Source organism: Oreochromis aureus, linkage group 23 (genome assembly GCF_013358895.1).
Source record: "Oreochromis aureus strain Israel breed Guangdong linkage group 23, ZZ_aureus, whole genome shotgun sequence".
NCBI classification, from domain to species: Eukaryota; Metazoa; Chordata; class Actinopteri; order Cichliformes; family Cichlidae; genus Oreochromis; species Oreochromis aureus.
Window position 1 is genome coordinate 36,241,482 of NC_052963.1, and position 51,803 is coordinate 36,293,284.

General features: G+C 45.8%; 5 protein-coding genes across 13 annotated transcripts; 4 read left to right on the forward strand and 1 right to left on the reverse strand.

Moving 5' to 3' along the window:
- Positions 1–329: 329 nt before the first annotated feature.
- On the forward strand, positions 330–7,247 carry dbt (dihydrolipoamide branched chain transacylase E2). The gene is made up of 11 exons (XM_031743521.2): positions 330–425; positions 1,429–1,558; positions 1,775–1,850; positions 2,495–2,676; positions 2,753–2,880; positions 2,965–3,217; positions 3,313–3,479; positions 3,564–3,641; positions 3,727–3,918; positions 4,010–4,081; positions 4,698–7,247. The coding sequence occupies exons 1-11, from the start codon at positions 378–380 to the stop codon at positions 4,863–4,865; spliced, it is 1,494 nt and encodes a 497-aa protein (XP_031599381.1). The 5' UTR covers positions 330–377; the 3' UTR covers positions 4,866–7,247.
- A 210-nt stretch (positions 7,248–7,457) lies between these two features.
- lrrc39 (leucine rich repeat containing 39) lies at positions 7,458–12,004 on the forward strand. 3 transcript variants are annotated; one of them, XM_031743534.2, is made up of 9 exons: positions 7,458–7,606; positions 7,822–8,052; positions 8,681–8,789; positions 8,863–9,019; positions 9,102–9,238; positions 9,466–9,611; positions 9,684–9,836; positions 9,922–10,100; positions 11,901–12,004. In XM_031743534.2, the coding sequence occupies exons 2-9, from the start codon at positions 7,916–7,918 to the stop codon at positions 11,936–11,938; spliced, it is 1,056 nt and encodes a 351-aa protein (XP_031599394.1). In that variant the 5' UTR covers positions 7,458–7,606; positions 7,822–7,915; the 3' UTR covers positions 11,939–12,004. The 3 variants fall into 3 exon arrangements, with proteins under 3 accessions (XP_031599394.1, XP_031599395.1, XP_039462473.1); XM_031743535.2 differs by having other exon boundaries at positions 9,922–10,068; XM_039606539.1 differs by lacking the exon at positions 7,458–7,606 and having other exon boundaries at positions 7,748–8,052.
- trmt13 (tRNA methyltransferase 13 homolog) lies at positions 11,619–20,204 on the reverse strand. Its single transcript, XM_031743532.2, has 11 exons — positions 20,072–20,204; positions 18,390–18,442; positions 18,225–18,291; positions 18,054–18,113; positions 17,593–17,662; positions 14,669–14,775; positions 14,374–14,559; positions 13,990–14,062; positions 13,840–13,914; positions 13,184–13,544; positions 11,619–12,483 (listed from the first exon to the last, which is right to left on the reverse strand). The coding sequence occupies exons 1-11, from the start codon at positions 20,180–20,182 to the stop codon at positions 12,300–12,302; spliced, it is 1,347 nt and encodes a 448-aa protein (XP_031599392.1). The 5' UTR covers positions 20,183–20,204; the 3' UTR covers positions 11,619–12,299.
- Positions 20,178–30,886, forward strand: map1sa (microtubule-associated protein 1Sa). 2 transcript variants are annotated; one of them, XM_039606538.1, is made up of 8 exons: positions 20,178–20,298; positions 20,695–20,906; positions 21,969–22,070; positions 24,175–24,257; positions 24,430–24,570; positions 24,659–27,824; positions 28,020–28,243; positions 28,320–30,886. In XM_039606538.1, exons 2-8 carry the CDS (start codon positions 20,753–20,755, stop codon positions 28,473–28,475), a joined length of 4,026 nt encoding a protein of 1,341 aa, XP_039462472.1. In that variant the 5' UTR covers positions 20,178–20,298; positions 20,695–20,752; the 3' UTR covers positions 28,476–30,886. The 2 variants fall into 2 exon arrangements, with proteins under 2 accessions (XP_039462472.1, XP_031599407.2); XM_031743547.2 differs by lacking the exon at positions 20,178–20,298 and having other exon boundaries at positions 20,604–20,906.
- Positions 30,887–35,139: 4,253 nt separating this feature from the next.
- Positions 35,140–45,803, forward strand: palm1a (paralemmin 1a). Of its 6 annotated transcripts, none has more exons than XM_031743536.2 (10): positions 35,140–35,211; positions 37,529–37,574; positions 37,870–37,950; positions 40,579–40,703; positions 40,812–40,875; positions 41,197–41,218; positions 41,287–41,355; positions 41,491–41,565; positions 43,696–43,827; positions 44,537–45,803. In XM_031743536.2, the coding sequence occupies exons 1-10, from the start codon at positions 35,156–35,158 to the stop codon at positions 45,073–45,075; spliced, it is 1,209 nt and encodes a 402-aa protein (XP_031599396.1). In that variant the 5' UTR covers positions 35,140–35,155; the 3' UTR covers positions 45,076–45,803. The 6 variants fall into 6 exon arrangements, with proteins under 6 accessions (XP_031599396.1, XP_031599397.1, XP_039462255.1 ...); XM_031743537.2 differs by having other exon boundaries at positions 41,500–41,565; XM_039606321.1 differs by lacking the exon at positions 41,491–41,565.
- The last annotated feature ends 6,000 nt before the right edge of the window (positions 45,804–51,803 follow it).

Here is a 51,803-nt window from a genome sequence, read left to right on the forward strand (position 1 = left end):
TGTATTCTTCTACTATCTGTACCTGAGCTGTGGTAACGCACAAATTTCCCCGCTGTGGGATCAATAAAGTCTTATCTTATCTTACCTTATCTGGACAGGTGCACAAACGGCAGCTTGCTGATGTCATGATGCTGACCTGTCTTTAAATAAACAACAAATCATTTTTATTATTAATAATGGATAAAAACCGTGGAACGTCTATGGCTGTGAAAACCAGAAAAAGTTTAATGAATCAGTTTGTTGTTCATTAGCTCTCCTGATCGTGGCGCCATCACACCTGTGTGACGTCTGCGAGCCCTGCGGGAAGCAGCAGAAGAAGAGAGGCCGGCGCTGCGCGCTGATTGGCTGCAGAGAGGGGCGTGCAGCGGAGCGCAGAGATGGCGGCGGTGACCAGAGGCTCTCTCGGCGCGTTCAGGCGGCTGCTGGTGAGCAAATACAGGCTTCGTGTTCTCCTCACAGGCTCTGAAAGCGCTTAATGCTAACCTGCGGCTAATGCTAACGGAGAGTCTCCGCAACGTCACCAAGCTCAGTACGTTAGCATCAGTTAGCCAATGGGCTAGCTGATGCTAACCCTAATGGAATGAAACAGCCTCTGAGTTAGCATGCTTTGGCTAACAGCTAACAGCTGCGAGTGCTTCCTGATGGTCAGCAGCTGTTTCCGGGTCAGGGTCTGAGTCAGAACCAGAACCGGCAGTGTGCGGGTTCTGGTTCTGACCCAGATCTGAGCTCAGTAATATTCAGAGCTTGTCCTGCAGGTGAAACTTGCTTCACCTGCTGCCGCCAGGACAGGTGTTTGTTCCAGACCTCAGGAGCAGATGTGGTTTCAAACGACGGAAAGGACGTGATTGACAGGTGGTCCTCCAATGATGTGTATAAATTTTAAAGCGAACTTTCTTTTTTATTTAGTGAGAAGTGACATGGGAGTGAGACAGCTTCGAGATATTCAGAGGAAACCTGCAATAAGAAAAACACCTGAGCAGGGTTTCTGTCAGCGAGTGACAACCTGAAGGCCATTTCCCATCATCCCCCACTTCCTGAAAGTGTCAAAGTCAGGCTTAGCGTAATCTTCAGTGACTTGGCATAAATCAGTGTAAATGCACTCTGTTTCCTCGTTTACATGCAGATGAGGAAACATAGATCTGGTGCCACAGTGTCAGAGGCGTGTGTGATGTTTTTTTTGGCTGGCATTTCTTCTCTGTTAGGGTTACATCACCACCTTGTTTAAAGAATGTCCGTATGCATCTTTATTAGAAGCTGAAGGAGTTGTGAGCTAGTCTTCATGTTTGAGTTTCAGAGTGCTGGTCCTGGTCTGACATTCAGGACCTGAAGGAAGAACCATCAGGCCCTGAATATCAGGGGGCGTGGCTTAGAAGCACCTGTGTGTTGGCTGGTCCAGGTGACCTCTGTTATCTGCTCTTTTCCCGTCAGCTGAGTCAGCAGAGCCGCAGATGTTTCCGGCTGCAGAGCTTCAGATGTGACAGGACTCTGCAGCCAATGACCTTCAGGTGTGACAGGAAGCTCCAGGTGTTCAGCTGCAGAGGGCTGCATGTCGCTGTGGGTAAGTCCAGACCGGCAGCACCTGAGTCCTGGCCTCCTCTGATCTCTCTGCTATTGCCATGGAGATCTGTATCATGGTGAACTGTTCTGGGTTTTCAGCTGTTTGATGGACTCTGGGAGAATTGAGGCAGATCACTCATGGTGGTGTACGCTGACCTCCATCAGCAGATTGTTCTGTTCCTCTGTGATCGTGTCACTGTTTTGTTTTGTCCGGCAGTGAATCAAGGACCTATCGTGCAGTTCAAACTGTCTGACATCGGTGAGGGAATCATGGAGGTGACCGTCAAGGAGTGGTACGTGACCAAGAAGAAAAAAAAAAAAAAAAGAGTCCAACATCTCCGTTTTTTATTGTCATGACAAAATTTTGGTATTATTTTGTTTTTAAAATGAAGTAAACCTGAAACCCCAGAGTTTGTAAAAGGACAAACAGGTGAACATATGAAACGATTAGGATGTAACACCTGTAACCTGTAATGAAGGATAGCCTGTTAACTCGTTACACTCCAGTTTGTTCATGTAAATGGAGAGTCCTCTTCACACACTAAAGTTAAATATGGAGTTCAACAGGGTTCAGTGCTAGGACCAGTTCTGTTTACATTATACATGCTTCCCTTAGGTAGTATCATCAGAAGGCATAGCATCCATTTTCACTGCTATGCAGAGGACACCCAAGTTTATCTATCCATCAGGCCAGATAACACACACCAATTAGTTAAACTGCAGGAATGTCAGGAAGTCCTAAAGCCCTGGATGACCTCTAATTTTCTAAATTCAGATAAAACTGAGGTTATTGTACTTGGGACAGAAAATCTTAGAAATATGGCCTCCAATAACACTTTGAGGAACCTTGGAGTCATTTTTGACTAGGATATGTCCTTGTGCGTATTCTGTTCTTGTGATTTGCCACTGCATAAATAAATCTGGATTCCTCTGGCAGGTACGTGAAGGAAGGAGACAAAGTTTCTCAGTTTGACAGCATCTGTGAGGTTCAGAGCGACAAGGCATCGGTCACCATTACCAGCCGCTACGATGGGGTCATCAAAAAGCTCTACTACGATGCAGATGCCACGGCCTTTGTGGGAAAACCGCTGGTGGATATCGAGACGGAGTCTGGCTCAGGTGAGGCATCAGCAGGTCTTCACTCGTCCACCCGTCCAAGTTCACGGCTGAAAGTCTCACTGCTGTTATCCTTCAGAGGTGATCCAGGAGGAGGACGTGGTGGAGACGCCCGCCATGGCTCGAGAAGAACACACCCACCAGGAGATCAAAGGTCACAAGACGCAGGCCACGCCTGCAGTCAGACGCCTCGCCATGGAGAACAATGTAAGTGTGATTCCTATTTGTCCGCACCGGGTTGTCCCAGTCTGTCCCACTGTGTTCCCAGTTGAGGTGTCGCTTTGTCCTCAGATAAAGCTCAGTGAGGTGGTGGGGACTGGCAGAGATGGGCGGATCCTGAAGGAGGACATCCTGAACTTCCTGGCAAAGCAAACAGGAGCCATCTTGCCTCCGACACCTTTCCAGGAGATCCAGACTCCGCCCCCGGCCCCTGCTGCTGCTCCTGCTGCTGCCAAGCCTGTGAGCACTAAGGCGGCTGTGAAACCTCCACCCGCTACTCCTAAACCTGTCTTCACTGGCAAAGACGTGACGGAGCCCCTCAAAGGTCAGAGATTGCTGTCAAGCCTAAGTGTTGCGCTGTTCACTGCGAGACTTGCATGTCATCTCCTTTCTCTCTAAACATTCTGATTGGCTCTTCAGGTTTCCAGAAAGCGATGGTGAAGACGATGACTGTGGCGCTGAAGATTCCTCACTTCGGTTACTGTGACGAGGTTGACCTGAGTCGCCTGGTGGCTCTGAGGTCAGAGCTGAAACCTCTCACCGAGAGTCGTGGCGTCAGACTGAGCTACATGCCCTTCTTCATCAAGGTTGGGGGTTAAGGCGCCATGCACGAGCTGCTGATCGATTGCATGTTTGATATTGAAGTTAATGCTTTTCTCTCATTGGCTCAGGCTGCCTCCCTCAGTCTCCACCACTTCCCGATCCTCAACGCCTCGGTGGATGAGGGCTGCCAGAACATCACCTACAAGGTAAGAGCATGCTCCGAGCCGGCTTCGCTTCCCTGGTTGCTCGGTGACGTCATTAGTGCTGACGGTGGTGTTTCCTGTGATTCAGGCGTCCCACAACATCGGCCTGGCAATGGACACAAGTCAGGGTCTGCTGGTTCCCAATGTGAAGAACGTCCAGCTGCTCAGCGTGTTCGAGATCGCCCTTGAGTTGAACCGCCTCCAGGTGCTCGGAGCATCGGGTCAGCTGGGGACTGCCGACCTGATGGGGGGCACTTTCACACTGTCCAACATCGGATCTGTGAGTCTGACAACAACAGCGACACGAAAATATCACAACAGTGCTGAGAGAAGCCATATTGACCTCACTCTGCTTGCTATGTTCGAACCAGATCGGAGGCACTTACGCCAAGCCCGTGATCCTCCCACCCGAGGTTGCCATCGGAGCGCTAGGAAAGATCCAGGTGAGCCCTGGTCAGACCGAACACACAGCACAGACAGAGTCAGGTTTGTTTTAGTTTAGCATGAGAGGAAAAAGGGTGAATAGCACAAGATATCAAGGATCGCAATAAAGAACAAGAAGATGGTGTAAAGTGTACCTCACCCTGACTCTGATTACCTGTTCTGTTTCAATATCTTTAAGAATATAAAGCATTTGACCTGGTTTGGAAAATATTAAATATGAATTTATTGGAAATCAGTGTCTTCAGAAGAATGATGTTCTCTGACCTTTCGGAGGAGGGCTTTGTTCCTCACACTGAAAAATAAACTGCTATTTTGTTCAGAGGAAGGAAAACTTACTAAGGTGTGTCTGTGGTTTCTTCGTGAATTACAACAGGAAGTTAAACCGGACCGTCTGACTATCAGGTGACTGTTCGATCATCAGGCAGGTTCTGAGCATGCTCAGATACCTGCCTGATGTTCCTGTTTCTTCTGTGAAACGGCAGGAAGTGACGAATGGACCATAATTCAGGAGTTTATCCATTCAGCTACACTGCTGCCTGCTGCTAAGGATGTGGCATTACAGAGCAGCTGTTTGTTTTTTAACACGGCTTGCTGACTTCCTGTCTGTCTGTCCAGGTGCTACCGAGGTTTGACGCTGCTGGTCAGGTGGTCCGAGCTCACATCATGAAGGTCAGTTGGTCGGCGGATCACCGCATCATCGACGGCGCCACCATGTGTCGTTTCTCCAACCTGTGGAGGGAGTACCTGGAGAACCCGGCCAGCATGGTGCTGGACCTCAAATAAACAGTTTCCCATCAGCCCCGGGGAGGGCGGGACACCACACTAACAAACCTCGCTGCTCCGCCTCCTTCTCCTCTCCCCGCCTTCACTTCCTGTTTCTGTTTGAGGCCTTAATGCCAACTGTCATTTCCTTGTTGCCTTTAAGCAAGGCACTGTGAGGAGAGGAGAAGGGGTCAGCCTGTCAGAGTGACTCACAGTGTGAACTGGGGTCGTGATTGTGGGTTCTGCAGGTCCAGTCTGGTGGAAATGACCTGAAACAGGAAGTGAGTTCCTGCCGAGTTCCTGTTCCTGCTCTGGAGCTTCAGGAAAACCATCAGGAAATAAATCAAGACAATTAGCCTTTTTTTTTTTTTTTTTTTTTTTTTTTTTAAATGCAGGCAGCAGTGTTTTAATGCATTAAAATCACAGACTGTATATAAAAGATGGCTACCATGCTGTCACCCAGCGGTTAGTGACACCTTGAATTGAGAGTTTTTAACGATCACCATCATCGACGTGATGAGGGATGCTGAATGTTCATACTGTAATGACTTGTCAGTCACATGAAGCCCCGCCCTAAATCCTCACCTGCTTCTTGCTCCTTTGCTACTCTAATTAGACCATCTCCTCCAAAGTTAACTTCCTGTTTTCTTCACCAAAACACACCAAGACCATGAACTCACCGGGGACCTTAGGCAAGTCACCCCCTGCTGGATGTTAGAGAGAATGCAGGTTTAAATTTTCTGTCCATCTTTTATATACAGTCAGACACTGCAGAGCAGTTGTTGTCAGGTGTCCAGGTGAGATGCTCGAGTCTGAGATGAGCTGGAAGATGAGGCATGCTCTTGTAACTGCACAGTGAGCGTGTCAGATGGCTCCAATCAGAGTCAGGAGCAGATTTAAATAAACGCATGTGATCGTGATGTCATCCACAGACTTTCACCTGCAGACACCTGATGTCCTGTCACTATAAAATAATAATATTCATTTTCACTCTGTCTGAATTTCCTCCGTCGAGGCCCAGTTTTAACATGGGCTGTTCCATCTCGCCCACACGAAGCCCGACCTGCCGGGTTCAGGTTAAACCTGCAGACTGCGTCCGCACGTACGTTTACCCTCGGAGGAGGTGACTCGATGGTTTGTAGCTGCCCTGAAACTCTAAAATCCTGAGCATTAAACTCCACATATTCATGTACTGTGAAGTCATGTGACCAAACGTGATCAAAGCAAATGTTGCTGGATCGGATCGTGCTCGTGTCAGTCGGATCAAACAGATGAACTCCTTGCTGATCTCAATCTGTGGATCCAGGTAGTCGTTATTTTTCACGTGAACGCAGTTTGAAACAAATACAGGCCCTGTTGGTCGGATGGTGATGGCGGTCTTCTCTGCTGCTGAGCGATCCGTGGTGTGCTCACATTATCGTGGCGGTTTATGAGCAGTGCCATGGTGTCTTTGTTTCTTTTTGTCAATCTGTTTCTGTTTGATTTTAAAATCCTCCTCATAGTCCCGCTCATGAGCATTGACCACGTTTGAATCGTGACCAATGCAGGAAACAGAATTACTAACATTATCAAGCTGCAGCACTGTTGGTATCATGTGAGTGCACCAATGGGAATGACAGTTTTTGTCAGTGAGGAGGGGGGGGTTCGTGTCCTTGGGCTGACACCGTTAACCCTCTAAGGCTGCTGTGAAGCTCTTCCTGCTGACCTGACTCCGTTATTTTTGCTCGTCGTATTTATTAGTGACTGTTACTGCAGACCGCACTGAGAGTCTGCCAGGTGTTAAACTCCATATTCTCAGCATCTGGAGCTCGGACACAGATGATAATCTGAGATTAGATCTGAAATTCAGGATTAAGGTTAGTTTTAAATGTAAATTGTGGGATGTGGGATTTTCTCTGCCCTCCCCCTGCACAGCTTCACACTGCACTGGATCTTTTATTGTGAAAGTTCTTTGAAAGTACTCTGTGCTTTGAGAAATAGTACGAATTTTTGTTATATCAGATTTAAAAGGTTGAATTAGGTTAAATTCTCTTGGTAACGCCAGTCCGGATCTTCAGTATGTGTCTTGGGCAGAAGCGCGCCGACTCTGGACGTCAGAGCAGGAAGCTAGTCTCAGTTAAACCTCGGTTATAACCCGATAACTAGAGCTGAGGCGATGGAGTCATGATGTAGCGCTGCAGAGCTGTTGGTCGGTCCTCCTGGACTCCCTCGCTGTCCCGGTGGCTGCTGGGTAAAGAGCACGGTGTCGGGTTATATGTTGGTGTCACGTCGTCTTCTTCTTTTTGTTTGCGTCGTCGGTTTTAGCGACAGATGAAATGTAAACGTGTAAAAAGTGTTTTGTATGTTTGGGAGTCGGTCGGGTTTAAAATGTGTGAAACTGAATAAAACCTGAATAAAGCTGAACACGACTCGCTCTCTGTGTGTGTGTGTGTGTGTGTGTGAGAGAGAGAGAGAGAGAGAGACAAAGAGAGAGAAAAAGAGTGAGTGAGTGTGTAAGAGTGAGTGTGAGCCTGTGTAGGGGTGGGGGTAACCCTCAGTAACCTGTACCTCTGGTCCCGATCAGCTGATGGTATTTTTAGTGTGGGTCTGACAGTAACAGCGGGTCATATGACTGCGTGTCTGTGATGTGTCATGTGATGTGTCACCTGAAGGCTATAATTATCAAGGAGAGCCGAGGTCAGATTTCAGCAGACAGGACGCAGCATGGAGGAGAGCTGCAGCTTGGTCACACGGTGACGAGTAATATCCGTGTACTTCAACAGGTAATACTTCCCATATTGCTACAGTACTAATACTACTGTTGTACTGGTACTGCTCCTACTGCAGGACTGAAACAGAGAAGTTTCAGTAGCTGGAAACTGTCTCTGGTTGGGTTTTTTTTTTTTTTTTTCTTCATGTTTGTGCTTCAAAGTGAATCTGATGGGTTTTTAAATTGAATTGATCTGAAACATGAAATGTAATTTCATGTCACTGTCAGTGTTGGGTTGGGGCTACAGCTCAGATTGGACATACAGGTTATCCTGTATGTCCACCTGCGTGCTGTGACATCACAAGGCTGACAGGAAGTGGTGATGATGGTGGGCGTGATGGTAGCATGCAGCTCGGTGAGCTCCATCAAAGCACTGTGGGAGACCAGGATCAGGAGGAAGAGGGAGGAGCAGGAGGAGGAGCACAAGAGGAGGACCACGAGGGGCGGGGCCACAGGCAGGTCAGACCACACCCAATCACTTGAGCACACTTTGTTGGTATACAGCGCTGGTTCAGTGAGAGCACCAGTGATGGTCAAAGTGGGGACCTCCAAAGAACGCTCTATGAACCTTATAAAAATTACCCATAAAAACTTTGAACTGGTTCATATTCAGTGTTGGGACCTCTAGTCCCACCAACTTCCTGTTTCTCTTGCAGTGTTTCTACCATAGAGTAAATGAAAATGCGGTGAACCTGAAAAAAGATGAGTCAGTTTCAGAGGGGGGATGAACCCAGTGATTATGTCCATCTTTTACATACAGTCTATGGTCTGGCTGAAAGCAGACCATAGACTGTATGTTGAATCTCTGCATCAGATTCAACATACAGTCTCTGCATCAGTCAAACTGTATCAGGACAGAATGTTTCAGCCAGCCAAGGAGAAGATGGAGGGAAACAAATTATTTAAAACAAAAAAGTGTAAAAATAAAGCCATAAAGATGAAACACATTAAATAGAAAAACATAGTGAATGAGAATCATGTCACAAGAAATAAAACTAAAGAATAAAGTTGGGGGGAAAAAAAGGCAACTGAAGTGATGTCCCAAGTCAGACCGAAGAGGTTTCATCACTTGGTGATTTTGGTCCAGACTTGGAGTCGGGCTTTGGGAAGACCGGGCGGCGCTGGCCCGGCTAAAGCAGAAGCTGGAGACTGAGGACGGCCGGCTGGTCCTCCGGATCGAGCAGGAGGAGTGGAAGGTAACGCCCCCTTGCAGGAAGCACACTCAACTGTCACTTCGGCGCATTGTGAGCTCCCTGCTCTGGTTTCCAGGTTCTGCCGGGCTGCCTGATCCAGCTCAGTCAGGTCCAGGAGTGGCAGATCCACCGGACCGGACTACTGAAGATCCCTCACTTCATCTCCAGCTTCCAGAACCTTCTGGTGCTCGATCTGTCCCGGAATGGAGTCGCTGAGATCCCCAAACAGATCGGTGAGCTCACCTCGATTTAATCCGCCTGTGAGCCGCATTTTCTGGTTCTGTGTGCTGTGACCTCACCTGGTTTTGGTCTCAGGGAAGCTGACCCGGCTCAGAGAGCTACTGCTGAGCTACAACAGAATCCCGTTTGTCCCGGCAGAGCTGAGCGGGTGTGAGAGCCTGGAGAGGCTGGAGCTGGCCATGAACCGGGACTTGAATGAGCTACCGGACCAGGTGAGTGCCTGAACCGTCTGCACACCTGGACCCGGCTGTACCAGGGGTGTTCATGAGCTGACTTCCTGTCTTCAGCTGTTAGAGGAAGCAGGAAGTGATTTACGAAAGCAAAGAACCCAGCAGACAGCTTCTGCTAAACCACCACTGCCTCTTTACCGTACACCTGAAATGTAGGGCTGGTTCTGGTCCAGTCTGAGCTCAGGTGTGCTCCTCTCTCTGACCTTCAGCTTGGGATGCTGTCGCGGCTGCAGCATGTTGATCTTTCCATGAACGACTTCAGCTGCCTGCCTGCCTGCCTGCTCGCCCTGCCGGCGCTCGAGTGGCTCGACATAGGAGGAAACCGCCTGCATCACTTACCTGAAGACATACACAGGTAGGAGCTGGGACATGGCCTAAGCTCCACCCCCTTTCTGTCAACAGCAAGTGATCATGTGTTTGTCCTCAGGATGGAGGCGCTACACACTCTGTGGCTGCAGAGGAACGAGCTGGAGAAGCTTCCGGAGAACATCGCCAGGATGAGGAGCCTGGACACGCTGGTGCTCAGCAGCAACAGGCTGAGAGACATCCCACCGCTCATGGAGGGCATGTCCAACCTCAGGTGAGTCCGGCCGTCCTCACACACATGCCCTCCATCTGTCTGTCTGTCTGTCCTCACTCACTTCTTCTTCGCTTCCTCGGAGCAGGTTTGTGAACTTCCGGGATAACCCCCTGACTCTGGACGTGACGCTACCAAGCAATAAGGCAGTGGCTGAGGAGGAGGAGGAAGATGACCGGGAGATGTTCGGGAAAGAGTTCATGCTCATGTACATCCAGGAGGCCCGAAAGAGAGCGTATGCCGTGCTCAATGTGCACTGCGTCAACCGTTAGTACTGAGCATGCTCACTGACCTGCGTGCGCTAACACGCTAACCTGTGTGTGTGCCAAGCATCTCATGGGGGCAGCGACCCTCAGCGGCGTCACCCAACAGGAAGCTAAACCCCGACTGACCCCTCTGACCTCAGGTTATTAAAGAGTGATGTCAAGAATAACCACTGTGTTGTTCCTGCCATTCGGCGCCATTTCAGGGTGATAACGTGGAAAAAAGTGACATTTCAGCATTTCACGTGACCGACGGCTCCTTAAACTACTAGAATAATACACTGGGCCGGCTCAGGATATGCATTTCCTGTTCCAGGAGTGGCGTTAATAAGCGTCATGAATGTGCGGTCACTTTCATATTTACATTTTCTAAGAGCTGAAATGTTCCTGCTTACTCTGTAAATCTATTTGAAGATGTGTTGGAATAATCACATCACACCACTTCACGTTTTTATGATTAAAAAGGAAGTTGAATAAATTTGACCTGTTTTTTGATTAAATTTACTCACTTCAGTTAACCATAAACATACAAAGAAAACATTTAATCTTGTTCACTATGAAAAAACCAGAGAACCCCGCCCTGTACCCAACAAAGTTTCATTAGATCGATCAGATGAAATGTCCCAATCATCCTTAATTCACCATTAAGAAAAATACATCTATTAAATACAAAAAAGAGCTTTAGAAGCTGGATGTATAATCCTGAAGATTTGATGGATTTCATGAAGTGATGTTTCTCACAGCTGTCTGCAGTTTAAATTGAAGGTGCTCACCTGTATCAGCTTTTGGGTTTGATACCAACAGCACAAATATAACTTTAAATTTACATAAATATTTGGGGCAGCATGAGGGCTCGGTGATTAGCACTGTTACTTGCGTGGGTTCACTGCGGGAACATCGGCCTCCTCCCACAGTACAGACATGCAGTTAGTGGGTTTAGGTTAATTGGAAACTCTAATTTGCTCATAGGTGTGAATGTGAACAGTTGTTCGTCTCTATGCGTTAGCTCTGCGACAGACTGGCCACCTGTCCAGGGCATACCCTGCCTCTCGCCTTATGTTAGCTGGGATAGGCTCCAGCCCTCTCACAACCCTGAAAAGGATAAGGATGGATGGATGGATAAATATTTGACGATAACTTCATATGTTCCTAGTTTTAAATTAGTTGTATCACTGCACAGCTGCACAACCCAACCAGCCACTAAGCTTATTATTTCTACCCTTTACGTTTTTATATACATTTTATATAAAGCAGAACATAAAAATAAAGAAAATGTCAGTTCATTCTGAATTTAACATAATTAACAAAACAGTTTTTTATAGTTTCGTTGCTGCCTGACATGACATAACTTGCCTTTTACTGTGAGAAACGATAACAAGCAGGACGTTTCATGCTTAAATCAGCCGTTATTACTCACACGTGAAGACCACACCGAGGTTTTTCAACATGTTTACACTGTAATTGAGGGAAACTGTCCCAGAGGACCAATCAGGGGACCCTTTCAGAGGGATCTTCATAACAATTCAGGGACACGACACAAAGACTTTAATTATTTCAAGTGTTTTCATACAAAAATGTGGTGTAGAATATTCTAAGTTGGGCTTGTCTGGATTTCTAGAACTCAGATCACTGACTCACTTTAGGCTAAAATAATGGAGGCATACAGAATATATGGCCTGTGTTTATATCAAACCCTCATTTCTATCTTTGGGGCTGAAATGGCACCGTATACGAGGAACAACCCGACATCATTTGAATGTTTTGTTGGTTTCAGCTGACACGATTTTCTCTTTGAATGTTTCAGAGTCCGATGGCGAGTCCAATGACGAGTCCTCAGCGTGAAATATGGCACCACGTCTTTTTTCTTCTTCTGAGCTTCTCCCTCATAAAGACACTTCCACAAAGCCACACTTGTGCTTTTATTTTGAAAGACTTTGCGTGGATGAGCGGGACGAGTCAAACTCCAGAAGTTTGTCCAGCTGTGAAATAATCCACAATTGTGCCATGTGACAGGCAGATTTTAGTGAGCATGCTCAGAGCGCCGCTTGTTGAAAGACCGCAAACGTTTTATGTACATGAGGAAAAAAAAAAATCGCTTTAATACAAACAGGAAACACCTGAGCATGTTCAGTCAGACTTCCTGTAACTTAAAACTCAAAATTGCAGCTTACAATCAAACAGCAATGAGGTGATAATCAACCAATCAGGAGGAGTGGGGGGTGAGGGGTACGGCGGTCAGCAGGACATTCTCCAGCGTGACATCACTGCTGATGTAACGAGTCAGTTTGCTGCTGAATCCTTTCATCTGCAGGAAGTGACACCTGCCGTGGTCAATCAGCTGTTTGCATAGACGGCCGAGCTGCTCACGTTCAGACGCCGACAGAAACCTGTCACGCACATACGTGCACACACACACACAGTGTATTAGTTCACTGTAAACATGCAGACAGCCCTGATTATTATACACTAGGAACGTTAAACTCTAGCCCCTCCTTCTCTTCCTGTAGACCCTCCTTCTCTTTCTGTAGACCCTCCTTCTCCGGAACTTGATCTTCATGTTCATCACTTGTGCACTGATGAGATCAGAGTGTGTGCAGTGTCAGTCCTCCTCCGTGTTTAGCCTGTGTGACACGCTGACATCAGCTCGTCACAGACCTCACACTGAATAGAGCTAATAAATATTTAGAAAAAGGATTTCCAGCTGCTTCATGAATCTAAGTATCACATGTGTGAGCTGAAATAAATCCACTCTCCTGTCCTTCACTTTGTCTCTGCAGCTGATTCTGAACATAAATCACTGACATGCTGCTGACTTGTGCTGATTGGTTGGTTAAACCTCCTTAAAGCCCAGCACAAGCCACTGGATGTGGTCTTTGAAGGTGCTGATGTGAATCAGTAAAGAAGGATTATTCTTAACTGTGGATCATGCAAAGCTGCTCTAAAATAAAACCAGAGGAACGAAAACTTCTTCAAATCTTCATTGAGTAAATCTGATTTTCTTTTCTGAACTACAGAAACTTTTTACTTTGGGCTGGGTCCATATAACCATCGGTTGACAGCTTTCAGGGTCAGAGGTCAAATATTTACCCATTCACAGCGTCCGTCTCTTCTGCTGGTTCGTGCTCTTCGCTATCTCCTCTCTGATTGGTCGGTCTGAGTCCACATGTGGCCCAGCTGGACATCCGACAGAAAGCAGAGAATTCCCGTGCCCCGAGTCCTCTCTGCAGAAAGAACTGCTGCCCGACGTAGTGACGCCACTCACAGCGATGGTGGCAGCACAGCGCCACTGTCAGGCCCAGCACTGGGCCAGGACCACAACCTGTTGGTACTGATCCAAGACCCCCTCCTGACCTTGGCTCAGATGGTTCTGATGGTCTGAGGCGTTTATGGGGCGGTTCTTTTTCCTCCGACTGTCCTGCAGTTTCCAGCAAACAGCGCAGAGCCAGATCTGAGAACAGAACCAGAACATGATGAGACTAGACAAGTACTACAGAAATGCTAGTTTCCAGGTGGATGTTGGTGTACTTCAGCTGAAGTTCTGAGAAAAACATAAGCTGAGCTCCAGGTTTTACCCTGCCAGGTAAAACCAAACCCATCATGCTCCAGCACAGGTGGAGGTGTACCGCCATCAGAGAGCAGGATGGAGCTTGCAGGAACCAGCGTAGAGCAGCGGTTACTGCGGAATTATAAGCCAGATGTTGCTTACCACCAATCAGAGCTGACAGTTTTTTGGCTGTTCTCACCTGTCGCCGCTCCACACAGGTGTTTACCAACTCCGACCAGAGGCAGTTTCTTCTCACAGAGCAGAGGGACTTTACCTGAAAGCATCACAGAATCAGGTCAGGAGAGGTCAGAGGTCAGAGCACCACAGTGTCCAGATGTTCCTGTCTTACTCAGATCCAGATGCTGAATGTCCACCTGCAGCCTCTCAAACTGAACTCCAGCATCCTGATGTTTCCCGTCCACCTGCAACAGAACGCACCTGTTTCACTTATCGAATAATCAAACTGATCAGCTGCTCTCGGTCTTAATCACAGTCTGTACATAAAAGATGGACTTGGCACGGGGATGTCACCATCAGTGTGTGAGGTGTGAATCAGAGGAACGCCGACATGCGACAGTGACGCTTCGACTTTTAATTTCAAACCCAGAAATGAAAATATGGAAAGCAGCAGGTGAGCAGGCGGGGTTCTGAAGGTACTTGGGTTGTCAGGGTTTTGGAGTTTGGGTTTGGGTTTGAGTTTAGGGTGAAGTGGATTTCAGAATCAGGGCTGTACCTTGAACCGGGTGCTGCAGCGCTCCACCAGCAGCAGCTGCAGGTCCTCACAGGTCTTCAGGTGTTCGCAAGTCTTCAGGGCCTCGTGGATCCAGTGGGACAGCTTCCCTCGACCCGCTCCGAACTCCACGAAGCACCGCCCCCTTCCCAGCAGCCCCAGCTCCTCCAGGTGACCTAAGATGGAAGACTGAGGACACCAGGCAGGTCAGATGGGGATTAGTTTTACTTCTCAATTTAATTCTTCACCATGGAAATGAGATGAATATACAGACTAATGGTGCTGTCACCGAGTCTACCTGCTGCTTCAGGTGTTTGTGGGCAGAGTCTCCATTCTTTGGGTTGTGGAGCTCGTCGTGGAGGGCAGGGTGAGACTGGAGGCTGTCCTCCAGGTCGCACTGCAGTCCTACAACAACAGCAGGGACACCAGGAGAACAAATTTAGAGGATCATCATTTAGCCTGGAGAAATAGTTTGCTGCTTTATAAGAAAGCCCTCCGCAAAGCCAGAACATCTTACTATTCATCACTGATTGAAGAAAATAAAAACAACCCCAGGTTTCTCTTCAGCACTGTAGCCAGGCTGACAAAAAGTCAGCGCTCTACTGAGCCAACCATCCCTTTAACGTTAACTAGTAATGACTTCATGAACTTCTTCAGAAATAAAATTTTTATCATTAGAGAAAAAATTACCAATAATCATCCCACAGATGTAATATCATCTACAGCTACTTTTAGTACCATCGATGTTAAGTTAGACTCTTTTTCTCCAATTGATCTTTCTGAGTTAATTTCAATAATTAATTCCTCCAAACCATCAACGTGTCTTTTAGACCCCATTCCTACAAAACTGCTCAAAGAAGTCCTGCCATTAATTAATGCTTCAATCTTAAATATGATCAACCTATCTCTAATAATCGGCTATGTACCACAGGCCTTCAAGGTGGCTGTAGTTAAACCTTTACTTAAAAAGCCATCTCTAGACCCAGCTGTCTTAGCTAATTATAGGCCAATCTCCAACCTTCCTTTCATATCAAAAATCCTTGAAAGAGTAGTTGTCAAACAGCTAACAGATCATCTGCAGAGGAATGGTTTATTTGAAGAGTTTCAGTCAGGTTTCAGAGCTCATCACAGCACAGAAACAGCTTTAGTGAAGGTTACAAATGATCTTCTTATGGCCTCTGACAGTGGACTCATCTCTGTGCTTGTCCTGCTAGACCTCAGTGCTGCGTTCGATACTGTTGACCATAATATCCTATTAGAGCGATTAGAACATGCTGTAGGTATTAAAGGTACTGCACTGCAGTGGTTTGTATCATATCTATCTAATAGACTCCAATTTGTACATGTAAATGGAGAGTCCTCTTCACCCACTAAGGTCAATTATGGAGTTCCACAGGGTTCAGTGCTAGGACCAATTCTATTTACATTATACATGCTTCCTTAGGCAGCATCATTTAGAAGACATAGCATAAATTTTCACTGCTATGCAGATGACACGTAGCTCTATCTATCCATGACGCCAGGTAACACACACCAATTAGTTAAACTGCAGGAATGCCTTAAAGACATAAAGACCTGGATGGCCGCTAACTTTCTGCTTCTTAATTCAGATAAAACTGAGGTTATTGTACTCGGCCCTGAAAATCTTAGAAATATGGTATCTAACCAGATTCTTACTCTGGATGGCATTACCTTGGCCTCCAGTAATGCTGTGAGGAACCTTGGAGTCATTTTTGACCAGGACATGTCCTTCAACGCACATATTAAACAAATATGTAAGACTGCTTTCTTCCATTTGCGCAACATCTCTAAAATTAGAAATATCCTGTCTCAGAGTGACGCTGAAAAACTAGTTCATGCATTCATTACTTCCAGGCTGGGCTACTGTAATTCATTATTGAAAAGTCATTTTGGATTAGCTGAAAAGTCTTCAGCTAATCCAAAATGCTGCAGCAAGAGTACTGACAGGGACTAGAAAGAGAGAGCATATTTCTCCTGTATTGGCTTCCCTTCACTGGCTTCCTGTTAAATCCAGAATTGAATTCAAAATCCTGCTCCTCACATACAAGGTCTTAAATAATCAGGCCCCATCTTATCTTAATGACCTTGTAGTACCATATCACCCTATTAGAGCACTTCGCTCTCGCTCTGCAGGCCTACTTGTTGTTCCTAGAGTATTTAAAAGTAGAATGGGAGGGAGAGCCTTCAGTTTTCAGGCCCCTCTTCTGTGGAACCAGCTTCCAGTTTGGATTCGGGAGACAGACACTATCTCTACTTTCAAGATTAGGGTTAAAACTTTCCTTTTTGCTAAAGCATATAGTTAGGGCTGGACCAGGTGACCCTGAATCCTCCCTTAGTTATGCTGCAATAGACGTAGGCTGCCGGGGATTCCCATGATGCATTGAGGTTTTCCTTTCCAGTCACCTTTCTCACTCACTATGTGCTAATAGACCTCTCTGCATCGAATCTTATCTGTTATTAATCTCTGTCTCTCTTCCACAGCATGTCTTTATCCTGTTTTCCTTCTCTCACCCCAACCGGTCGCAGCAGATGGCCGCCCCCCTGAGCCTGGTTCTGCCGGAGGTTTCTTCCTGTTAAAATGGAGTTTTTCCTTCCCACTGTCGCCAAAGTGCTTGCTCATAGGGGGTCATATGATTGTTGGGTTTTTCTCTGTATGTATTATTGTGCGATCTCCTGTACAATATAAAGCGCCTTGAGGCGACTCCTGTTGTGATTTGCCGCTATATAAATAAAATTGAATTGAATTGAATCTGCTGAGTTACAAAATGTCCAAAAACTTTTTAAGAGTCACACTTCACCCTAACCCAAATTAAACCCGAACTAAACCTGACCTGAACTGAAACTAAACCAAAGCTAAACCTGACCTGAACCAAAACTAAAACTGACCTAATTTCAAACTAAACTTTAACCTGACTCTAAACCGAAACTAGACCTAACCCCAAATAAATCAAAACCAAAGCTGATCTGAACCCAAACTAAAGCTGACGTAACCCTGACCTAAGCAAAAACTAAAACCAACCCTGACCTAAACTTAATTTACACCCAGTTTAAATATAAACTGAATCTAATCCCAATCCTAACCTGCTTTGTGAAAAGACTGTCAGTTTTGTGATGTTTTGTGTCACATCAGCCAAACTGAAGCAGTCGTGTGAGAATGTGAATACTTTAGCCATCACTGATCACCGGATCTCAGCAGCTCACCTTTGAACGCTGTCTTCAGTTTATCCACCAGAGTTTCCAACTCAGTCCTGCTGAGCTCAGACAGACTCACCTGAAACACATCACCATTATGATGTCACTGTCATGATGTCACCATCACCATCATCATTGTCTTGATCTCATGATCATGTGTGGTTATTAAAGTATTTACTTTGCTGGTTTGTGTGTAATGAAGAAGTGTGTGATCGTGTGTGTAGACGCTGCTGTCCATTCTCGGTGCTTCCTCTGCTGTGAAACAACTGTTTCCTGACAGTGTGTGTGTGAATCGAGCTGCTGTTGGTGTTTAGAGATCTGTGAATCAAAGTGTCTGCAGATCTTTTACTTTACCAGTTCTTCTTCGATCAATCAGCATTCGACCACAAAACACCAGTGTAAAACCATGAATCAACTTTCTGTAAGCTGAGACTCAGTGTTAAATAGCCACGGGGCAGGTGAGTCGTTACCTGTCGAAGCGTCTCATCTCCATCAGCTGATCCAGCGTTGATGTTTTCGACAAAGTAAACCTGCAGGAGATCAAACGTTCATCTCTGTGGAAACACTTGGATAAACACGCAGACACCGACCACCGCTCCTTAATCAATCGCTGATCAACTGATGGATCAATAGCGTCTCACCGGTTTGGCTTTCTCTCTGGAGTTGCATTTCTTCAAGTGTTTCTGGAGTTTGTCTTCACTCACAGTGCTGAAACACATAAGCAAGCAGAGTAGGATCAATAGGTACCAGTGATCAGCTTCCTGTCAGCCAATGACCTGATTGATGACTGATGTGTTGTAACTCACTGTTTGGGGTCCAGAGGACAGACGATCCTCCTGCTGCCACCCCCATCCTCCTCCTGGAAACAGGAAACACATCACAGGCTCATGACATCACAGCTGATCTACATCATTGATCTTCTCAAACTCGCTGATATCTGCAGCTCCGGGTCAGTCTGCCTGCTCAGATGTGAGCTTAGATCGCCCCACTGATTTCTGAAATCTGGACGAACTCGTCATCGCTTCATGTACGCTCGTAGCTTTCCACAGTGATTTTTTTTCAGGACGTTGTCCGGTGTGTACACAGCAAGTTCGGATCTGGAAAAATTCTGAAAAAATGACTTCTTCTTCATCACTTCTATTGTTGCACAATGGGATCAAAGTCTTCTCCGTGGTATCGACCATTGTATTCTAGTACGGTGACAAGCCCAGTGCCAAATCCCCACAAAGACATCTGCAGCAGTGAGTCCAGAGCGCAGACTGAGCCGTGCTGTTAAACCTCATACAGAACCCCATTACCTCACAATCACGAGCACTGAGCTTGCAAATAATTTCATGCATCAGATTTCTTCATACAGCTTCAAATGTTCCAACTCTAGCAGCTACAAATGGTTTATCTGCACTGAGCCACCGCAGACTCTTCAGGCATAACCTTGTGATCGTCATCATGCCATTGTAAGCTACATGATTCCTATGGTACGTCTACACGTGTATCATATACACAGGTGTACAGTATAGTCTAAATAAAGAGATCTTCACTCTGTGTGTGCATGCATTACATTAATGTAGTGCACACGTCATCATCATCTGTGGTCTGATCTGTAATAAGATATCCGACCTCATTCCAGACAGTGAGATATTAACACTATATTGTATTCACTCCCCCATCCAAATCCCTGAATTCAGGTGTTCCATCACTTCCATGTCCACGGGTGTATAAAATCAGCATCTGGGCGTGCAGACTGCTTCTACACACATTTGTAAAGAATGGCTCGGTCTCGGGAGCTAAGTGAGCTCCAGCGTCGTGCTGTAATAGGAAGTGTCCTTGCGATATCCACAGCCAGCTGTTAGTGGGATTATAACCAAGTGGAAACGACTGGGAATGACACCAACTCAGCCATGAAATGGTCGGCCATGCAAATCACAGAGCGGGCTCAGTGGATGCTGAGGATCATGGTGCACAGAGTTCACAGACTTTCTGCAGAGTCAACCTTTACAGACGTCCAAACTTCACGTGGCCTTTAGAAAATCTTAAGAACAATGCGTGGAATGGGTTTCCATGGCAACCAGCTGCATCCAAGCCTTACATCACCAAACAAATAGCAAAGCATTGGACGCAGTGAAGCAAAGCACATGCCACTGGACTCTAGAGCCGTGGAGACGTGTTCTCTGGAGTGTCCAATCACGCGTCTCCGATGGATGAGTCTAGGTTTGTGGTTGCCAGGACAACGCGACTTGTCTGACTGCACTGTGCCAAGCGTAAAGTTTGGTGGAGGGGCGATTATGGTGTCGGGTGTTTTCCAGGTGTCGTGCTCCAACCCTTAGTTCCAGTGAAAGGAACTCTTCATGCTTCAGCAGACCGACACACTTTGGACACTTTCATCTTTCCGACTTTGTGGGCATAGTTTGGGGATGGCCGCTTCCTGCTCCTGACCGGTCCACCTGGAGCCGGATCACACCTGAGCAAGTGATTGTGTCCGTGAACTCACCATGGTCGCGTGCTCCCCGCAGTACTTCCTGCCTTTTCCCGCCACCATCTTACAGAAACGCTTCTTCTTCTGCACGAAGAAACAGCAGTGGCCGGGCTCCGGGGCCGCCATGTTGTAGGACACGAAAGCAGCTGCCTTCAGGGGGCCGATGGAGTGTGGGAAATACCACCGACGAAGGAACACCACGTGGTTTACTGCGTAAAAACATGACGGCTGTCTAATGGATGGTATTCTTATAAATCACTGAAATGATTTTACTGTAGTTTTACCTGTATGGTTCTCGATTCCGTTTGTGTTTCTCAGCGTCAGCTTAAAGAACAACTTAAAATTACCAATCTGATGATCCAGGTCTTAAAGCTTTTTTCACTAAAGTCCACAGTTAATTTTAATCCGCAGAAACGTGTCCTTATACTTTAAGAGTTTACTTTTTCTGAGCAGGCTTCAGTTTGGTGAAGACTATTCGACGTTTTGATCTTTATTCTTTAGGTTTACGAAACTATATAACTCGTTTTTCCCGAGCTGCCCCTGAAAACACCTCTGATCTCTGATTGGACAGCTACATGGCTGTCCATTCTCATTGGCCGACTGATGTGCCATTTAAATCATTTTCCCGCCTCTGGCAGCGGCGGGGTGGGCCTGTGGCTGAGGATGCTGTGACGTCAGCGGTGGACAGTCCATGCCATGATGGCGGCGGAGCGGGGCGGCGGTCCCGGCTCTCCTCCCGGATCTCCTGCCGGCGCCTCCCGGACTGCGGCGGATCACTCGGTCCTAGTGGTGGTGGGAACGCTGTGGCCCGCGGAGCTGCTGGAGCGGGTACTGCGGCAAGTAGAAACAGGTGAGTTCTGGAAGTTCAGGAGAATAGAGCCGCGGGGCCGGAGGTCCCCACAGCCCTTCACAATAAAAGTCCGGGAGGCTGCTGTTGTTAGAATGAGCTGTGCCCGGTCCGAAGTTTTACAGACTTTATCGCTTTGAAGTTGATGCAGAGAAACTTTGAACATAGTTGTAAAGAGTAACTAATCTAGCTCCTCGTTTTATTTAACATTTATGAAACCTTTTCCGGTTTGGGTACAGCTGTTTAACGAGTCCAGTGTGCAGGTTTCTTTTTCGGGTCACTTTAGAGACTCTCAGAAACTGAGACTGACTCACACTGAGCTCTGTGACGAGGTCTAAGCTTATCCGGAAAAATGAAATGCCTACTACTGAGTCATTATTTTATTTTTTGAAAATGCGTCTCGCCGGAAGTGGGCAATTGTGTTTCTTAATTTTTCCGGACTTTCTGTAAAAGTAGGTTCACAGAGAACGAACAGAGCAACTGATCAGGAGGACAATTTGATATCTGATCAATATGATTAATACGATCTCTGATTCATCTGAAAGAGTTTTGCAGAAACACGCTGAGCTGATTCACTGTCTCACCTTCAGACTGATCACAGTCCACACACACACCTACACATACACTTGTCTCTCAGCCCGTTTATTACAGCTGTTTTATGATGAGTGTGCGTGTACAACCTCACTCTCTGTCCACTCGCACAAAAAGAGGAAGTTGTGTTACTAAATATCACTGACTTCCTGTTTGCAGAGGAAATGGTCTATCTGACAGTGATGTGTCGCTGATATCTGAGGTTTCACAGCCATAGCACGGCAACAACAAGCTGTATATGAAAGATGTAACCACGGTGATGTCACCCACTGCTTCGTGGACTCTGTACAGACTTAGTTACCTGCTAATTAGTGACAGCCAATCAAAATCCTCTAATTGCACTTATTAACTTATTAACTGGAGCTCAGATTTCCTGGACGGCCTGTTAGTACAGTAACCTCACAGCAGCCATGTTAGATAATGTCATTAAAATTAAAATGTTCAGCTCTTTGTTTGTTTCTTATTAATGTCCAGGTGTGCGCTGCTGGGCGGTGGATCTGGACGTCTCCGTTCTGGATCAACAGCTGAAGCTCTTTGTGTCGAGACATTCAGCCTTCCTGTCGGAAGAAGTGCGAGGTAAGCCTGTATTGGGATTGACTGGAGGAAAGGGGAGTGGTCAGACACTCGGGGTGGATTTGTACCCGGGCCTCTTAAGCCAGTGCCCTGTGGACCTCCATGTTTGATGTGTTCTCTGATGCTAAGCCTGGCGGCCTTTAAAATGCATGAAATGCTTTCGATCAGCAGAGGAAAGTCCCGCTGATGCCTTTATCAATAGCATCATTAATTTCTGTTCAGCAGGATGACGGCACACTGTGATGGGGTGTTTTAGATCAAATGGAAAGCGGTTTTGTCCTGTGACTTGTGCTCATGGCCACAAGCTGATGGCGTAAGGCAGCGCTTCTTTTTTTGTAAACGTGACCTCTGACTGAGGCGGCAAGGACAGCTTTACAGAAACTGTCAGCAGCTCAGGACTCTGCAGGAAATGTGGAGAACCGCGAGTCCTCAAATACGGCCGCTTGTGTCACATGACCTGGACTCTGAAAGAACATCACAAGGACTTTTAGATGTGTGCAGGATTGTGAGGGCGACCAAACGCATGAAGGTTCGCACAAGTCTCAGACTGCGTGTGTGTGTTCCCTGAAACTGTGAAAGAAACCGTGCTTCATGTTTTCGTTCCCGTTCCCTTTTAGCTGAAACATTAAAGCGGGAAAACCTCACCGTCAGCTCACAGGAAGCTCTGTAACGGGACAGTGATCAAACATTAGCTGCTGAGTTTAAATTATTCATGTACGGGGTGGGGTGTGGGTCCATCTCAGGTCATAACAGTTTAAAAACACCTGACCGTCTCAGTCTGAGTGATGCGGTTTCAGGTGTGGCAGTTGTCAATTTCCTATGCAGACGTTCTTCCAGCTTCATTCACTGAAGGATCCGAGTGGAGTTTTCTTCAGAACGAGCATGTTTCTGTGGGCGCTGGTTACAGAATGTTCCCCGTGTGTCGTCCTGAAACGATTGAGAACCAGCCAGACATCACCTGTGACTGGGAGATATCCTCGTCAGTGACAGGTCCTGCTAACGTGGATAAACAAAGATCCATCCATCCATTCTCTTCCTCCTATTCTTTTTTGGGTTGCGGGGGCTGGGGCTGGAGCCTATCCCAGATGTCTTAGGGCAAGAGGCAGGGTACACCCTGAACAGGTGGCCAGTCTGTCATAGGGCTAACACATAGACACAGCTACGTGGACCTCAGAGTTTGTTTGAGATAACCTCAGATACAAAGTACTTCTGGTGACCTTACTGATGGGGTATCCAAACTGAGATCGCCGTCCACTGTGATGCGTGATGCTGAGCTTCCTGACACTCACCGTGACACAGAGATGATGAATATGAAGGCAAGGTGCGGGGCAGCTCTCTGTCGTGGAGTCCAGAGCAGAGCAGTGATGGGGAGGTTGAGAGTTGTCAAAATTCAGTGGTCGTAATAATGATGAAGAATATGAACATCATCATTATCATCAGTTTTGAGGGTTTAAAGTGACATTTTATGACTTTGCTGTGTTTTCCTTTAATTTGACCCTCCCAATCTTAACACTGGGTCTAAACTGAGGAGTTGAAGGCTCCTCAAATTCTGCTCAGCTCCTCTGAGGCATTTCAGTGCATCTGAAGGAGTAACAGCTGATGGCCCAGGTGTTTACCCTCTGCCTCACCTAAGAGGAAAGTTGATCCGGGACAGGTCAGCGACTTGAAGGCAACGACCCGACAGAGGGTAAATCAGACTGTGGCACAGTTGATCCAACAGGACGAAGTGAAGTCATCAGTCTGCGGGCTTTAAACGGAGACAGATAATTGGTTGTTCCATTCAAACACAAACACAGTCAGCTGAGACTCTGCTGAGCCGCCCGAAGACATACGCACACACACACACACGCACCCAGACAGACAGACAGACACACAAACACACACACAGACACGCATGCACACAGATGATGAGCTTTAGTTTCAATGGATATATTTTCAGTGGAACCTGGCAGGCAGTGTGGTGGGTGGACGTGGTCTTGAGAGATGTCCCGCCAATGAATGAGCAGCTGCAGCGCTCATGGAGAGAACAGGAGAGTGAGCAGGAATGACGGCAAACCTGAGTGAAGATCTCCCCCTGACACTCGTTTTTCCTGTTTGTGTGTTTCAGGTCAGCGGACTCTGCAGCACAGCGGGGATGTCCTGGACACGCAAGTCGTGGTGAATCCAGGCTCAGAGTTTGTTTCCTCAGAGGTGAGTCAGACGTGAACCTTTACAGATGTTTTCTCAGCTATTGGCAGGCCCTCGCGTACACGGAGATGAGCTCGTATATCTGAGAATACTTCCTGACTCTGTTTGCTTGGTGTGTGTCTGAGTATGTTTTTATTTCCTCTGAGCTGCACCGATGATGCATTTCCTGTTTCAGGTGCGGCGGCTCGTCTGCAACCCATCGCGTCGCAAACTGCTGATTCTCGCCGGTCAGTATGTTGAGGGCAGCGGCGACATTGTACTGCAGAAAGGCTGCTTCTCCCTCAGCAACCTCATCCAGATTTTTTCTGATGAGGAGGTAAGCAACCTGTGTCTTTGTTGGTTTTGTTTACACAACATGTTTAAGTGCTCGCTGATGTTCGAGTTGCTTGACTCTGTGTCAACAGGTCGGTGAACTGCTGAGCTCGGCAGGCCCAGCGGTGAAGCCTAGCCTCACCCTCAGCTGTCCAGACTCCGGCCTTTGGAAGGAGCCTGGACTGGAAAAACACAATCTGCAAGACTTCATAAACATCCGGATCAACCCTCCCCCAGTCCTTCCTGAGATGGAGGGTTTGCAAGAGTTCATAGAGTACCTTTCGGAGTCTCTGGAGCCCGAGTCTCCCTTCGACCTACTGGAGCCCCCAAGCACCGTGGGCTTCCTGAAGCTGTCTCGACCCTGCTGCTACATCTTCCCTGGTGGGAGGGGTGACTCTGCCTTCTTCGCTGTTAATGGTTTTAATGTCTTGGTGAACGGTGGCTCTGACTCACGCTCCAGCTTTTGGAAACTGGTTCGACACTTGGACAGGATTGACGCTGTACTGTTGACACACATCGGCGTGGACAATCTGCCGGGTGTGAACAGTCTGCTGCTGAGGAAAGTTTCCGAGCAGGACGATGAGGCTGCCGGATCCCAGCCCGAAGAGGACTGGATGAAAAACCTCATCTCCCCTGAGATCGGGGTGGTTTTTCTCAATGTTCCCGACAGGCTGAAGTTCGTCCAGGAAGAGCCGAGCGAGCTGCGGAGCTGCGATCAGGCAGCGCTTGCTCTGCAGCACCTGCAGAGACTGGCGATCAGACCAGAACCCCTGAGCCGGCCTAACGGACCTAGCATAGAACCTGTGATCTTGTTCCAAAAGATGGGAGTTGGTCGTCTGGAGCTTTACACTCTGAATCCAGTCAGCGGTAGCAAAGAGCTCGAAGCTTTGATGCAGACTTGGCCAAACAATGGATCGAATGTGAAGGGCTCAGATCTTCCACTGCCGTGCCTTGTTTCCATTTGTGCTTTGTTGGTCTGGCACCCGTCCAGCCCTCAGGAGAAAATCATCCGTGTGCTCTTCCCAGGGTGCACGCCTCAGACCAAAATACTGGATGGACTTGAGAAACTCAAACATCTGGATTTCCTGAAACTACCAGCAGTGTGTTTGAAGGACCTGGAAACATCCAAAATCGAAAAGCAACCAAAACGAGCAGACAGTCGAGAAAGCCTTAAGTCCCAGTCTAAGGACTTCAGACCCAGTAGTGCCTTACAGAAAGACAAACTTGGACGAGTGGATGCCAAAAAACAAGAGATGAAAACCAAGCCTAGGGTAGCAGCTGACTCTGTACCTAAAGACAGAAAGGATGCCGAAGAAAAGCCCAAAACAAAGGAACCAGAGGCTAAATCGAAGCCAGCGAAATCTGCTGAAAAGCTCATTCCAAAGAAAGAGGTTTTAAAAGAAGAGAAGAAGGAAGTGAAGAAGAAAGACAAGAAGGAAGAGATTGGAGAGAAAAAGAAAGAAGCAACAAAGAAAGAAATCCCAAGTATGAAGCCAAAGAAAGACCTCAAATCTGAACCAAAAAAAGACGTGAAGAGGGACGTGAAGAGCGATGAGAAGAAGGCAGCAAAGCCAGCCATTAAAGAAGTGAAGAAAGCCATAAGTGCAGCTTCAACAGCAAGTGCAGAAATAAGAAAACCTTCTGGGAAGAGCAGCACTCTGAAGAAGGATGGGACTCTTCCAAGGAAAGATACTTTGAACAAAGGGATGAAAGGCAAACCGGTCTCAAAGGAGCAGGAGACCCAGAAGGATGTGGCTCGCTCTAAGGTGTCCACACCTGAGGACATGACGGCTGAATTTGAAAGGCTTCGACTGGAAGATGAGAATGGGAACAGTAGTAAAAGTGCAAAGTCCAGGGGGTTGAATCCTGACGAAGTAAAGTCCAACGGGAACCCGACTTCCACAGTAGAGAGTCCAGAGAAGTTTCGCTGCTCGGAGACCGATCATGACATGGTCACTGCCTCCTCACTGGTCGCTAAAACTCCGAAAGGCGATCTTAGTGTGAACTTTGATCTCACCCAGACCGTGTATGAGCCAGTGGACAGATCCTTGAAAAACGGACCAGAAGTCTGCATGGAGGAAAAGACCCTGGAGCTGGTCTCTCCTGCAGATTCTGCCCCAAACAGTGCTGGACATACCCCTTTCTACCAGTCCCTCGAAGAGGACATTCGTGGCTTGGGCGAGGACAGTGGCCTTGAGGCAAGAGGGTCTAGTCTGGGCTTTGAGGACTACAATCAGGGAAGTTCATGTAGGACCTCTGACCTCAGCTCCCTGCCTGAAGGTCTGGAAAACTCCACATCCTCTCAAGATAAACAGTCCAGCCTTCTGACCCTCAGTCCTTTTAAGGACATCATGCCGGACTCCTCCCCAACCATGACCTCCATGCCGGCTGAGGTTGGCTCACCTCACTCTACGGAGGTCGATGAATCACTTTCAGTGTCTTTAGAGCAGGTTCTGCCCCCCCCTGCTGCCTCCCCCAAAGTCTGCACCAACGGCCATGTTATTGACTTGGACTCCAGTTCTGGGATGGCCTTGAGGTCGGCCCATAACGGGTCCTGTGGAAACAGATCAGAGGACCACATCCATGGGATGTCAGAGGTCATCTCGGATGTTCCTCATGACGTTGACCTCTGCTTGGTTTCCCCATGTGAGTTCCAGCATCCCAGAACCTCGGAGAACCATCAGCAGCATGTGAGCCCCGGTCTCGCCACGGGAACCTCTCCAGAAGTCTCTGATAACGACAACCACTCTCAGGATGCGAGCAGCAGTGACCACGCCTCAGCCTACAGTCAGGAGACTCCGCCCACATCGGTAAGCGGCACCCTGCCCACCACCACTGATTCTGATATTCCCCCCAGCACAGAGGACTGTCCTTCCATCACAGCCGACATTGATTCTGAAGATGATTCCAGCGGCTTCTTTCCACCCACCCAACCACAGGAACATCCTACATCACACTTTACTCACAGGGCGGGGCAGCACGACCCACCGCCAGCGCCGGTCAAGGACCTCCCCCCTCTACCGCCGCAGCCTGGAGCCTGTATGGCTGACTCAGAGCCTGACAAGAAGAGCTCAGCCGGAAAGACCAAGAAACCGCTGCAGAGAATGTCGTCAGGGAGCACAGTGGCCCAGAATGGAAGGTCGAAGGTCGGCAGCTCCACAGGGTCCTTAAAGATGGCGTCCAGCCTCGATGCCAAGCCCTCATCCCGGAGTTCACTGGGTGGATCTAGAATTGGAGCTGCAAAACCTCCATCCTCAGGTATGCCTTCAGATTATAACCCACACAGTGACCTGCTGCATGAAGTCACTGAGGCTTAACTAGGAGATCAAAAAACATGGCCACTGATTTATTTTGCTTGTCACAAACTGCCTCACTCAGAGTTAAATAAAGACAGCAGATCATATCCCCCTGGTTTATGATCATGGTTCTTTTTGTTTCTTCTTTTGGATCCAGGTTCCAGAGCTTCGGGTTCCTCCGGGTCTGAGGGTTCTGCAGTCTACGTGGATCTGGCCTACCTCCCGTCTGGGACTGCCTCCTCCACTGTGGACTTGGACTTCTTCAGGCGCCTCCGGTCCTCATATTACATTGTGAGTGGAGACGACCCAGTGAAGGAGGCGGCGATGAAGAGCATCCTGGATGCACTGCTGGAAGGGAAGAGCAGCTGGCCGGACATCCAGGTTTGTGACGCCTTCTTCACCTTCCCATCTGCTCACGAGCTGCACTGCAATTGGTGTTTCTCTGGGCTTTTCTCAGGTGACGCTGATCCCAACATTCGATTCGCTGGCGATGCACCAGTGGTACCAGGAGACCCACGACAGGCAGCGGGAGCTGTCGGTCACCGTGCTGGGCAGCAACAGCACCGTCGCCATGCAGGAGGAGACCTTCCCCGCCTGCAAGGTCGAGTTCTGAGGTCGAAGCCCCACCCCCTCCCCATTGCCACGGTTGCACCCAGACCAGCCTGATAAGGAGGCTGGCTGTGAGCACGCTCAGTTAGAAACACTTTCTCTCACCTGTGTGACAACATTTTCTCACCTTCTGGATCAGCACCTTCATCTCACCTAAGAGCAAACATTAGCATGTAGCATGACAGAAAGTTGAAAAACCGTGTGACAAGTAAACACAATGGCTTTGGCGAGGCACGGAGGTTAAAATGAATCAGTGTTTTATAAAGAAGCGAACGACAAGAAAGATTTTTATCAAAGGAGCGTGACGCTGGCATGATGTGTCTGTTCAGTTAGGTTGTGTCAGTGTCTTATGATTAACTATTCTCTGTTTAGCCCCTCCCCCCACTTGCCTCTTCATTTTAAGCTTATCTCGAGGTTCTCCTGCAGCGTGGAGGAGACCGACCCGACAATAACTCGCTGTTTTCAGAGCCGCCAATTAGATTTTTACCTCACAGGAAGCACGCTAGGTGGGGTTTATCTCTAAACTCGTGAGCTTACAAACGAAGACATTAAAAGACCACAGGACTAACGAATCAATCAGACAATCTGCTCTCCTTTTCTGTGAGGTAATCTTCCTGTTTTTGCAAATGGAGTCTTGCACAGAGTCACAGCTCCAGGTAAAGCAGTGAAAACTTTGTAAATATAAGAGCTACGTGAACACACTGAAAACTAGGCGATTTAGGGGGCGTGGCATATAGGGGCAGGTAAAACGGCGACTGGATCAGAAGCTTGTACACTCCAGACAAAATGAACCGGTAAATAAGACCATGAGCCTCTCAGAACGACAACAAGTTTGTGGTTACTAACACCATCATTATCATCGCCATCGGGGTGACTTCACTGTCTCTCTGAAGTGTGCTCATTAAGGCCCGTTAAGCAGTCCGGTGTGATGGTGGACACGGGTCAGTCAGAGAACATTTGAAGATTCAAGCACGAGGTTGATTCTGTCAGCGCGAGGGAGAGAGAGCGAGAGTGTGAGGCTGTGACGGATATCCGGCATAACGTCAACGTTCAGGTGACATCAGTAAGGCTGATGTCATTAAAGCGCCTAAGGGTGACTGATGTGATTTGGTGCTATATAAATGAAACTGTATTAACTTAAGCTCCACCTCCTGGTCACCATCGGCATCATCGGGGTAACGAACAGTAATCAAACTCTGGTCACGGACACTGAAGTCACCCTCAAATAGTATCTCACATTAAACAAACAGCCTTTTTTTATTGTAGTTCAGCTGTAATCAGCTGTCCACATCTCTGATTGGGTCTGTCTGATGTTAGGATGAGAGTTGGTTAGCTTGTGGATGTGCTCCACTCCGTGACTCGTCTGACCTTTAACCTCAGCGGTGATTTAAGACAGACCTTGTGATGTCACCCGATTATCTCAGTGGGAACGTTCCTGTCCCTCAGTTACAGTAAAGCACACAGAGGTCACAGGACCGTGAGCGTGTGATTAAGTAGTGGCGTTTCGTTCTCGATAATCTTCAGAAGATTGTCAGGGAAACCGGAGATGTAGTGTCTCTGGCTTTCCTGACGACGGTCGGTCAACTTCCTGTCCTGAAGGTTCTGGTCCGGTTCCATTTCCTGCTTTGACCTCAGCACAGATCTTCCCCCGTTCTTCCTTGGTGTGCTCCAAGTACTACACTACTCACGAGCCTTAGAAGACATGTCTCAATACAGTCTGTGATCAGTTTGACCTTTGACCCCCTTCCTCGGGTGTTTCTCAGACCGTGTAGAAAATTGTGGGTCAGACTGGTACCAGCTGATTGGCTGGCCTGCTGCAGTGCACTCTGGGAAGTGTAGTCCTTCGAGAACCAATGGATTTTCTCTCTGACTGATTTTTGAAAGTCAAAACATTTCATCGGTAATTTATTTATTTAATTTAACATTTTTACAAATAAATCCTCAAACGTGACGTTTGGTACGAGCTGCTTGCCGTCCATCTCTACCCAATCAGCATGGAGCTGATCGACCGTTAAAGGAGCAGTCCACTGTGTTCGTCCCACCCAGAGGAGCGACTGAAGAACAAACAGATGAAGTTAAAATCAAATCCTTCTGATATTTTATCTTTACAGTGAACATTTAGCTTTTAACTTTTATTCGCAAAGCTTTAAATTTATCTTTTTTTACCCAGGAAGTGATTTTCAGCTTTTGTTTGTTTGTTTTCTTCAGATTTTCTTCTTTGTGCCTGCAGACAATTTTTTAATCCAACCAATCAATGAGCTGGAAATCATGAGAGCTGAAAAAAATGTACTGATAATCTCACACACACACACACACACACACACACACACACACACACACACACACACACAGAGATCATTTGTGCATTGAAACACTAACTGCAATGATTGTCTTTCAAAATAAATGTCCCTTTCACACAGTGTATGCAGTGTTTTATTGTGAAAATCAGTGAAATTGATCTGAGTTTAAATCAATCACTGCTGACATTAAACTCAATTAAACTTAAGCTTTCTGTTAAAGAGCAACTCTCGTAAAAGTTTGATTGTGTGCCAGTGAGTTCACATCCACTCTGAAGTCATGGTCATTCCTTTATATTCACTTCAGTTTTATTCATTTAGCACCAATGACTGTAGAAAACTTGTAGAACTATGAGATGATAAGTTGTGTGTCTTTTTCATAATAGTGATGTGGTTGTATTTAACAAGTCACTGTAGACCCATCAGCAGATGGGCCGGAGCAGCCAGGCTACGAAAAAAGTGTAGGGAGGCGTGTTAACAGTCACGTCCAGCAGGTGTGTGATGCAGATGCTCTACCTCAAGTCACAACCGCACAGACTGGTTCCAAAAGTGCAACATGGCAGCTCCTTCAAGCGGGCTTCATTTTTGTACAATGGGAGGAAGTGCAGCCAGGTTCGCCATCTTTTCTATAGTCATTGATTAGCACCAATACACAGCTTCAAGCTGCTTAGAGGAACGATTGCACGATATCAACACCTGGCAACAGTGGGGACGAAGAAGTCCCTTTTAACAGGAAACGAGGCCCAGGGAGGGGAGCACAGAAATGAGGAGGAAAAGAGAGAAGATAAATTTAAAGATGCATCAGTGAGGATGGAGGAGAGGCAGCGAGTGCAAAAACAGGAAGTTGTTAGAAAGAAAGAAAGCAGGCCTGCATATTTGTTTAATATGTGCATAGAAAGATCTATCCTGGTCAGAAACAGCTCCAGGAGTCATATTTATCATATTTGGCCCTAAGATTTGTAGGGTCAAATATGATAAGCGTAGTTTTATCTGAGACCACTGGAAAAAAGTGGGCGGCGGGCTTTTGTATTTTTTATTTTATTATTTAAGAATTGTGAAAAAGTTTGTTTGTTTGTTTGTTTGTTTTTTTTAGCATTCCTAATCCTCTTTTGTAGAAATGAGAGGTGATCCAAGTCTTTAACCTAAGGCCCGAACTCTTTCATGGCATGCATTTTTAATTTCTCTTTGGTATTTGGGATGGGTTAGGACCTGATGAATGTAAAAACAAAGAATTATCTTTTTATCTGATTTTGCTCTGCAAATGTCCTCATATCCACATATGAGGACATTTGTTTTAAATTTTGATAGAACAGTAGCAGTATAATGTCCTCATAAGAAATATCAGGCCCTTGTGGAGCAAAATTTAGTATTGTGGTCTAGACAACCCAAAATGTTATGTCCACATATGTGGATGCCAGGTCCTAGGAGGTTAAGGCACTCGTGCACCATTTATCACACAATAAATGTGTAAAATTACAGAAGAAGTTCTGGCAATTCACTGCCCACACTGTCCTGTAATTATAAAATATAATGTTCTCATTCAAAGAAAATGTCATTTTTTCTATGAACTCACTGCAAAAGTGAAAAAAGGACATTTCCCCTGTTTAATTGTTTATCTGTGACTTAATTCCTTTGGTGCTGTATGAATGAGGCGGGCTCTTTATTAACAGGAAAACCTGCAAAACTAAGTTAAAAGTTCACAATCTGCGCATGGTCACAGTGTTGGAGCAGAGCTGCTTCCCACTGGTGACGTGGTGATATCAGCTGACTATCAGCCTATATCAATCGGTCAACAGGTACAAAAACATGATACAACGTGATCTAAAACAGGATGTGAGCACACCAATCCCAGCAGGGCCAGAACAAACCTGCAGAACAAATGAAGAAAAAGGAGGTTAAAAGAAATGACAACATCGATGATCGCCATGGAAACGTGACAGAAGCTCAACGGTGATAGTCAAAGGAGAGTCCTCCACAAAACCGCTGATTTTTTTCTTCAAGTTATTAGCAGAAAAAGATCTGCATGCAGAGTGGTACTGATGGAGGCAAGGTGGCTTTAACATTACTGTGAAATTCCAACAGATCGGAAGGAAGCAGCACTCAGGACGGAGCCTGAGAAGAGTGCAACAGGAAACACGTGCTAATAAAAAGCCAGAGAGGCCAACAACGGCTACTGATGATTCTTAGGGGCTCGCTTATATTACAACACATTAAAACACAGCCTGTATGCTCATATTAATGTAGCGCTCCCCTGGTGCCCTGTGTTGGTTGTGGTGCGTCAGTTCAGCAGGGAACACCGTCCAGAGGTTTTCGTGAACTTTCCTACCATGCGTGAAACGTCTGCTTCCATCAGAAACGCCCTCAGATCTGATCAAGTGAAACCAAACCATTGTTTCCACGCACATTCTACCTCCTCAGAATAAAACCTTCTGCAGCCTCAGCTGTCTCCAGCACCTGTCAGACTTCAGAGTGACCTGAGCAATCTTCCAGCTCCGCCTGAACCTCCACTTTTCACACTGAAGTGATGAGAGTAGTAAAACTGTCAGTACAGTAAGAAGCGTGGTCTGCAGGAAGATTCCCCTTTAAAAAAAAAAAATCACCAAACTCTTTCCAACTACCACTAGGTGTTGCTACAGGATTACTGCTTCACCTTCCGCGTTAAATGAAGAGAAAATGAGACAAACTGTCCTCGGTATAAATGTCTGGGTCTTTAAACTGTACAAAAAACAAAACTTTCACACGTTCATTACCAAATATCTGTCGACATAAATATTACATTATATTTAAAATGGTGATGGAATAAAGCATATCGTATTAATCTGCTGACATCACGGTGTGGTTACTCCACCCTTGTCGTGTCTGTTTCCAGTGTGTTGCCAAAACGTGATGGTGGGAATTTAAATGGTCATAAATTACTTTTTGACCTATAATCTGTCAAAGATGGTCAAACGTGTTTCTCATGAGTGATATCAGGTCGTTTTGAGCCAGAAACAACATTCCTGTCCTGTCTCAGTTTTTGATAAAGTCACTTTTATATATTGCTTATTTTTCTATCCAGGTAAAAAACTCCCAGTGAGTTTAGAAATGTGTTTTTCAAGCGAGATCAAGCCGAGAGGGCAGCAGAAACTCTAAGCAATAAAACATCACAGCCCTATAAACATATTTTAAGTGACATATGGGTACAAAAAACCCAGGTCATTCCTTTTTTATATGTAACCTCTTCATAAATCCTGTTCAGCCTGCTCACTGATATCAGCACAGATATTACATCTGTAAAAAAAACCCACACAGAAACATCGGAAATCACTTTCTGGACCGAACCGGCTGCAGGAAGAAGCTGCGCTCCTTCTCATCATCATGTTGCTTTCTGGCTGCAGAGTCACAGTGATGTCGCCTCCTCTACAGTCTCTTTTCACGGATGGAAATGAGTAACTCTGATTCATGAGGAGGGCCGGGGCGAGAAATAAATCCAGCTAACACGGTCAGGTTTTGGCTCGTGTTTGGGCCTGCGGCCTCATCCTGACGCTTCACGTGAAACACAGAGTTTAAAAAGCACTCCAACTACACTGAGAGTAACGAAAGTATGAGTACTTACTGGTACTGGATGATAATTCTGGATTCATTCGTGTGTTTATCACTTTCATGATGTGATTGAGTTGCAGGAAGCTTCATGAAACTTAAGTGCATGAAAAATGGATTCACATGTACGATAAATGATATGAAGGACGAGGAGCAAACATGGAGAGTGCAGAAGGAAGTACTCGTGTGAAGCAGAAGGCTTTGTTACCGAGTCTCATCCCGGTCTGAGGTCCCAGTCTGTCCACGTGACAGCTGCAGTAATAAAAATAATAAGTCATCATGGAGACCAGGAGCTCCATATCTTCATCCCGTCCACCTCACAGCTCTTAAAATCGATCCTCCATCCATCAGTCAATCAATCAATAACAGCCTCTTGATGCATGCTCAGTCATCCAGGTAAGTAAATCCCAAAAGGCTGATTCTGTCTGGCTAGTTTCAGTCATTGTGCAGAGGAACCGTTTATAAGGTTGGAGACCTGCTGTAAGCTGAGACTGAAGAAGTCACCTGGATGATGACGAAACGTTTCTCCCACTGAAAACGTCCAGATGAACAGAATCAACCTTTTGGGAATCAATAACAGCGTTTTTGCATGTTGGACTGATTTCAAAGTAAAAGTCTTCCTCACTTTGATCTCTTGATTATGAATCTGCAATCACACTTTCAACTGTGACGTCAAAATCTGACCAAAAAAGGTTTAACATTCAAAACTTCTCCTACCCTTCTCTCCTTTCCTACCCTCCTCTCCTTTCCTCCCCCCTCCCTCCTGTCCTCCATCCTCCCCGGTGGGCGGGTTTGTTTTCTCTCTCGGATGTGGATCAGATGTTTGGTTCTGCTGCGGACTGATCTGCCGTCGGACATGGAGGAGTGAGTACACTTTATTTCTTCTCTCTCTTCTTTCTTTCCCTTCTTCTTCTTTCTTCTTCTGGTTGTTTTTCTGTGTTTGTGACGTATCTGAGACTCGTGTCGTCATTGTGCGGCATCAGGGCGCTGAGTCAGGACCGAGGGTTGGGTGGGGGGCTAACTGCACCAAACTGGAGACTTTGGGGGGTGGGGTTGGGTGGGGGTGTCCGAGTCACCGCAGCGGCAGGTGATGGGTTAAAGGGCGTGCGGCCCCGCGGAGTGATCAAACCTTTCTGTGCTCTACTTTTCCCTGCGGAAGCAGCACCAGCTCTGATCAATAAGCAGCATGATCGTCTGTGATTACATATTGATCAGTTTCTGTGTTCCTCATTTGAGCTCAGTCACTTCCGTCAAGTTGGACGTGTGAGGAGAGGGTGACTTCCGGCGGGGTTCTTCACAATATAAGGTTTAAGCCCCTGTCCGATTGGTTCAGTTTTCTAAATTCAGCAAGGCAGGCTCTTTAATGATGTCACGATGTCACTTGCAGGCCAAGAATTACCACAAAGTCTGAATTTTCAGAAACTTCAGAATAAAACAAGCACTGACACACCTGCACAAAGTCTCACTCACTATGGAGTTACCATACACCTGCAGAGACGCACCTGATGAATGATTCCCACAGGAAGAGTCACACCTGGGAGCAGATCCAGGTGTCAGATGGTGCTGAGATGAGATCTGATGTTTCTGTACGTCAGGTTTGAGGTTCATCAGGTAATCAGATCTTAGGTAAACAGGAAGCTGCAGGTAAATCATCGGTTTCTTATCGCTTTGTGTTTTAGGATTTTTTTATTTGTATTATTTTCCATCATGTTCTGCAGAAATCTGTTTTCTTTGTGACTTCTTCATTATTTCCTCCTGCCTTCCTCACAGCCACTTAATAAACCCAGACTTTAGAAAAGACTGCCAATCAGAATCTGGGAGCTGGTTGAGTTTCATCCCAGCAGCTGTTTTATTTTGAAGTGCACTTCCTGTGTGCTTGTTTGGTGTGTCTGTGAGATTGATGGAGCTGCTGCAGCTTGGTGGAGGCTCAGAGGCGGTAGTAGGATGTGTTGTCTGGACAAGGACACGGCCCAGAGCAGATCCACGTGTTAGTCCCATGTGTGGGACTAATAAAGGTTTATCTGATCTTATCTCTTATCTTTACTTTAAAAGGCTAAGCTGAGAGTACTTTTACTCTAACATGTAACTGAGTATTTGTACTCTTCTATTTTTACTGCAAGTACTTCATCACTGCAGTGCATGGACTTCCTGTCTGCCTCTAATGCGGCATTTCAATTAAAAGTCAGACACCTGCTGACTGACGGGAACCCTTTCCTCTCAGATGGATCGCAAACTGATCAATAATTAATATCATCCAATCATCAGTCTGAGCTCCTGTCCCATTACCTGCCATGCCCCTCTCTGTAATACAGCTCACTGCTGCTGAGCAGGCATGGACAAAAAACCAGAAACAGCCTGAGCTTCAGTTTGAGCCTTTAAAGCACCTCCTCCTCCTCAGGGCGCTGTGTCTGAACTGGTTCCCAGTGGGCCGAGTTCTAGCTGCTGGTGTTGTCGGTCCTTGCAGTGGACTGTGGTCTCCATGGAGACCTTAAAGTGAAGCTTTGTTTGAGGTGTGTAAGAGGAAAAGTTTAAAGTGTAAAGCATACTTTGTGTCCTCCAGAGAGGAGAGCTGGATCGAGCTGACCTCTGACCCCAGTGACCTCTATCCCGATGAATTCATGGTCTCAGCTTCCAGTCAAAGTCTCACTGAGGAAGAAGGAAAAAAAAGGACTTCCTTTTTTTCTCACCAAAAAAAAGGAAGTCCACTTTGGGCGTGATGCTCCCATTAGGCTCAGGGTAGAATCAGGGTGGGACTAATGCCGCGTCTGCGTCTGGCTGCTCCTTGTTTGGTGAACTCGGGTTTCCTGAAGCTTCACCAACCAGCAGCAGCTCCGTCAGCAGCTCCGTCAGCATGAACCACCTGAGGCCTCGCACTGCCTTCAGCTCCAGCAAACTGAAGAGAGGGCAGCCATCTTTACAGCCAATAACTGATGACTCACCGCTGTCGAGCGCTTGTTAGCTGATCGCTTCAAGACTCTGTTGGTGTGTGTGTGTGTGTGTGTGTGTGTGTGTATGTATATGTGGGATAGCTAGTCAGTGTATGAATGAGTGTGTGAGGCTAAAGTGTAAACAGAGCTGTGCATTGAGCATCTGTGTATCGAGCGGAACAAGGAAACGTCAGTGATGTCACAGTGATGTCACAGTGACATCATTAACCTGTCTGTCTGTCTCTCCCTCTCAGGGTGAGCGAGGTTCTCTATCAGCAGGATCGACTGCAGCTAATTGTGGTGAGTTTACTTACAGTTAGTGAATGCAGCATCTCACACACCTAGTATCAATGATTCAGATATGTGTGAGAGAGGCCCCCCCACAGTAAGTTTTATTGCTCGAAGTTATCAATGTTGACTCTGAATTTTAAACTTTATTTAAGCAAACACACTTTTATTTTAGTTCAAAATAAAAGCCCACACTAAGAGAGTGCAGTCAGTAATCAGATTACCTCAGTGGATTTCTTCAGAGCAGAAGTGTGATTGGATTATTGATCCCAATCAGCAGCTCGTTCTGTTTTCCATTATGCCACAGGAGAAAAGGAAGTGGCAGACGGAGATCGAGAACAAGAAGCGTCAGTTGGAGGACGACAGGAGGGCGCTACAGCACCTGAAGGTGAGCCCACCACTTCCTGTTTCCTGTTTTCTGTGTAAAGGTCAGGTACACTCAGAGGTGAGCAAGATGCTGAAGCCTTCGTATTGTTCTAAATCGTGCCGCTAGGAGGCGTGAAGACGCAGAAACACGAGTCAGACTCAGACCTCATGTCTCTGAGCTCTGAGTCTGTTCAGGCACGTAAACAGACTGCTGCAGATATCCTGGTCTGATCCAGGTCCGATCCAGGTCTGATCCCGGTCTGATCCAGGCCTGATCCAAGTCTGATCCAGGTCTGATCAAGGTGTGATCCAGATATGACTCAACCAGATCCAGATCTGATCCAGGCCTGATCCAGGTTTGATCCGGGTCTGATCCAGGCCTGATTATGGCAGGGGCGTGGTCTCTGGCTCCGCTGCAGTGGAGGTGTGTTGCAGTGCGCTCAAGGGGCTGTGCCAGGAAGTCTGACGGGCTGGTGGAGATGATTGTGTTAACGAGGTCTCCCTCCCTCCCTCAGGTTAGAAATGTCAGCTACAAAGCTGACATTGATGCCAAACCACAAAGGAACATTTTTGTGCACTAAATAAAAGAAACCAAAACCTGAACGCTCTGTGGGGTCCAGCTCTTTCACACTGATGTTTTTAATCATGTCCTTGTTTCAGTTGGTCAGTGGTCATTTCCTGTTTTATTCTGATAGGCGGCTCTCTCTTGTGTTCTCTTTTTTGTTCCTACTTCCTGTCTGCTGATTGATGTCCTTGCACTGTTCCTGGGTCTGCACACTTTTCGCAGTCCTGGTTATTCTAGACTTTGTTTTGCACATTTTTGTAAAATTTGTAATATTCAACACTATTCAGAGCAGGTCTTCCAGAGAAGAACTGTGCACTTTTATGGGATAAATCAGCCTGTGTTTCTGGAAACACGATGCTGTTTTAAATCGCTTTTTATTCTCAAAGCTGCAGCACCATTCGTTCCTCCAACATTTGTAGATGGTGGCCCGGGTGACAGCTTAGAGTGCTTCAGGAATGTGGACCAAAGCAGTCATGTAGTTGAGCTGTGGTGATGTTCAGGAGTCTAAAATAAGTTGAGATCACAGAGTAATAATGGAAACCCTCAGAACCATCGCTGATCTTCTGGTTCAAAGAGAGTCAGAAACAGAAACCTGTCGTTCAGATGTTGAATATTCTAGACTGAAGTGCTCTGGAAAATTTATTTCTGCCAGTAAATTTTCTCATCTATTATTGATCTTTGATATGAGATCATATTTCATTAATGACTCTTATCAGTTTGTCTTTCACCAGAAAAAATAAAGAGTAACTCTCTCTGGCTCCTACTCCTGCTGGCTCACTGTGTGTCGAGTCATTCAGGTATTCAGAGATTCAAGAGGCACAAACTGAGAACAGCTGCAAGGTAAAAATATCTGAGATCAGCCAATCAGCACGCAGGTAGGACAGAACCGCCAGGGCCATGTGAAATAGCAGCAGCTGTTTTCCTGATGAGGAAGAGGCCGCGAGTTCAGAGAGCCCGAGCTCATCCGGATAGTTTTATACAACTAAAAGAATCCATTCAGGCTTCAAGCGTTTATTAAAGGGACACTCAGATGTCCTGATGGACGTTTGTCCATGAGCACCCCCTGCTGTCTGTGCACACCTGCTTTCAATCATTAGATTATTAAAATGATTTTATTCCATCTTCACTGTGTTTTCTCCTTTGAGGACATGATGGTAATGCTCTCCAATTTGTAGTGTTGTGTAGCCGAAACATCAAAACAATAAATGGATAAAGATTTGTTTCTGCTAGCATGTGAGCAAGTCTGTGAAACGAGCAGCTTTTTAAGGTGCTGATTAAAATCGTTGAGAGTTTGAAGGACGACCCGGCGAGGATGAATTCCACTCAGAGCCGTGCAGCTGAGTGTCAACTGCAAGGGTTTAATGAGACGCTCAGAATGAGACCAGAGTTCAGGTTATATATGTAAAAAGCTCTGATGAACCCGCTGGTTTAGTTTTAACCGTGTGTGGGGATTTTTTTGCAGACTGTGAAGTCTGATGTCCAGGTTTCCTTCCTCGTGCTGCTCTGATCTTCGTCTTGCTGGCTGATTTATTTAGTCTGGAGCTGCTCAGCCTTTCTGACACTTTAAGGTTGAAGCTTTCAATTCCCGAGGCTGACAGATGCTTTGAACCCTCTGATCTGCTTTGATTATTCTCTTCATGCTCTGTGGATGATGACGCATCTTCCTGCTGGAGAGTTTTCCTCACTTAGCTGGAAGTTGTGATGAAGGACAGGATCCCCAGGTGTCTCCTGTGGACTTTCAGGCCTTTATGTTAATTGTTTTCTGAGTGGATCAGAGTGCCAGTCTGTCCTCTCCTGATGATCTGTCAGCTGTTTGCAGTCAGAGGACTTCCTGTCTCACTCACAGCTTCCAATCGAACAGCTGGACTCACCTGCACACCTTCGACCTGCCTCCTTTATAAAGAAATGATGAAGGAATGACGATGGCTTCGGTGGTGGGCTTCATACTGAACAGATCATGAGTGAACTTTAAGCACATGTTTCTGCAGCTCTTCTTTTCATAAACATTCATGGACAAATATGAATTTGATACGTGCCTCCTCACGTGTTAGAAGGAAGCTGTCATCTGTGTGACCTGTGTTTCAGTCAAAGGCTCTGAGGGACCGCTGGCTGCTGGAGGGAGCCTCTGCTGGACCCGAGCAGAACGAAGTCTGTAGACAGCTGGAGCAGGACGAGGCCCGGACCCGGAGCCTGGAGGAGACCATCGACAGGTCTGAGCCGCCAAGCCCGAACATCCAGGAAGGGTGGCCTTACTCACTGTGGGATTAAAACCATCAACTGTGTGTGTGTGTGTGTGTGTGTGTGTATGTGTGCTGTAGGCTGCAGCAGGAACTTGTCGGCCTTGAGACTGGATCTGTCTGTCAGACCATAACTAACATTAAGGTGAGTGTACACACGCGCGCACACACACACACACACACACACACACACACACACACACACACACACGTTTTCTAATATCACTTTTTTTCCTTTCTAAGATCAGCTTTTCTGCTGTCCTCATAGGGTTAATAGATCATTTGAACCAAATTAGGTTGGATTACATGGGTGAGCCTGTTGGGAGGGGGGTTCGCTGGCAGGACTGGCTTACTTTGGAGGTTTTTTCATGTTTCTGTTCCCCGTCTCCTTCTACTTATTGATGGAGGATTCCCGTTAAGACTCTTATTGTGAAGATAAACTTCCTTTCTCTGTTTGTGCCTCCAGGTGTCATCAGGACCAGCTTCAGGTAAATTTCTAAATTTCTCTGTCTGCTTTTATTTGTGAAGCCTTTGTCTCACGTTTGTCTCTGATCAGCTGTAGAGGTCAAAGGTCGCGAAAGGCATCAGCAGGACAGGGCTCCACTGGCAACTCAGGTGATCCAAGGTGAGACTGTGCTATAACTGTAATCAGATTTCAGTAATCAGATTACAGTGATGGTGGAGGTAAGTTGTTGTGATAACCTCACAGTTAGTCCTTTCTCTGCTCTGTCTTTGTGCCTGGCCCATTTTTACCCACGAGCCCCTGCAGAGGTCAAAGTTAACAAAAGTCCTCGACTGAACAAACCCAGAGAGGCGACCGAGGAGATGAAGAAAGGTGAGTCAGAAGTGACCACACCCACTCTGCACCGACCTGACGGGGTCGTCTTAAACTGGTGAACCGAGTTAGTTTTCCTCAGGTGGGACATGAAGCTCACCTGGAAGTCACCAAGTCAGGAAACAGATCCAGAATATTTCCATGGCTAAAGATTAGCTCACTGGGAGGAGGAGACGGCCATAGGCCCTATGGCTGAGAGCAGCCAGAGGGTTGACGCAGGTCTTCCCCTGCTTTCCTGTCTGTCATCGATGCACTATCTAATAAAGCCAGTAAAAGAATAAAGCACAGATGAGATCAGCCATGTTGTTTCCTGATTTTAAGAGTTTGCGTTTGGTTCTCCGTGATGAAATTCGAAGAATCAGTAAAATATGATTAATCGCAGCTTGCAATGATTTTAATGAATCTGTTATCATTCACACTGCAAATGTGTAAGGTCAGAGGTCATAGAGTGTAGACACGTTGGAGGAGAGGGGACATCGACCTTAATGTGTCTCTAACAGCTGTCTTCCTGTCTCTATCTGTAAGTCCGTTTTAGGGTCACGTTAACAGTGAATTTGTGTGTTGGCTGGTGTGATGGGTGTGTGTGTGTGTGTGTGTGTGTGTGTGTGTGTGTGTGTGTGTGTGTGTGTGTATTGTGTTGTTTCCCTCATAGTGTAGGATCTGTGGGAGGCTATTGAAATGAATCATGGGCTAAAGGAATATATGAAGCTGTGGGAGTTTCCTGACACTTTGCTGGTATTTAAGGCTGAACAGAAGCAGGTTTGAATCTACCCCTGGCATGACTGCAGGAGTTTCCACGGGAGATGTGAAAGTATTTGGAAAAAGGCAATGTCGGAGCCAGAGTGTGACTGCTGTGTCAGCACTCAGGCCATCCTGAAGGTCTAGTCCTCACAGCAACTGTCAACACGTACATGTTAAGTGAAGCTTGAAGCGTGTTAGATTAGAAACATCAGTAGAGCTTTCACATTCTTTCCCTTGACTTTAATAAATACCTGCAGCCTCACTCAACATGCAGAAAGAAAATCAGAGTGATGCACATGTACTCAAACAACGCAGCAGCAGAGGAGGCAGACTCTGACCGCACAAATGTCAGCGGCTCGGCTGCTGGTCACAGATTTCAAGTTTCAGGAATAAACTCTCGCAATAACCTGAGCTGCATCCAAGCTCCTCTTCCTCCACCTCCTCACATTGTCCCTCAACATCTGATGGAAAACGTCTCCCATGTACACTTATAGACAAAAGTCCTGAGTTACACCTGTTAATCTGTGAATCAGTGCCACAGGTGTATTAATCCAGCACCTGTGACCTAACTTTATCTGTATGAGAGACAGAGTTTGAAAAGCTCAGCAATTCCAATGTGGTGCTAACAGGATGCCACTGTTACAAAAGTCAGTTCAGGAGAATTCTTCCATCCGCCTAACCATCTGTTCTCCCATCCATCCATCCATCCATCCATCCATCCATCCATCCATCCATCCATCCATCCATCCATCCATCCATCCATCCATCCATCCATCCATCCATCCATCCATCCATCAGTCTATTCTCTGATTTATCAATCCATCCATCCATCCATCCGTCTGTCCATCCATTAGTCTATTCTCCCATCCATCCATCCATCCATCTCTGGCATTAACATCAGCAAACACTGTGCACCAGGAGCTTCATGGCTGAGCAGCTCCTCTTAGGGTAATGTGTGGGTGCTGGTGTCCATTTAGTGTATCTGATCCTTGGGACTTATCTGATTTATGGTTGTTTGCAGCTGAAATGTTTGGATAGTTCAGTTATTTGAGGCAGCAGGAGAGGATATACACACTGTACCAAAGTCAGTCTGGATGATGCGAGCAGAGCCTCACATATTCCTTCTGGTCATCAGACCTTTCTTTGTTCTGCGTGGTTATGTCATGTCACACTAATAGAGCTGTACCTTTGCTATTGGATGGTTACCCTCACCTGGGCTGCTTGTTTATAACCTGCTGCTTTCTCTGTCCTGACTCTTTACTTCTGTGATCTAACCTTCTGTCTGCTGCCTTCATCTTTAGATCCACAGCAGCTCATTGTGTCTGTTGTGTTGACCCTCTCTGACCCTGTGTAACCCCATGTGATCCCTTCTAACCCCTCCCAATCCAGCGATGTACTCGGTGGAGATTAAAGTAGAGCGGGACAGAGTGACGGGGGAAACCAGGGTTCTGTCCAGTAACACCAAACTTCCTGTTGACCTCTCTGACCAAGGGGTCAAAGTTTACGAAGATGAGCAGAAAGGTGATGTTAGCAAGTAAACAAGAAAAAATAAATAAAAACAAAGCCGGCTTTACGAGAAGGGACCTGCTGATGCAATAACTGACTCTCAAAGGGCTGTTTTCAGCTCTGCTGTGAGCGCATTTATCTGAATCTCTTCACAAGCTCGTGGACTGTAGATGATGAATCACTCATTCTTTTTTTTTCTTAAATTATTGACCTATTTGCCCTCACAGTCTTTGCTGAACACCTCCACATCTTCACTTCTGAAACTCTCAGCATCTCTGGGAGGACCTCTGAACTCCACTGATTACCTGCCAGATGTTCCACCAGGTATTTTCATAGCATTACACACCTGCGTAAGGCTGTAGTTGCCTGAGAGTTTCAGATCTGAGGGTCATTCCTGCTGAGTTCCTGCAGTGGACATTTTACAGCACAGTGTGAGGAGCAGATCCACATGTCTGGTTGTTGCAGCGCCTCCTGCTGGAGGTTTGCGGGTTTTCACAGCAGCAGTTTTCCTTCTCCTAAAGCCACAGCGGCCTCAGCCTGCCTGCATGATCAACACTCACCTGACAGTCAGGTGGTCACACCTCATCACTTGCAGCTCCAGCTGAAGGAAGCTGATGCACAGGTGTACTCTGTGACATCACTCAGTGAGTCTTTATTGGTCCTTCAGCTGGAGAGCATTCAGGTGTCGCACTCTGACCCTCACCTGTGTCTTCCTGTCTCCCAGTGGTCCATGAGCTGAATGGTGAGGATGTCCACCTGCTCAGCTCCTATGAGGTTGAAGAGCTCATCCACAAAGCTGATGAGGCGTCGATGATGTCACAGACTGTCACCACTGTGACATCCCTCCCGACAGCAGAGGTTCGGGAGGAGTTGGGGCTGATGCGGTCCAAGTCGCCGCTACCTCAGGTTCCAGTGGAGATCACAGGGCTAGAGGCCAAAGTGGGTGGTGAGCCGAGCGTGGCTGAGGCGAGCACTGAGAACCCGGTTACCATGGTGTTCATGGGTTACCAGAGCGTAGAGGATGAAGATGAGACCAAGAAGGTGCTGGGGCTGCAGGGCACGGTGAAGGCCGAGCTGGTGCACATTGACGACCCAAACGGGAAGACATCAGGGGGAGAAAAGGAGGCGGATCCACCTCTGCCCACCTCCAAGGCCCCACCAACCTCCACTAAACCTCCAATGGCGATACCAGTGGCAAGCAATGGGGAGACGGCAGGGAAGGAGAAGGAGAAGAAGCCGTGTAAGTGCTGTAGCATCATGTGACCTGGTGACCTGTGGGGGGGTGCCGCCTTGAAATGTAGCACGCAAATACAAAAATAAAATGGACTGAAAACTCCTCCCATTGCTCACAGCCCCCCTAACATCACTTCCTGTTTCTTCCTTCAGGTGTATAAAGCCTCTCTTTACTTTTTCTATTTTCTTGAAGCCTTTTTACTTTTTTACTCTGCACGTCTGCACTTACATGTCTCAGTGTTAGCATAGCCTCAGTGTTAGCCTCCGCCTTCGCTGTGCCAGGATGTTTGTAGCTCCTCCCCCTCCTTTCTGTGAATGTATTATTATATTTATTAGAAGCTGTCTGAGTTTTTAAAAGAAGAAATAAAATGAGCAGAAACTAGTCTAGCCTAAATTCTTCACCTCCACCTTCTAGATGGACCAACAAGTACCTCTCTATCCCTCAAGGGAAATGACTGTGTTCGAGCAGCATGATAAAGTCGGTCCAGTCTACAATAAATAAACACAGCAAAAGTGCCACGGGCACTGAATGCTGTGTAAAATGTTACATATACGGCAGTGAAAACAAACAAAGACAATAAAAATGGGCAGAGTAAAAAAATGCAAATTATAGCATTAATTAATGTGTACACTATAAATCTGATAAACAGCTACATGAAGGTTTAATACAGAAATGCATGTTTAGAGTCTTATACCTGACAGGTGTGTTCACCTGTCCTTGAATGAGGTCTTATCCTGCAGATTCGTGCATGGCTCTGTGTGATCAGGTCAGTCTGAGATGTTTTAATCCAGCGCTGCTCAAACCAATGATCTTTACAGGAAACAGATGACAGCTTGAAGCTGCTGTCGTCTTTATTGAATAAATTTAAACGTTTTAATTGTTGATTGCTTCTTTGACCTCTGAAAGTTTGAAAAGCATTCGCTGATATTCGTCTCTGTGGAAATCTTCTGAAGTGTGCTGCATTGAAAATCCGACATAACCTCAGAGGATTCACTCACACGGGGCTCCATCAAACTGCACTCACAATCCCATCAGCTGTTTTTGGATCCACCCGCTGAGTCAGCGACGCTCGCCAAGAGGATCCAACACTCACAGCTCAGTGACCGGACTGACACACACACCCTCATACACATTACTGCCAAGTGTAGCAGATTTCAAATGGTAGACTGTTTTATGACGACAAACAGGGACTGGTTGCAAAACTGGCTTTATTTTCTAAGCATTTTCACAGCAGCAGGTGTTTCCTTATTCCAGTGTGGAGTCCATGCAACTTTGGCCCACAATATTTAAAAAAAACATAAAAATATCAAAACAGTGGTGTGGTTTCTCTCAACAGCCACTTCAAAATCAAGTGTAATAGCGGGGTAAAACTGAGACAAATATGAAGCAAAGTATACTTCAAAATAAACTACTGATAATCACTTATAATATTTAAATCCCCAATAAGATGGATCGATTACAAAATACATATTCATACAAAAGTAAATTTTCCCAACATGACTGAAAATACTATTTAACATGCAGCCTTATATGACAAACTCATTATACACATAAAACAAAATCTATACATAACTCTAACATTTAAGTCAAGTCGAGTTTTATTGTCAACCCAACAATATTGACTCAAGTACACAGTGGGACAAAATATCGTCGTCCTAGATCAAAGGTGCAAACTGCAAAAATAAAATGAAAAAAATAAAATATACATATATACACAACTATACAGGAATAAGATAAACTAATAATAAGTACAACAGTGTTGTACTTGAATAGAAATAGAATAGGAACAGAAAAGAACGAGAATAAATAAGTACAATAGTACACAGACAGAGTCAAACAGTGCAATACAGCATAGTGCAAGTATGGAGAGTGAGAGGACAGTGTTATGTAGTCCAAGAAGTGTGTGGAGAGTAATAAAAAATAAAATATATACAATGCAGTTTGGAAAAAGTTCACTGTGACTATATCTCAGCTACACAAACACTTATTTGCACAATCTCATACACACGCACACGCACAGCATACATCAAGTTAGTTTTTGTCATTGTTGCACTTTTCTGTTGCGCTGCTGTGTCTGTATAGTTCTGTTCTGTCTTTGTTTAGTTTCTTTTGCACACTTGCACTTTACGTAAACCTTTGTTGAGTGTCTGTTATATGTAGCACCATGGTCTTGGAGGAATGTTGTCTCCTTTCACTGTGTACTGTACCACCCTACATGGTGGGAATGACAATAAAGCCACTTGACTTGACTTGAGAAGTTAACACACAAGGATGGACCTTGCATCCAGTTTTATTTATAGCCTCTAAACACGCCCTCATTCTTTCTTCAGACTCCTCACAGCTGATCATGATTTCAGCGATTCAATGTCTGATAGAGAAAGCTCTTTAAACAGGGTCAGGGTTAAAACCAGGTTCATATCTGCTGAGCAGCTCCTACAGATCAGTATTGAAACATTATCAGATCATCAGCTTGTGTCTGAAATTCATCAGGTCGTCATGTTTCACACACAGAGTGTGGGTCTGTCTGATGTCCTGGGGGCGACGACTCTGCTCTGATTGGATCGAAGTCTGTGAGGAAATGAGTCTCCTCATCAGATGATCTCTGAGCTCTGTCCTGGTGAGTTTATGGTCTCAGGACTAAATAAAACATGTTTGTTTTGGAGATAATGTTCCCATTAAGGTCAGAGAGGAGCAGGAAGCAGGAAGGATTTAGGGCGGGGCTGAACAGTGATTGACATGTTGCTGCTTTTTCTGTTTTTACTTGATCTTTTGAGCATTTCTGGAGCTGAGTGGAAGATCGAGGGCTGTCTTGGTGGATCTGTGACTTCACAGAGGTTTTCATGCAGAGTGCTGTGTTTGAGACTCTGAGGAAGATAAAAACAAGCTCAGATGGAGAACGGAGGGATTTATTTCCCTCAGCAGCGTCTGCATGCTCTGCAGCCTCCTGTTGTTGTCTTAGTAACCTGCAGAATGAGGCTCAGTGTCGCCCCCTGCAGGAGACAGTACCTGCTGACAGTGAAGCGGGTCGTGGTTTTCACCCTGTTATTCACTGATTAGTTCACAAGTGAAGTTTGACCCTGTGCATGCGGGCTGCACACACACACACAAATATCAGAGACAATAAATAGCAGCAACTGTGACTCTGGGTTTCTGTTATTTAAAGCCAAATAACAGAAATTAGGTTTTTAAAGATGCACTTTAAGAATGTGCAGGATGGGGTCAGACTTTATGGACCTGCAGTCTCTGCAGTTTCACTGTTTTTAGTCGAACGTGTGGATCGAAGCAGCCCGAGTGTCTGAATTGGTATTTTATTGTTATTGTGATGAACCGCTTAAACTAACTGATTAAACACTAATTTTCAAACAATGACAACTACAAACTTGACTTTAAGGAAAGATTTAAAACCAAAAAAACTCACAAAAAACAAAGTAAAATAACTCCAAATTCCATGTGTTCACTCTCTGTGTGTGTTTCTGTTGGTCAGCAGCATTCCTGATAAATTCTGCTGCTCAGCAACACTGAAACACACACACGTTGGTTTTTGTGGCTGAGTGAGGTCCTGGGACACACTGCGTTGCCAGGACCGTTTTAAACTGGTCCATGTGAATGCAAACACACAAATACGGTTCCTGCACAATTAAAATATTTATTCTTTGAACTGTGCAGTCAGTAATCCCCGAGGGAGGATAAGGCTAATATTTCTCTACAGCTGATTTAACCATAACCTCACATGTATCTAGTATTCAGTTTTACTTTCCCTGAATACCTCTGCCTGCATTTATACCTTCAATTTGTGTGTCCTCGTCGCCTTGTTATACTGTTGTCCACTCTTGCATCCTGATTGGTTTATTGTGGCTTACTGTGTGTCTGCATTTGGGGTCCTAGTTAACAAACACGACTCTTTCAGGTTTTTAATTACATGTTTGCTGATGAATTTCATGCTTGCTGACGAATTTCATGCTTTCTGGAACTGTCATGTGGTTTCTTCTTGGCAACACTGATGATTTCAATAATCAGCCCACAGGTTAACCTGATTTTAGTCTTTTTTATATGGCCACTCGAATGAACTCAAAAACAAGATCAGTACTTCTTAAAAATACAACCTGCAAGTGAGGAAGCAATGGCTAAGAACTGGTTAAATAAAGAATATCCAACAAACTTGAACAGATAAAATAAAAAGTTCAGGAAATCTGTGAAATTCATTAGTTGATCTTCTCTGTGAGAGTCTAGATGGCAAGGTTTCAAACGTAGAAATGGATTTTATACAGAATGTGAATCTAAGTACATGAATGACTAAGCTTTGCTTGTTTGTGTTGTTGTGACTACTGTTACTGTGTCTTTCTGTGGAGAGAGGCGGCAGATCTGTAGATATGACAGTTGGGTCCCTCTATTTTCTAGAGAGGCCGATTTATCTTCAGAATAATAATTTTTTAAAAAACAAACATTGACTTGTTCTGATACCAGCTGCATCTTGAAGTGTGACTGATGTGGATGAATTGTGACTGTAGAAGCTCCTTATCTCTTCTACCTCTATTTCTGCTGCTTGGAGCTTTGTTGGCTCCTTGTTTGCACACTTGCTCTTAGAAACTTTCCTCAAACTCTCAAATCTGGTGTTTTTTTTTTATCTGATTGAAGGAGAAAGGAAGCAGCTAATTTAGAAATTTTAGAAATATATCTTAAATCCATTGGTTAGCATTTTGATGACCTTACCCTTCTGACTCCCACAGTGCAGTATCAGTTTGACCCACCAGAGGACGATGTCGAATTCATTTTAAAAGTTAATTTCAAAAGTCAGCTTTTGTCTGGGAATCGCAGCTGAACACATCTTTAGAGCTCCTGTTACACATCTGATTCACAGTAAAAACAACACAACCTGCTTTTTATTTTCAAGCTTTTTGATCCGAACAGAATTTATTCAGAAGCTCCTGATGTTAACATTGAATGACTGAAAAACCTCCAAACTCTGAATATTAAACAGACTCGAAGAATAAACCACCTGGAACCTGAGCCCAAACCTAAACCTAAGCCTGATCATGAACTCAGTTCTCTGAAGGTATGACATGAAGTAAGGACCAGGCGGCATGTCCTCACAGAGCCAGAGAGACCAGCACACACACACACCCACACTCACACACACTCTCTCACACACAGCGTGGGCGTGGATCAGTTGTCTGTCGGCGACTGCAGGGTGAGTCCACATTCTGTTTTCCTCTCTTTATTCTTATTTTGTGACATCATGATGACATCATCTACCTGTGTGTCCAATCTCTAATTATGTGACTGATGAGGGGTTTAATTTATTAGCGGGTTTGATGATGTTGTGAAATGTAAAGAGTACTAGCCCGCCCTCCTCTGGCAGTCAGACGATATGACCGGTTAAAGCTGTTTACACAAACAGAAAACAAACAAATGATATTTACTCATGATATCACTCATATGTTTACAATTTCCTGTCAAGAAGAAAGAACAGAAACATGTTTTTTAGTTCTGACTTAATCTCTGTGTGTCTTAGTAATAAAAACGGATTTTAACATCTGATAAATACCGCAGCTTCTCATTGACTGCCGAGCTGATCACATGACCGATTGCGTCCAGCTGTCTTCAAGCTGCTACTGTTTTTTTTGCTGTTATGTCTGGTTTGAAAACCTCAAGTCAGCATCATTGTCCCAGCTCACCAGCTGTCACCTGTCCAAATGACTGTTGTCCAGCCAGTCTACAAAACATCTGTGAGACAAAATGGAGTCCTTACACATCTGTATCAGCACACCTGTACGGATGCTGTTTGTTGATTTGAGCTCTGTGTTCAGCACCATATTTCCCAACAAACTTGTTAATAAAGTAACCGCTAGAACTATTCACTGAGCACATGGATCATAGATAGGCCCAGAATGCCAGGATGGGAGGCCACACCTTATTAACCCTAATCCTGAGCACAGGTGTGCCACACAGGTGCATCTTTAGTCCTGTCCTCTGCCTTCCATTCACTCCGATGTGCTTTACTTTATGTAGCTTTTTGGTAAAACAATACATTTTACATTTGAAGATAAAGCTGACATGCTAATGGACTAGCCATTACAGAAATATAACAAAAACACTGTTAGCTGTGCTATAAAGCTCACACTGTGTGCTGGGCTAATAAAGCGCTGTAAATTAGAGATGGGCAGATTGATCCAAATATCAGTATTATCGATACCAATGGGGGTATTGATATCAGACTGATACCAGCGCTATAGGATTGTTACTTTATTAAGTAGAGGTTACGTTTAGTATGTGGCACAACTAAATAAATTATTTTTTTGAAAATGAGGAGATATATCTCAACTATGTTGAACTATGATAAACAGCTGAACCTTCACATCTATTTTATTTACAGCCTATAGCACATTTAAACTACACGTGATGACCCAAAGTGCCTTAAAGACATTCCAGATCTCAAAAAACACAGTTTCAGAATGCATGAAAAGCTGAAAGGTGTGTTTTATTGTGTTAACTAATTATTTGGGAAAGTGAAAATCACAATGAAATTGATGATGATCCATCACATAAATCATGACACACTGCTCTCACTTACATAAGGTGCCTTTATAAGTTAAAAATGTTGGTATCGGTAAAATTTGAGAAATTCTTTTTACGTTTCAAAAAAAAAAAAAAAAAAAAAAAAACTCCAGTAAACATCAGGATTACAAACCATCCCAAGGTTTAAATCAACCAACACCTGAGGCAAGCTGTGTAACACCTGCAGGGTGATGTCATGAAA

What these genes read in the sequence shown, in the direction of transcription:
- dbt (XM_031743521.2), top strand. Translation starts at nt 378, where the DNA reads ATGGCGGCGGTGACCAGAGGCTCTCTCGGCGCGTTCAGGCGGCTGCTG. An exon ending in CGAGACGGAGTCTGGCTCAG is followed by an intron (nt 2,677 to 2,752) that starts GTGAGGCATCAG and finishes GTTATCCTTCAG; the next exon opens with AGGTGATCCAGGAGGAGGAC. An exon ending in GCCAGAACATCACCTACAAG is followed by an intron (nt 3,642 to 3,726) that starts GTAAGAGCATGC and finishes CCTGTGATTCAG; the next exon opens with GCGTCCCACAACATCGGCCT.
- lrrc39 (XM_031743534.2), top strand. Translation starts at nt 7,916, where the DNA reads ATGATGGTGGGCGTGATGGTAGCATGCAGCTCGGTGAGCTCCATCAAA. An exon ending in TGAGATCCCCAAACAGATCG is followed by an intron (nt 9,020 to 9,101) that starts GTGAGCTCACCT and finishes TTTTGGTCTCAG; the next exon opens with GGAAGCTGACCCGGCTCAGA. An exon ending in TGAATGAGCTACCGGACCAG is followed by an intron (nt 9,239 to 9,465) that starts GTGAGTGCCTGA and finishes TCTGACCTTCAG; the next exon opens with CTTGGGATGCTGTCGCGGCT.
- trmt13 (XM_031743532.2), bottom strand. Translation starts at nt 20,182, where the DNA reads ATGGCGGCCCCGGAGCCCGGCCACTGCTGTTTCTTCGTGCAGAAGAAG. An exon ending in GCTGCAGCACCCGGTTCAAG is followed by an intron (nt 14,063 to 14,373) that starts GTACAGCCCTGA and finishes GTTCTGTTGCAG; the next exon opens with GTGGACGGGAAACATCAGGA. An exon ending in GAGACGGACGCTGTGAATGG is followed by an intron (nt 12,484 to 13,183) that starts GTAAATATTTGA and finishes TGTGCGTGACAG; the next exon opens with GTTTCTGTCGGCGTCTGAAC.
- map1sa (XM_039606538.1), top strand. Translation starts at nt 20,753, where the DNA reads ATGATGGCGGCGGAGCGGGGCGGCGGTCCCGGCTCTCCTCCCGGATCT. An exon ending in AGATTTTTTCTGATGAGGAG is followed by an intron (nt 24,571 to 24,658) that starts GTAAGCAACCTG and finishes CTGTGTCAACAG; the next exon opens with GTCGGTGAACTGCTGAGCTC. An exon ending in GCAGCTGGCCGGACATCCAG is followed by an intron (nt 28,244 to 28,319) that starts GTTTGTGACGCC and finishes GGCTTTTCTCAG; the next exon opens with GTGACGCTGATCCCAACATT.
- palm1a (XM_031743536.2), top strand. Translation starts at nt 35,156, where the DNA reads ATGTGGATCAGATGTTTGGTTCTGCTGCGGACTGATCTGCCGTCGGAC. An exon ending in GTCATCAGGACCAGCTTCAG is followed by an intron (nt 41,219 to 41,286) that starts GTAAATTTCTAA and finishes GTCTCTGATCAG; the next exon opens with CTGTAGAGGTCAAAGGTCGC. An exon ending in TTACGAAGATGAGCAGAAAG is followed by an intron (nt 43,828 to 44,536) that starts GTGATGTTAGCA and finishes CCTGTCTCCCAG; the next exon opens with TGGTCCATGAGCTGAATGGT.